The sequence below is a fragment of the Delphinapterus leucas genome, chromosome 11 (assembly GCF_059928025.1).
Source record: "Delphinapterus leucas isolate spDelLeu-1000000601 "Yukka" chromosome 11, BTC_Dleu_Yukka2, whole genome shotgun sequence".
Taxonomy (NCBI): domain Eukaryota; kingdom Metazoa; phylum Chordata; class Mammalia; order Artiodactyla; family Monodontidae; genus Delphinapterus; species Delphinapterus leucas.
Window position 1 is genome coordinate 6,543,335 of NC_143139.1, and position 67,686 is coordinate 6,611,020.

The window sequence follows — 67,686 nt, forward strand, 5'->3', positions numbered from 1 at the left end:
GCCTCAAGACAAGTGAAAGGGTTAACGCTCCTGTGTCCACTGGCCCAGTGTAGCCAGCTCTCTCAGCGCCTGTAAGTCCGGGCTTGCCTCTGGTGTTCTCTCAGTTTCCATTCCTCTCTTACTCCTTCCACTTGGGAGGACACCCTTGGCACCAGCAGTGTGTGGGGTGTCATTTAATACTGCCAGTAATCAGCACCTCCTGTTTACTGGCTCTCTTTCCCTCATGGCTACTCTTGTCATCCCTGAATCCCTCTCTCTCTCTCAGACACACACATGCACACACACACACACACACACACACACGAGGAATGGGAAAAAGGGCTTCTGTCCACCGCAATTCCTGCCCCACACAACTTCTCTCCCTAAAACGGATCCGGATCAACTGGGAGGCAGGAAGCAGGAGGTAGGATGCGGAGAGCTGGAGGTGCCAACAGCCCTTCTGAACTAACAGAGCAATCGCCTAACAGCAAGCTCAGAACAAGAGACTAGTGGAGGGCAGACGAAATTAGAAAGAATCAAAGGATAAAGATTCCTCTTCCAGATCCAACAGTCATCAGAGTCGAGGATTGGAACACTTCAGATCATCTGTGGGTTTAATATGCCAGCAAAGAGAGGAGAGAGATTGGACATCCTTTCCCCAGTGATACAATGAGAGGATGTCTGTACACTTCACCGCATAGCCAATTTTAAAATAAAATTATTTATTTACTTTAAATTTATTTTTGGCTGTGTTGGGTCTTCATTGCTGCGCGCGGGCTTTCTCTAGTTGCGGAGAGCGGGGGCTACTCTTTGTTGTGGTGTGCGGGCTTCTCACTGCGGTGGCTTCTCTTATTGCGGAGCACGGGCTCTAGGTGCGCGGGCCTTAGTAGTTGTGGCTCGTGGGCTCTAGAGCGCAGGCTCGGTAGTTGTGGCGCACAGGCTTACTTGTTCCGCGGCACGTGGGATCTTCCCGGACCAGGGCTCGAACCCATGTCCCCTGCATTGGCAGGCGGATTCTTAACCACTGCACCACCAGGGAAGTCCCCGCGTAGCCATTGTACAGAAGGAAGAACCAGGACAGGGTGGCGGGCTGGAGGCATTCAGGCCTGCTCCCCCCACCTCTCCCCCCACACTGGGTCTTCAGCTTCATGACTGTGAGAAGACAATGACCACACATCCATGGACACTCCTGATTCCATGTCGAGCGTTTCTGTCAGATGATGTGTCCTGATCTGGGAATGTGAAAATGTGCCCTTTATTTTGCTGCCGGCTGTAGGTGCTGGGACGCCCTCCTGAAGCCTTCAATGTGGTTGTTTGCCAGTGAAGAGCGTGGGTGCCCCCATCTGATACCCCTGTCCTCCCAAGCCCCAGACTTGGTTAATGGGAGAAGTGTTGGGTCAGCCTCAGCCTGGCACCAGACGCCATCCCTAGAGCAAAGGTGAAGTCCAACCTTCTACCAGATGGCTGGAGCCGGCAAGCAGAGATAAGGGTCACACTTTGGACTCCACAGCCAGAGGTGGGGGCAGAGCCCCCGGGATCCGTGAACCCCGACACCCCTTCTGCTGCGGGTCCTGCTCCCCTGCATGGTTAAAGGAGGAAGACGGGGCCGAGACCAGGGCAGTGGAGGGCTAGTCAGTCACTCACAGCACGCGCAAAGCGAGGTGGGCACCTGCTGCGGGTTACTCAGTCATCACCGCCGCCCGGCCGGGGGGAGGGGGGCGCGGGGGGTTTGCAGCGCGCGAGGGCGGCGGGCAAGCCAGGGTGGGTGGCGACTTCAGGGGCGAGGGGAAGCGGGGAGGGGTCCCTGAGGAGCGAGCCCTCCTCGGCGGGGGAAGGTGGTGGCCGCAGCCCGGGCAGAGCCGCTTGGTCCCCAGGGCCCCACGGGCGCCCACTGCGCCGCGGGTCCGGTGCCCGCGGGAGGGGGAGGAGCCAGCCCGGGGGGCCCCGCCCCTCCGGCCCGCCCCTCCCGGCCCGGCCCCGCGCTGCGCTGCACTGGTCCCGCGGGCCGCTCGGTCCCAGACCCGGCCGGGCCGCGAGGTGGGCATCGCCGGGGGAGCAATCGGCGACCGGGGGGCTGGCAGCGCGGGCAGCGGGCGCCGGGACACCTGCGGACACAGGTGAGTGGCGGGAGGGCGGGGGCGGGGCGCCGGGGCTGGGGGCGCGGGGCCGAGAGAAGGGGAAGCCGGGTCAAAGCTCGGAAAGGACCCCGGGGAGGAAGAGGGACTCAGAGCCCTAGGAGGGAGGATTATTGGGAGGGGGCCCGGGAGACAAGGAACGTTGTCCCCTGCTCATAAATCAGAGGAAAACTAAGCGGCGGGCTGCGCGGGATTCTAGGGCCAGCTGGAGGGAGACCAGCACCTGCTTAGGAGGTCTCTCCTCTCCAGGCCCTGCCGCCCCAGTGAGCGGGTCCTCTATCAGGTTTAGGGGGAGGGGATGGCGCCCCGCGCGCGAGGCTCCCAGCCCCACCGAGGAGTTCCCATCGGCTGGGGAAGACCTAACAGAGCCTGCTCCCCCTCGGCTCGTCTGTAAGGCCAGCGGCCGGATAGCTGTCTGTGGCCTGGAGGGTCCAGGTAAGGGGTGGGGCAAGCTTTTCAGTAAAAGACCAGATAGTAAATATTTCAGACTCTGAAGCCGCTGTGGTCTCTGTCACAGCTAGCAGGAACGTAGTCACAGACAACTGGCCAAGGAGGCGATGTGGCTGTGTTCCCATAACACTTTATTTATGGACATGGAAATTTGAATTTCATATAATCTTCGTATGTTGTGAAATATTATTCTTCTTTTGACTTTTTCCAACTATTTAACATGTAAAAAACATTCTTAGCTTGTGGGCTGTGCAAAAACAGGTGGCAGGCGGGGCTGCATCCAACGGGCCCCCTCCAGCTCACCACCCCAGACACTCATCCCCCACTCCCGTGTTTGGAGGAGGGGAGGGTGTAGCTAGGTGCAAGGGGCATCCTGAATGCCTGGGGGCATCCAGGAACTGAGGGACCCTTGCTCCCAGCTACTCTTAGGACCTCAGCATCCTTTGAGGCCAGGGTAGGAGCTGGTACCCAAAATGCGCAAATGTGAGGGAAGGGGCATGGTTCCAAGGGGCTTCCTACCCAGCATGTCGGGGTGTGCCCGACCCCCACCAAGTCGTAGATGAGGCAGCTGCGCTCTCCCAGCAAGTAGCCTTGGCCTTCCCTCTCCCCTTCCCTCTCTTCCCCTCCCCCTCCCTCCTCTGTCTCCAGCCTGGTGTCACCCACTGATCAAGGTTGGCCCTTCCATTCCTTATTTTCTCTCTGCAGCCTCAGCGGGTCTCTTTCTCCTGAACATTGGAGTTATGACCCTTGGGAGGTGACCCAGGAGAGAAGGGATGCACGCCTTTGATCCTCCCAATGAGGGTCGCCTCCAAGGACTGGTGGCCTCCCGCATTGAGACCTATGGGGGCCGGCTTCGGACCTCCACCCTGAGTACTCCTGGTAGCCTCTATCCCCGAGGAGGCCCCGTGCTGGTGAGTCCAGACTGTGTCCCAAAGGTGACCGGGGTGGGGCAGGGGGGAGGACACCCAGGCTTTCAAGTCTCTGTCCCCTTGCCAGGCCTTGGACTGCTCTATTCTTAGCCCGCACCCCTGCCTTCTTTCGTGGGTTGTGAGGGAGAGGATGGCCGTGCTGGGCCAGGTTCCCGGGACTCTACACCCATCCCAGACAGATGGGGCAGGTGAGGCAGAGAGCCAGGAGGGGCCAGGCCCTCAGTGCTGTTAGACTGGTCACAGGCACAGATCTGGTGGGGAAGGTCACCAAACCCAGGGTTTGGCACCTCCCAGACTCCCACCTCTACTTGGGAGGAGCTGGTGGGCTCCTTGAAACCTGCCTCCCTCTGAGCCAGGCCTGGAAGAAGAACAAAGGTTCAAGGTGTTCCTGCTCTACAGGTGGGGAGGGGTGTGAGGGCCTGCCCACCTCCACCCCAGCTCCACCCTCCTGTCGGCCTCCAGTGCTGACCAAAGAAATGGGCGTGGAGGTGCAGCAGTCTTTCCCTCAGCCTCCAGGCTCTCCCTCCACCTTGAGGTCAGTTCTGCTTCCGGCCGAGGGTATCCCCTGCCTGACTGGAGGAGGGTTTGGCCCTGGGAGGCAGCTGAGGGTGGGAAGGGAGACTAGGATGTCTGTGGGGTAAATCAGGCCATGGGCAGATCAAGGAATGTGACCAGGCCTGCCCAGGAGGAGACTTCTGGGCCAGGCCTCAGCTTCGCACACGGAAGGGCAGCCACTCCCAGCTGGATGGGACACGCCCCGGGGAGGAGGCCGCACGTGTGAGTGCCCCCATCCCCACGTGCGCAGGAGGCTGTAAGGGCCCCAGAATGCGTGTGCACCGGGCGCCCTGCAGGCACGGCCGTGGTGCAGGGAGCACACACGGGAGTGGGACTGGAGGGGGACACTGGGACACACACAGAGCCTGGGCATTTGCGTGCCAGAGCTGCTGCTCTGCACGAGGCCCCCTGGGGACCTGGGCCCGGTGGGCCCCTGCCTGGCTCAGTGGCCTCCCTGGCAGTGGCTGCTGTGACTCAGGGCCAGAGTGGCTCTCACCAAACTGGTTTGAGGGGAGAGGTGAGCCGGCCCAACTTGCTGGTGTAGTGGATGCTGTCCAGAGCCAAGCCAGGCCCCACTGCTTGTCTGGGACTTCTGTGGGGAGAGGACACCCCCAGAACTCCCCCACTCCTCCTCCAGGATCCCAGTGGCCGACACCTCCAAGGCTATGTCCGCTTTACCAAGGGTTCTGGCCCGGCCCGAGGCCTGTCTCCCCTGAGGCTGCGAGAACCAGAGCCTGAGAAGAGGCATGGAGGCCCCTTTGGGGTTGGGACACCTCACTTCCCCAAACTCAAGGTAAGGGGTCCCTCTCCTCCCATCCCCAAGCTCACAGCCTGAGCTGCGACGTCCTCCAGAGACCATCAGAGCTGAGAACATGAGAGCCCCTCCAAGAAGCAGGGTGCGGCTCTGTCTAGAGACCCTCTCAGGGGAGCATCTCTAAGCCAGGCTGCCTCATAAAGATGTCCGTTTGATGGGCAAGTGTCAAAATGTTCCTGAGACCACTGGTTCCCTAAGTCCCGTTCTGGTCTCCACCTGAAGGTCCCTCTGAAGGGTTCTATCTCAGGAGAGCCCTGGAAGCTATCTTTCTGGTCAGGGAGCCCAGGTCAGACCCCTCTGTCCAGGGACCTTTCTGCAGACCTTTCTGCCTCTCCATGCATGTTCCGGCAACACCCTGTACCCTGTAATCCCAGCCAGGATTGATCCTTGTCCCTCGGGCCTGCATGTCCTCACTCAAGCTCAGGGCAACTTGCCACCACACACACACACACACACACACACACACACACGCAGCCCTTCCCGGGCCAGGAAGTGGCCAGGACTAATCCCCTCTCGGTGCCCCCAGGAAGTCACCAGAGCCCACGAGCTGGAGGTGAGGCTGCACACGTTCAGCATGTTTGGGATGCCCCGCCTGCCCCCAGAGGACCGGCGGCACTGGGAGATCGGAGACGACGGTGACAGCAGCCTGGCCATTGAGAAGTCCTGGAAGGAGCTGGTGCCTGGACACAAGGTGGGCCCGGGACACAGTGTCTGACCCCGTGGGGGTCCTAGACACACACACACACACACACACACACACACACACACACACCCCTCACCTCTGCCCCGGAGGAGGGAAAGGCCTTGGGAAGTGGGGTCTGCAGGGACAGCACTTGGAGGCATCTTGCTGTAGCTTCAGATCCCGGCCCCGCCACATACTAGCGAGACCTCGGTCAAGACAGCAAACCTCTCTGCGTCTCGGTCGCCTCCTCTGTGACCTGGGGATAACACCCCCTACACACTGGAGGATTGGTGGAGGGTTAAAGGTTTCTGTGCAGTAGATCTGGTAGCATTCAGCAGATGGCAGCTGCTGGTCTTGCCATCATTCCCCAGCTGAACCAGCCCTATCCCCACCCAGGAGATGAGCCGGGAGCTCTGCCACCAGCAGGAAGCGCTGTGGGAGCTACTGACCACCGAGCTCATCTACGTGCGGAAGCTCAAGATCATGACGGATGTGAGCCGCCCTACCCCCGCCACATCCCCGGCAGCCCCGCCCCCGGGCCCCATCCTTGGCCCTTTACCGTGTCCCTCGAATCACTCCCCCCACCCGGTTCTCCAGACCGGAAGGGGCACGGCTGTTGGGGAGAAGGGGCAGGACATCAAGATCCCCCTGACCTGAGACCCGCCCGGTGTCTTGGGAGAGAGGGTCGCGGTATGAAGGTGGGGGTGGGGATGCTGTGAAGGGCTGGCTACGCCGGGGTCTGAGAGGAAGAGGTCAGACGCTGAAAGCCCTCCCTACATCCAGCTCCTAGCCGCCGGTTTGCTGAACTTGCAACGAGTGGGGCTGCTGACAGAAGTGAGTGGGCACTCGGGGTGTGGGACCCAGGGAGTGGGGGCGGGGTCACAGAGCGGAATTGCAACCCCCATTTACCCTGCCCTCCCCACTCCCCTCCTTGCTCTAGACCCCAAGCAGGCTGCAGGTCCCACCCAGCCCCTGCCACTCGGGCTTAGCTGTCCCTGCCTGCCCACCACCCGTGCTGCCCGCAGGTCACCTGCCGAGGCATGTTCCGCTCCCTCCTCCAGGTGTCAGCTGAGACCCTGTTTGGAAATGTCCCTAGCCTGATCCGAGCCCACCAGAGCTTTTGGGAAGAGGTGCTGGGGCCCACCCTGGAGGAGACACGAGCCTCGGGCCAGCCTCTGGACCCTGTCAGCCTGCAAAACGGCTTCCTGTCGGTGAGGCGGGGAGAAGGGCCCCATCTGGATGGGGCAGGACTGGGAGAGCCCCAAGGGGTCCTGTCCGCTGGAATGCTCATACCACTGGCACCCTGCCGTGACTCGAGGGGGTCCAAGGGCACGACCCCTACCCCTAAATACCACCTCACCTCTTACCTTCATTCCACCAGTATGACCTCTGTCCCGAAGGCTCTTTGGGCTTCTGGAGCCCCCAGAGGGAGGGTAGCTATCTCAGGGAAGGGCTACACCTAAGCTCTCATCGACCATGAAATCTTATGTCCGGGACAGAGACCCATCGACAAGCAGCAGGGGACAAGCAGCAGGGGCCTAAGCGACTTGTCCCTCAGGGGCCTGGGGGGAGGGGATGAGAAAGGCCACAGGGTACCCAGGGCGTGAAGGGTGATAAGAGAAAGCAAGAGGCCCAGGATCTGACTTCCTCCCAGTTCACTGGCCAGGGAAACGTGGCCTTGCAGAGTTGGATTGGGGTAGAGAGGCAGGTGGACAGTCTCCTGGGGGCCGTTGGTGGCCCTCTTCCCCAGGAGCAGGGCTCTGGGCAAGCCTCAGGTCACCACCCCGTGGCTGGGCTGAAATGGGATCCGCAGTGCCCTGAAAACGGTCCAGCTAAATTATTGATGGCGGGTGAGGTCCAGAGCAGTGGGGCGTGGCGGGGGCTGAGGATGGAGCTCAGAGGGCGGCAGCGGGTCGGCCCCTCGGAACCTCAACTCCTCCTTGGAATCCAGAGAGGGGGGCTGGAAGTGGTGGGGGGTTGGGATTGGCGGGAGCTGGACTAAGGATCTAGGCCAGGCTCCTTCCCCTGCCCGCTCCCCGCCCCACACCTGTCCCTCCAGTTCAGCCAGCGCTTCCAGCCCTACGTCCTGTACTGCCTGCGAGTGAAGCAGACCATGGCCTATGCCTGGAAGCAGCAGGACAACAACCCTCTCTTCCACACCTTCGTGCAGGTGGGAGAGGGGCTGCTGGGGAAGGGGGATGCGGCGGACCTTGCTCCAAGGCTGAGGGTATCCCCGGGGCGGGGCAGGAGGGTGGCTTGCAGCCCCCTGACCCCTGCCCACCTTCCCTGGCAGTGGTGTGAGAAGCACAAACGCTCGGGGAGGCAGACGCTGGGGGACCTCCTCATCAAGCCCCACCAGCGCATCACCAAGTACCCACTGCTGCTCCAGGCTGTGCTCAAGAGGAGCCCCGAGGCCCGCGCCCGGGAGGCCCTGACCGCCATGGTAGGGGCCACTGGGGCTGTACCCTCGGGAGTTGGGGGCTGGTGAGTGGGGACGCATCTCCAGGGACTCTTGAGGTCTCTTTCCTTACGTGTGTGTGCCGGCGTGGCACTGATGTCGTTGTCTGGGTGGGATGTACAGACGAGGAGCTGAGCTGTCCTCCCTCCACACCCCACCCTAACCTAGATCGCGGCGGTGGAGTCATTCCTCCGACACATCAACAAGCAGGTGCGCCAGGGTGAAGAGCAGGAGAGCTTGGCGGCTGCAGCCCAGCGCATCGGGCCCTACGAGGTCCTGGAGCCGTCCAGCGAGGAGGTGGAGAAGGTGAGAGAGGCGGAGGGAAGGGGGCGTCCAAAAAAGCAAGGCCCCCAGGAAAACGGATGAAGCCGAGGCCTGCAGCGGGAGAGGCAGAGGTGCCGTGGGCTGTGTGTGCCCATCCTTCCTTCCCGAGGGTGAGGGTCCCAGGGGCCAGGTGCAAAGGAGTGAAACGAAGGCACTGGGATGCTTCCTGTCCTCCAAGAGGCAGGATGCCCAGCGCCCCGCTCCTGTGCTCTCTGCACCCCGCAGAACCTGCGTCCATTCTCCACGCTGGACCTGATGGCCCCCGTGCTGGGCGTTGCTTCTGGGCACATCAGGCAGCTGCTGCTGGAGGGGCCTGCGCGCATGAAGGAGGGGCGAGAAGGGAAGGTGAGGGGCTGTGGGCGGAGCGAAGAAGATGGGAGGGGACTAAGAGGAAGAAGGGAGAGACGGTGGGACAGGATGCGTCAGAAGGCTGGGAATGGGAGAAGAGGGGTGTGTGTGTGTCTGTGTGTGAGTTTGTGTGTGTGTCTCTGTGTGTATCTATGTGTGTCTGTGGGTGTCCATATGTCTATGTGTGTGTCTGTATGTGTCTATGTGTGTATGTATGTGTCTGTGTGTGTCTGTGTGTGTGTCTGTGTCTATGTGTGTCTGTGTGTATCTGTGTGTATATCTATGTGTGTGTCTGTATGTGTCTATGTGTGTATCTGTGTGTATCTATGTGTGCCTGTATGTGTCTGTGTGTGTCTATGTGTGTATCTATGTGTGTGTCTGTATGTGTCTCTGTGTGTCTATGTGTCTCTGTGTGTATTTATGTGTGTCTGTGGGTGTCTGTATGTGTATCTGTGTGTGTGTGTCTATGTGTGTATCTATGTGTGTCTGTGTGTGTGTATGTGTGTGTGTATGTGTGTCTGTGCCTTTGTATGTGTGTGTCTGTGTCTGTGTGTGTCTCTGTGCGTGTCTGTGTGTGTGTCTGTGTCTATGTGTGTCTGTGTGTGTCTTTGTGTGTGTTTCTGTGTGTGTTGGGAAGAGGACGTGGTTCTGGCTTTGCTCTGCTTGCTGGCATGGCCCTGAGTCAGCCACTTTCCTACCTGTAAAGTGAGAGATGGGCCCAAAGCAGCACGGCTCCCAGCTGTCCTATCCCACAGCTCTGCACCCGCCCCACACACCCATGCGTGAGCCCTGACCCCTGTCCCGCCTGCTCCCTGCTCCAGCTGACCCTCGTCTCTCTCTTTGCTTGCCCCCAGCTGGATGTGTACCTGTTCCTCTTCTCTGATGTGCTCTTGGTGACCAAGCCCCTTCGCAGGGCAGACAAAGCCAAGGTTATCCGCCCGCCCCTCATGCTGGAGAAGCTTGTGTGCCGACCGCTCCGAGATCCGAGTATGTCTTTCCTGGGGGAAACTTTTCCTTCTCCCTTCCCATCGGCTGGAGAAGGAGAGGTTGGGAAGGGGATCAGATAAAGTCCAGCCCTGGAAGCAGACCTTCTCCTCCACCCAGGCAGCTTCCTGCTTATCCACCTCACCGAATTCCAGTGTGTCTCCAGCGCCCTCACTGTGCACTGTCCCAGCGCTACAGACCGTGCCCTGTGGCTGGAGAGGACCCAGCAGGCCCAGGTATGTGAAGCCAGGTGTGGGAGCAGGGGGATGGCGGGGCCCCGGAGCTCAGATCCGGTGCACAAGAGTGGAGGAAGGGGAGAGAGAGGGTGGGGTGCACACAGCTTCAGACTGGACCTCCTGCCCCTCCGGTGCACCCTCGAGAGGGAGACACAGCCTTGACCAACCTTAAGAGGATGGAAGAGGGACTTCCCTGACGGTCCAGTGGTTAGGACTCCACGCTTTCACTGCCGAGGGTGCAGGTTCAATCCCTGGTCAGGGAACTAAGATCCTGCAAGCTGCATGGTGTGGCCAAAAAAAAAAAAAGTATAAAAAAAAAGAGCACAGAAGAAAGCCTTTGGCCAGCTAGGGTACCAGTCCCTGGGAGAGCCAAGATAGCCTCCCCTGAAGGTTCCGAGGCTGTGAAACAATTAACTGCTGAACTTGAGCTTCCGTTCGGCAAACATGAACGGGGCACCTGCTGGGTGCGCACAGGCTGGGTGCTGGGGAATCAGAAAAGAATATAATGCCATTTCTTCCCTCACAGAATACATGCTGCAGCCTAGCTAGACAAACAAGTATACAAATAAGAGAAACGTGCGGACGGAATGGAGTTAGGACAGGGAAGGGAGTGGTTCACTCTGTCTGGTGGGTTGGTTGGGAGAGGGACAGTGCAGAGGACAGGTGCTTCAGAGGACAGAGGAGGCTTCGCAGAGGAGCTACTTTCTGAGCACCGCGGGCGGATATCTAGGAGCACGTCAGGGGAACAAGGTGGGCAGGAAAGGCATTCCAGATGGAGAGCAGAGTGTGCGAAGGTCGGAAATCGGAAGCAGTTGTGTGTGTTGAGCGCACCATCAGCTGAGTGGTTGGCGTCACCAGGGCACCAAGCACAAGGGCGGCACAACGGCAGAGAGGCCAGGAGGGAGGTGCCACCAGATCATGCCCATCCCTGGATGCCGTGCCGGGGAACTTGAACTTTGTCCTGCAAGTGACACAGAGGCAGTAAAAATGTTAACTAGTGGAGTGGAGTGATGCAGTGGGGACAGATTTATGCAACAAAAGCCGAAGGAGTTCAAAAGGTGGGAGACCCGGATGGAGCCATATTGGTTACTGCTTGGTGCCTTAAAGCAACAGAAACATTCTCTCACAGTTCTGGAGGCGGGAAGTTGAAAATCAACATGTCAGCCGGGCAGTGCTTCCTCTCCATAGCTCTAGGGGAGCATCCTTCCCGGCCTCTTCTGGCTCCTGGGGGCTCCAGGTGTTCCTTAGCCTATGGCAGCATCACTCCACTCTCTGCCTCTATCTTCACGTGGTCTTCCTCTCCATGTGTCTCTGTGTCCCAATCTCCCTTTCCTGTCTCTTAGAAAGACACCGGTCATTAACCCAAAATCCAGGATGACCTCATCTTGAGATCCTGCACTGAGGGTCTATGCACATCTGCAAAGACCCTTTTTCGAAACAAGGCCACTCACATTCACAGATTCTGGGGGTCAGGACCTAGACCCATCTTTCTGGGGCCACTATTCAACCCAGTACAGGAGCAGAATTGCCAAAGAAGAGGGAAGATTTGAGCTGGACTTTAAGGATGGGGAAGACCCTGAGCAGAAGACTCAAGGGAGAAATTGGGCTGGATTTATTTGGGGGACAACCAGCATGTCTGTCTGAGTCTGGAGGGAAGGGTTTTGTGTGGAGCCAGTGATGAGACGCCAAGTTCTAGGGGACCCCAGCGCCTGTAGAAGAGGGTGGGCTGGACGAGACTGAATTGAATTGGGTTGGCAAGTTGACACCAGAGCCACCATAGATTCTTTGAGCAAGGGAAGGCCATGGTGAAATCCGTGTGTTTTGTCTTGAATTGTCAGGTGGCAATGTGACAGGTGGGCTGGGGGCAGGAGAGATTGGTGGCAGGAGATTTCCCGTACTAGTTTGCGTATGAAACATAGAGGTTGAGTGCCACGGCCTTAGGGACATGGTGCAAAAAGAGAAGAAAAGAAGAAGGAAGGAGCTGAAGAAGAAAGAAGAGACAGGTGAGCCTTAGGGAGACCGATAGAAGCCTCTACCGAGCCCATGGTTCAGACCCCAGCTCTGCCTCTTACTAGCTGGGTGACCCTTGGTGAGTTATGTGGCCTCCCTAGTCTTCCGTTTCTTCACCTGCAAAATGGATATAAATAATAACAGTCCTTGTCTCATAGGGAAGATTCAAAGAAACCATTCAGATTAAGTAGGCAACTTGGTGCCTTGGTAACTCAGGACCACAAGGACAAAGGATGACTTGCTTCCGAGGTTCTTGTGTGAAAGGCTGCTTTGGCAATGACAACTGAAATCATTAGAAAGGGAAACCTGTTTGTCTAGTTGTTGCTTCCTGGGTGGCGTGGGGCATGGGTAGCAAGGTTTACTTTTAAACAGAAGCACTTTGGAAATGAGGTAATGGGAGACAGCCAAGTGGAGACCTTTCAGGGGTTTGTGGAAACACAGACTAGAGTTCAGGCGAGAAATGAGGGTGAACTATGAAAATTGCTAAGAGAGCAGATCCTAAAAGTTCTTTTCGCAAGGAAAAAAATGTAACAACGGTGACGAATGTTCACTAGACGTCGTGTGGATCACTTCATATGTACACAAATGTGGAATCATTATGTTGTACACGTGAAACTAATATGTCAATTACACCTCAATTTTTTATAAAAAGAAGAGGCATTTTGAACAAGTTAAGAAATCATAGTGTAGACGATTTCTAAAGAATGCAACTGCACTATTTTTAAAGAGTTTAAATCGAAGTAGTGCTACTCATAGGACTTGCTTTAATGAGCAGATTATAATGATTTGTCGTTTGCACATCAGGTAATTAGGGCTTTGAAACTTTGGAGGATACGTAAAAACAGTCTTGTCCTTTAAACAATTTTAAGCGTTCTTCCCACAGTCTTACCTATGGCATCGTATCAAGATGTGGAGAGCTTATTCGAGAAAAGGAAAACCAGAGCTTAGTCTCTGTTTAAACACTGTATTTAAAGATTCGGAATTATGAGAGTAAAAAATAAATAGGAGGTTTATGCCATTAAAAAAAAAAAAGAAAAAAGGATGAAAGATCTTGAACCTCAAGATCTTGTGTCCTCCAGCCCTTCGGGGCTGTCATTTCCTTGGATACCTAAACACGATGGTGACAGCGCCCAGGAAGCCAGAGGTAGGGGACAGGGTGTGGGTCATCTGCCCTGACCCCTGCTCCAGGCCAGATCAGAGTCCCCTCTCTCTTTGCAGTGGGGCCTCCTCTCTACACCACCGCCCCCCAGCCCAAGAAGAGACCCCCCACCTTCTCCTTAGAACCCCCAGGGGAACCACTAAAGATTGCTGGTATTTTATTACACAAACTCATTTAGCCCCCAGGAGTTTTACTCCACGCTAACTGAGGTAGAGAAGGCATTTCCAATACCTAACCGAGCAGCGCACAAGCTCCCCGCGTCCCCTTGCAAAACCAAGAACCCTGAAACTTTGAAATGAGTTTGTCCTGCTACTGCCTCACACCAAAGCCTTAGGGAAAATCCTTTTCGCAGTTACCACCAGTCCTTGCAAACTGAAGAGGGCCGTAGAATACCTACTGATCCTAGGGGTCAGGGTGTTTTTTCTCCGCCTTACAGAATCGTACATATGTAGATTTATTCCTAGCGGGTCTGGCTGTGTGGCTTCAGCTTTTAGAGAAAATGAGCTTCTCAAGAGGAGAGACACTGAATCTTGGGAAATGCCCATGTTTAGGGGCTGGGAAGAGGAAAATGAACCAGTGCTGGGAACAAGGAGCTATCAGAGACGAGGCCAAGACGTGAACGGAGGAAAGAGGTGGGCTCGGAGGGCCCGCAGCCCAGCTCTCACTCATTATCTACGTCAGTTCTCTCAGTTCCGGCCCCACCTGGGAACTGCAGGGATGATGGGAACCACCTTGCAGGACAGACGGGAGAGTTATGCTTGTAAGCTGCTTGACACGCGCCCGGCACTTAATGGGGGTTCCATACGTGTTTATTGTTGTCCGCTTTAGAAGATGCCAACATCTTCTAAAGGCCAGGGGTGCCTGGCCGAGGGCACCTTCAAGAGATGGTTTTCGTCCGTGATGGGAGACTTGGGGAGGGCAGCGGGTGAATTTGGGAGCCGCTCCAGGGGCAGCAGGGAGAGGAGGCATTTCCTCCCAAGGCTTCAGTTCCCCACCAGGGCAAAGGAAGAAGAACCGTGGCGTCGGGGGAACCCTCCCTTTTCCCGGCTTTGTGGGGCTGTCACATTCAGGCCCAGGTACCAGTTTCCTCTTCCTTTCCCACCCTGCCCCCAACACATCTCTCCTCCTACCCAAGCTGTGAAAATCCTCCCAGGGTTGCTAGAGAGCCTTTGGGGTGGCCGGGGGCCCTTCAAACAGCCCGGTCCCTGGTACCTGAGGTGTCGGGTCCTCCATCCCCACCCCACCCCTTGCCTCCCTGCTTCTTCCCAGGTGGGCCCACGGGAGAGTTTAGTGGAGATGCTTGTATGGGACAGACGTTCCTTCCAGACCACCCCCCAGCCGCCTTCCTCCCAGTTCTTTTCCTCCACACACCATCTCTATCCTGGACATCCCAAAGATAAACTTGAACTTGAGTCATATGGGGCCAAAGGGCATCTCAGCAGGCTGCCCCAGCCTCACCCTGACCCCAGCCCCACCCTGACCCCAAGAGCGGCTCCTCCCACCCTCGTTACTCTGCACAGCTGGGAGATGCGGAAAAGGTCACAGGACCTGGCCTGGTGTGCTGGTCTCCTGCCCCCAGACACCATCATCCCTGGCTCTGGCCGACAGAGCAAGTCTTGTGAGACTGCTGAGAATCCTTGCATGAGACAGTGGCTGGGAAGCCAGGGCAGGAAAATTGGAAATACAAGCCTGAGGTCATTTTCCTGTCCCTGTTCATCCTTTTCTCCAACATGTCTCTTGTACAGACCCAGCTACCCCCCACCCCGTTGTGTTTCTGGAGAGGCTTTGGGAAGGTCCAGAGTTGCCTAAGAATTGCCGTTCATATACCTGAAGGGGGTGAGGGGAGGGGCATATTCAAATTACTTAATAACCAGAATGGAATGGGCATCAACCAATCAGAGTAGAGCTTGGGGAGGCGGGGATGGGGTGGGTGGGTGGTGGTGGTGGTGATGATCCTAGAGGCCCCCTGCTGTGCCAGATGTTATCCCTCTGCTGCTGGATCTTGGAGGGCAGGGTAGTCCTGGTGAAGGAAGGTGGGAGGCTTGGGCAGTAGCCCTTTGCTCACCAGCACGAACGTACTTCAATATGTGCACAATGATAAGGCCATTCCAGCCGGTGCTGGTATCAGCGCCGCCCCCAGCAGCCTCCACCACCTCTTTTTGCCAAGCCTCCGCCTTTGGCCTCTCCAAGGGTTCCCTTGCCATCCCTCCCCTCCCCCAAGAGAAAGTTGTCCTTTGGTAATTCCTGACCCTTTCTAAGGCTGCCCTTGAAAAATAGTGCAGTTACTGAACTAGGACTCACAGAGAAAGACCCAGCCCCAATTCTGCTTCTCTCTACCTGTGCACCCTGGATCAAGTCCACTCATCTTTCTAAGCCTTGTTTTCCCATCTGTAAAATCGACTAATACACTGCAGGGTGACGGTGTGTGTCAAATGACCTGTGCGCCCTGGATCAAGTCCACTCATCTTTCTAAGCCTTGTTTTCCCATCTGTAAAATCGGCTAATACACTGCAGGGTGACGGTGTGTGTCAAATGACCGCCTGCACGTAGAGGCGCTTCATAAACCACTTCTCAGATATTACTATTTTATTCCGGTGGCGCCTGTATGAAAATGCTAAGGAAGACAAAATATAATGTATCCTCTCTCCATTCCTCTTGGGGTGGTCTTGTTGTCAACTCTGAAGGACAACAAAGTCCTCAACCCAGGACAAAGCCTGCCCCTGCCCACCCTGGTGGTAGGAGAAAGAGTAACCTGAGGGCCCAGCATCATTCAGAGCAATTATGCCACCATCACCACCAATCAGGGAGGACTTCCTGAAGGAAGAAACAGACCAGACCTTGGCTTGCCAAGGGGATGTGAGAGGCAGGAAGAACGTACAAGTAGGAAAAGGGGCCTTATGTTTACCCCACACATCCTAGGACCAGCTCAAGAGTTCAAACACTGGCTCCGTCCTACCTTCCCGCGGCATGACCGTGGCAGTTACTTAACCTCAGAGTCTCTGTTTCTCAGGAGTAAAGTAGGAGCAAAAACATCTGCCTCATAGGGCGGCGGTGGTGAAGAGAAAGCAAGATAATGTATGTAAAGCACTTAGCATGGTGCCTGGCATACAGCAGGTGCTCAATAAATGAGAGCTCTTAATGAAAGTATCCCCACCCCAGGTCACCCTGCAAAAGCTGAAGGCAGAGGAGCACATCCAACAGAAGAGGGAGCTCCTGGCCCTCTATCAGGACCGGGACGGGGAGTCCCCAGGCCCCAGGCCCTCCATGCCTTCGGTGGAAGGCTCTGAGAGCAGCACAGAGGGAAGGTAAGACCTACAGGGCGTACAAGGCCTCCCAGAGGAGGGGGGCTGCAGGCAGGGAGGGAGGGCAGAGGAGCCCACAAGGTTGGGAAATGGTATTACAGCTTTTGGGGGGACTGGGACCAGACTGAGGAACCCAGGCTACAGGTTGACACCAGCCGTGCGAAAGGCCACATGAGACAGCCTATGGGGTTAGCCAGCCTACGGCTGGCACAGGGTGAAGGAAACAGGCACGAGAGGCACAAATTCCCTGAGAGAATCAGGTTCCCCAGGCCGGGGATGGAGAGTGAAGGCCCGTATGGGTTTGCAGAATGTCAGAGCTGCAGGGACCCGGCTAGTTCAAATCCCCAGAGAGCGTGAGAGTTTCACCCAAAATAACACAGCTGTTGAGCAGCACGGTTATAGAGAAAAAAAGACTCCATCACTGGGGGATAACCTCAGGGGAGCTCGGGAAGCACTCAGCAAATACTTGGTAACGAGTTTCTGGACTGAGTGCAGGGGCTAAAATGCCTTAAAGGAGCTTATAGTCTAGCCAGTGAGATGAGAAAAACAATCAGTGCAGTGTAAAAGTGATACCAAAATAAGTCTGGAGGAGGGCCCATTTCTGGATGGAGGGATCAAGGGAGACTCCCTGGACTTGAACTTGACCCCTCAGCATCTGACTCTGACCATTTGCTAGTAACTGTAGGACTCCTGAGTCCTCGACCGTCATCCCCCAGCTGGTGGTGACAGAAGACACAGATGAAGGTGCTCCCTTGGTACCAGATGATACCTCGGACTCTGGCTATGGCACTCTGATCCCAGGCTCCCCCAAGGCGTCCCACTTTCTGCCAAGCCGTCTACGCTCCAAGGTCCTTCGGCAGGACCCTCGCCGCACCTTCTCCACCCTGGACCTCCGAGATGTTCCTTTGCATCTCCAGCCTCCTGACCCCCAAGCTCCCCAACGCCGAAGCACCCCTGAACTGCCAGAGGCAAGTGTCCAGAAAGGAGGCAGCCTTCCCAGGGGAGACCCACCGACCTGGTCTGAGGAAGAAGGCGGGACCTCGGTTGGAGAGAATGTGGTAGTGGAAACCTTACATAGGGCCCGACTTCGGGGGCAGCTCTCCCCCTCCCTGACCCACACTGACTCTTCTGGGGAAAGCCCCTGGGAATCCTCAGGGGATGAGGAAGAGGGGCCCTTCCTGGGACCCGGCTACAGCCCCTCCCCTCACCCGCTCCGGGCCGAGGACATGCTCCAAGAGATCCGGGAGGAACTGGCCAGCCAAAGGATTGAGAGAGTCCCCGAGCCTGGGGACAGCAGACCTCGGAAGCTGACTCGGGTCCAACTGCAGAGGATGCGGGGGCTTCACGTCATACACCTGGACACGCCCCTGTCCACATCGTAAGTGCAGAAGGGAAGCTGGCGTGGGATGGAGCGGAGGGGAAGGCCAGTATGGAGCCAGAGGGGATGCCGGGGCAGGGGGGGTGGCGGGACAACACAGGAGGGCAGGACCAGAGGGGGGTCATGGCGGGGAGGGGCCTTTAGCCTCACTCTTCACCCCATGTCTGCCTACCTGACACCTGCCTCTTGCCTTTGCAGAGAGGTGTGAGGGAATACCTCCCTAAGAGTGCTGGTCACCACCTCCACCCCTGGATTCTACCTCAAGGACACTTCCCCAGGCACCCTGCCCTTCCTGCTCTGAGGACTTTGGGGATCAAGAGCTGTACACCGATGTGCCACAGACACACCAGAGTCCCACATAAAGTTGTGCATAAAGATGGCCGTCCAACCAGCACTAGATGAGGGCGGGGCAAAGAGAACCTGGCGGGTGAGGAGTCACAGACTGAGCACAGGTGACTCCTCTGTTACTGGGCTGCACGAGGGTGAGGTATCCCCCCGCCCCGCTAATCCGCCAGGATCACGGCTCTGGCCCCGCCTCCCACACGCGCCAGGCAGAAAGGCCACTCCCTCCAGGAGCAGAGCTTTAATTCCGGGCTTTTAGTGTATTTACAAAAGTCCACAGCTCCAGCGGGAGGGCCCTTTGTTCTGTGCCTCCCCTGCCTTGGGACACTTCGGCTTACTCTGTGCTTGTCCAGGCAGGGGGACAAAGGTTCTATTAGTGTACATAATGGAAACAAAGATTGCTTATCTACTGTGAAACGGGCTCAGGGACCAACCGGGGCCCCCAAGCAGCCTTGCTGGGTTCTCCAAGTCCAAAATGGGCAATGAGGCGCCCCTCATCCCCGCAGCCACCGCCTGGGCTCCTGGCACACTCAGCCTCTCTCACGAGTAACACACACTCCACATCACACAGACACACACACTCTGACACACACACTACACACAGCTCACCCGCTGGCAATGCTCAGGCAGCTGAGATATACACTGAGGGAGTAGCACCAGGTTAAGTGGCTGCCGGATCATGCCTGCTCCGCCAAGACCCTTCCCCTCCAGAAAAACGGGGATCCAGAGGGCATCTCGCAGGTCCTTCCAGGCTGCCTGGGGCAGGAAGCAGCCGTCTCAGGGCTGCCCGCAGGGGCCGGGGCGTGGCCTCATCGGGGAAGGCGGGGCTCGGGCGCGAGGCGGGCGGGGCCGCCCAGCGCCTCCTCGATGTCCTCCAGGCAGCCGAGCAGGTCCATGTCGCGGAGCACGCGGCCCAGCAGCTCCAGCGTGGCCTCGCGCCGCGGGGTGCGCCGCCGCCAGGCCGCCAGCATGCTGTACTGTGCCTCGCGCAGGCAGCGCAAGTTCTGCAGCTCCAGCCGCTCGATTTCGTGATCACTCAGCCCCAGCCGCCGCACGAACTCCTTCCAGCGCAACGGGGGCACGCCGTCCACCACAGCGTACAGTGTCGCGGGGTCAGCTGCCGGGAGGCGGCGCGGTGAGCCCGGAGCGGCGGCCCTCCCCGCCCGGCCCACGCCCGCCCGCCTCCCCGGCCGGGGTTCCCTGCGAGGATGAATGAGGAACTCACCATCTGCGAGCGGAGCGGGGGCGCTGGGGGCGCCGTGGGCGCTGGCCTCCCACTTCTGCACAGGGGTGGGGACGGGGGTGGAGGCTGGAGGCGCAGGGAGGATGGGGCCAGCCCCTTGGTGGGGCGGGGCCATCTCTCTGGGGAGTGATGTGACTCTGAAGTTGGACCACGGCGGGTCACAGGGGGTGAAGGTGGGACTGGAGGCAGGACTGAAGCTCGGGATGGGACTGAAGCTTGGGGCCGGGGCCAGGGGCTCTGGCTCCCCCTGAGAGAGAGAGAAGGCACAGCATTAGCGGGGAAGAGGAAATACAGCCCCAGCCCTCCTTCTGGATTCTGGACGGGAGTTGGGGCTAGAGGGAATCAGGGGAGCCCCAGGACGAAGGGTGATTCCGGGTGATTTGGGTGTTACAAGATGACAACGGACAGTCAGGGAAGACTGCGGGTAGTTCCCCGGTTTCACCTTACCTCCTTTACAGGAGCCGACTGCCCACAAACTGAGAAAAAAGAGACAAAGCGTCACAGATTTCACTTCCTCTCTCAACCCTGGCACCCATCATGGGGCTGGCGGTGGGTACTTGTGGTGACATGCTTCAGGGCCTATGTGGCCCCAGGGACGAGAGAGCTACTGATGCAGTATGAGCTCTCACCAGCCGTCCAAGACCACCTCATGCCAGTGGGGTCCTCGCCAGCAAACTAAGGGGACACTCATCTCCCTCCATGCCTGTGCACCCCTCCCTCCCGCCTCCTCTGAAGCCTCCTCCTGCATTCCTACCAGCACCCTTTCCCTTCCCAAAGTCCCCACTCACTGATGGAGTAGAGCTTGGGCTTCCACCGCTGGTATCGGCATGCTAAAACAATGAGGAGGAAGGATGCCAGGCAAAGACCAAATATGATCACCAGGGGCAACAGTACTGTAGTGCCTGGAAACAGAGCAGATTGTGGTCAGAGGAGAGGGGCTCTGGAGGTAGCAGGGCAGGACGGATGGGGAGGGGCATGACTAGGAAAGGGTCCGTGGGCATGGGCACCAGGATAATTCTCCTCACCTGGGTCCTGAGAGTTGTTACTAGTTACAGGTAGAGCTGGACATAACTTCTCGCACTCCGTGTTCTTACAGCTAAAAGAAGAGAGAGGGCTGGTGAGTAGGGGCCCCCCGTAAGAGGAATACAGGAAAAAAAGAAAAAGAAAGAAACCACACAGATTGTTGGAAAGTCTTGGCTTTACAAATATTTTAGCTATCTCTTGATATAATGGAAATTAATCCTATCTTGGGAATTGATGCGGAGGAAAGAAACATTAGTTAATCCCCAAATCATTTCATTTTAGAGTTGGATTTGATCTTGAAGAAGCTATGTAGAGGGCTTCCCTGGTGGCGCAGTGGTTGAGAGTCCGCCTGCCGATGGAGGGGACACAGGTTCGTGCCCCGGCCTGGGAGGATCCCACATGCCGCGGAGCGGCTGGGCCCGTGAGCCATGGCCGCTGAGCCTGCGCGTCCGGAGCCTGTGCTCCACGACGGGGGAGGCCACAACAGTGAGAGGCCCGCGTACCGCAAAAAAAAAAAAAAAAAAAGACGCTATGTAGAAAAAGAGTTAAAAGCAGTCAGAGTCAGGTATAAATTCCAGCCCCATTCATTGGCTAGCAGTGTGACTCCAGGCAAATCACTTCACCTGTGAGCCTCAGTTTCCTCATCAGTAAAGCAGGGACCTACCCACTGTCAAGACTGAGGGTTAAGTGAGATAATTACGCCTGACATATAGTAAGCCCTCAGTAAATGCTGACTGTCACTGAATTGTTATTTTATCACTGTTTCACTGATGAGAATCCAGTGAAAAAAAGGTTAAAGAGCTTTTTCTCTAGATGACACTGCTGGTGACAGCACCTAACTTTGAGAGAGGGGTCTAGCATGCATGTGAACAATTAAGAAACATCTTGCTGGGGGCAGCCAGAGAACACTCTAGAACAAGTGCATCTTCCCGTTTTGGAGCTGGCACTGGGCAGCATGGACTAATGAGAACTACATCAGGGGTCCTAGAAGGAACTTGAGGAGGTGAGTTCTCAGCAGGAATCTGAAAGCAGGGAGAGGTTATTTTGCCCACCTCACAAGCTCCTGGTGAGAACCACACGGAAGGGGTGTAGAAGTGCTTTTAAGGGGAAGAGACTCGTGGGAAAAAGAACATAGTTTCTTGTCAGACACTTTGTGGCTATTTTTTGTGGTTCTTACAGCTTTGCCAACCTGGTGTCATTATCCTTACTTTAAAGGTAAAAACAACTAAGGCTCAGAGATGTTAAGTCACTTGCCCAAGCTCACACAGCCTGAGATGTTAAACCCAGGGCAATTCAACTTTAGAACCCTCAGTTTCCTCTTTGCAAGCAAGTGTGCAAGAACAGCCTCTGCAGAGCCAGAAGGAGTGAGGAGGTGTGGTCAAAGGGACTGGGGAGGAAAGTGCATACTGCATTAAACCTAAGATCAATAATCAGAGACATTACGATTTACATCCTACACACACACACACACACACACACACATGCACAGGTGCCAACTGAACCGTGACACACCGTCAACTGCTGTAAGACGCAGTATGATCTCAGAGATGTAAAAGTGTATTCCTAGAATCCATAGCAGGGTCTGTTGCCCAAGAATCTGAACGTCTTCCAAAAAACATCTGAATGTCTAAAAGGAACTTCAAGTCCTTGCGGTATGCGCCTCTATCCACAGAGACTTCATGAGATTTTAGGAACAAGTTGGGGGCAGGGAGGACTGTCTGGTATCTTGACATGAAGTGTCTCCCATCCAAACAGCCTGGAGGAGCCAGAGCACCTCCCACAGTCTCCTTCTCCCATGCCGATCTGGTGCCCAGCAGCCAGCAGAAGTACTCACTGAGCACAGGAGACGCACTCAGCTTCTCTTAGAAAGAACCCCACATGGCAGTGGCAGACGGTGTCCTGTCTCTCCTTGCCTGTAGGGAGAGATGCGGCACAGCTGAAGGAGGATGGCCCAGCACCCTGAGGGCCGGAGGGAGAACCAGCGGGGGCAGGGGTACAGCAAGCTGGAGACCGCCCTCCAGAGACGGGGTGAGCAGCTGGGTCGGGAGGGCCATGCTCACAGGAGTGGTGCACCGTGCCGTTGGGGCAGAGGCTGCAGTTCAGACACTGGAACAGAGTTTCACTCCAATACTTCCGATACTGGTTCTTCCTGCAGCCACACACGGTATCCTGGTCCACTGCGCAAGGAGCAATCTCCACCTGGAACATTTCTGGTGCGGGGAGTAGATGGGGTATGAGCTCCCACTGTCCCCACCGGGTGTGTCTCTCTGGGTAACGCACGCTCACACCCATGCATTCGTTCACTTGTGCACATGCATCCCTGCCCACCCGCAGCAGCACAGCTTCGTACCTTCCCCTGGAGACAAGACGCGCACACCCACCTGACCCAGTCGGTTTAGAGCCCCGCCCCCCCTGCTGAGACTTACCTTTCCGGCACTTGGAGCAGCTCAGACATTGTCTGAGGTGGTTCTCCGAAGCGGTAAAGGTGCCGCGGGCACACACCCTGCAGTCCGTGTCCAGCCCCGGGCCCGGACAATCATTGTACAGGTAGGTACCTGTGATTGGGGGGTCGGGGTTAGGCTGCAGCCAGGATCCCCAGCCCCAGGACGGCCCGGGCACCTCCCCGAAGTCCCCGGGAGAGGAAAGGAGGGAGAAACTCCCAGCCCTGGAGAGGCAGCCAAGTCAGGGCCCCCACGTTCCGGAACATCTGGAAAGAGCAAAGGGAGAAGCAGGGCCCCCTGAGGAGCCCCACGGTTACCCCCCCTCCTACCTTTGTGGCACTTCGTGCAGCAAATGGAATTATTTTGAGGGTGGCTATATTTCCCTTGGGGACATGAACTCTCTCTCTTCTCCCGGTCCCCGGGGTGAGGGACCAGCCCATGAATCCCCGCGGGGTACACATCCACCAACACAGCCCGGAGCACCTGGGGAAGAGTCAGATGGAGAAGACCCCATCAGGAGAGGGAGGGGTGGGGTCTCAGAGGGAGCGAGTCTAAAGCCTTCCCAGCTCAAGTCTTTTCTCAGCGGAACATTCTCCCCAGGCCACTCCCGCTCACACGCCACGTTCTCCTCTAAGCCTAGGCTGCCGGTACAGTGCCATCTAGTTGTTCTCTGGTTGTCCTGTGTGTGCGTTTCTGTCCTTTCAACTCAAGGTTGGTAAACTCCAGGCACGGGCTGTATTGTATCCTTATTTCCCTAAAGCAGCTGTTAGTGCTGGACACAGGGCAGATGTTCAAGGAGTTTTCTGGGTTGGGAACAGGCCCTTCCTTCCGACGAGTAGCCCCAGAGATTGGGGTGGCATTTCTCCATCTGGGTGCACTTTGTGCACGTCCACGGAGGTGAACAGTTAGGATCTGTGCACTTTCCTGAATTATGTTATGCCGTTAAAAAGGTTTTTTGTAACATCAGATTGGAGTGGAGGTGAGTGATGTCCCTGTGGCGGCCATTCCTGGACAGCGGGCAGAAGCCACAGGAAGAGTTTCTTTGTAAATCTGTACCGAAACCTCACTCAGGAGCCTGCCCTCGGACTCCGTGCTGCATCCCCTTCCACCAGTAAACCTGCACGAATACCCCAGGTTGGCCAGGGCAAATGGGGAGTGGAGAAAAAGGGAAAGTTCAGGGTCAGGGATGGGGGTAGAAAGGTGATGAGGTTTAGGTGGGGCGGGAGTGGGCACAGGCATGGAGGTTACATGTAATCGTAGCCGGCTGGAGGCTGGGGGTCTGGCTCAAAGACCACCGAGCCAGGAGCTGAGGGCGTGCCAGGGAGTCCCTCTGCCCTCTGCACATCGGGGTGTCCGGGGAGCCTGTTTTCCGGCCCCAGGCCGGGCCCCCCGTCCCGGAATCACTCGCCCAGCCCTGGCTTTAGAGCTGGGACGGCACAGCCAGGAGGCTGTGTTGAGCTCCAACCCAGACTTTGCTGTTTCACCTCCTACCAGCCTCTTCCTGGCTTTCCCTGGCCCTTGATCTTGTTTTCTCTGCTATAAAGCCCGCCTTATATGAAGATAAGAGGATGTCCTCCAAGGATGTTAAACTTTGGGAGCAACAGGCTAATCAGATCCCAGAAACCCCAGCCCAGGACAGGAGGGCCTGGTAGCCCAAGGCTGTAGGCAGGTCACACCCAAGTCCCCCGCTAGGTGTCGCTGCAGCGGCCCTGAAGCCCAAGCCCCCGCCCCAGCCCCACACAGGGGAAGCCACATTCAGAAACCCAGCTGCCACCCCCCAGGGGTGTAGGGCGCCCTCCCCACCCAGAGGCAGCACCCTTCCCTGGCCACTCCAGCGCTGTGCCACCTCCCCTGAGAACAGGGCTGAGGCTTCCAGAGCAACAGGAAAAGTTTGGAGTGTTTATGGGAAGGACTTCCCAGTCCTGAGAGTGTGGTTCCTTTCCCCGAAGAAGGGCTCACAGCACCTAAGGTCACTGGCACTTGGAATTCCATCCAGGAGGCTGGGAGCAGAGCCAACCGGAGACAGAGACAGCATCAGGAAAAAGAACGGCGGCGGGTTGGGGTGGGGTGGGGGTCCTTCCCAGGAAGGAGGGAGAGGCACCTTCTCAGTCCACGTGCCTCCCACCGCGATCTCCAGCACTTTGGGGGTTAAGTCAGATCCGGGAAAGGGAAATCTCTTCCCAGAAGCTCTGCCCGGTGACTCAGGCCAGAGGGAGGGAGGGAATCTAGGGGAGGGAGAGGGAACCAGCAGCTTCCCCAGCTCCTCAAGGGTCATGAGTCAGCAGAAAGGCTGAAGGGACCAGCCTGCAATTGGGACCCGATCCGATCCCTTCCTCCTGTGGGCCAGTCTCTCCCTCCAATCCCCACTCAGAGGCCCCTTTCCTCCCCTTCTCCTCCCAGGAGCCAGGCAATGGTCCTCAGTCCCCCTTGGCCCACTTTTTCGGGAAATGGCTCCCTATCCCATTCCATCCCAAAGGGAAGTCTCGGCCGACCCCCTGCTTCCTCCCATCAGGTCACTACCCGCCCCTCCCTGAGGGCCACTCAGCTCCTTCCCACCCCTCAGCATCCTTCCTTCAGACCCAGCCCCGCCCAGGCTCCTCCTCCGGGTTCAGCCAGTCTCTCTGCGGGTTTGTCCTTTCCCTGGCTTCTCACGTGAGCCCCACCCCGCCCCCGACACTTCCCAGTTCCAGGAGGGAGCAAACCAAGGCTGCCCTCCCACCCGGGTTCACTGCCTTCCCACAGCCTGACTGGTTCTGGCCAGCTGGGTTGGGCTTGGGCACCTCCCTGGGGTCCTCAAACAATCCTTAGGAAATGCGGCCGGTTCTGAGGCTCCACATGCCCCTCCCACAGCACAGGCAAAACTCCAGAGCCCTGAGCACTCAGTTCCCCCCAGTCCCCAGCAGCCCCCGGAGCCAGCCCACTCCGACCCCAGGAGCCAGCAGGCACCATTCCTTGGCACTGGCTGGCTCCAGTGCTTAGCCGCTGCATCTTGGAGCAAAACAGCGGAGATAGGAGGTGAACTCTGAGCGCCCAGACCCCAGGCAGCCTGAGTGCCTGTGGCCTGGAGCAGGGGAAGCGCAGGAAGCCGGGGTGCCTGTGGAGAGACAGTTGAAGGGGTGGCCCAGCACCCCTCCAGCTCCCCCATAACTTCCGCCTAGGGAGGCTTTTAAGTGTGACTTCCTGTGCTGGGGCCGCAACTTGGGGGCGGAGGGGTGGACAGCAGAGCGACCCTGTGGTCTAGCTCCCACCCAGCAGCCTCACTGTCCCGTCCTGCATTCATCTGTTCATTAACTTAAAATGTCTTGTGTTCATTTGATGTCAAAATCTTTGGGGAGCTCACGACAGCTTCTCCTCCAAGGCCCAGTTGAGGCCCGGCCTCCCTCCCCGAAAGCCCCCGTTAATGAGGTTTCCCCCACTCTAGCTCATGAGATACACAGCCACTCTGTGATCTTTGAAAGTGTGAGTAAACTATACCTATGGGGCTCTTACCATAACTACCTAGGGTGAGTAGATACGGGCTCCCCAACAGACCATAAACTATGCGATGAGAGATGAGAAGGTGTTTTGGTCAGAGATAATGTCTAATCCTCGGCACCCAGAACCGGAAGAGGGAAATAAATGTGGTTTGACTGGGTGATTTCACGACTATCTGTCTTCCACTCCAGTCAAGGCCAGTGAAAACCAAAGTGGGAAGATGGGAGTCAGTGCCTCCCTGTAGGCATATATTTATCTCCAGGGGAGAGTTCCCCTCTCCTTCCCACACACATGCACAACCGCAAACACCCTCACAGGAGATGCTGACAAGCCTTCCTCTCCTTTTGAGCATCCCTGGTGAGTGAAGGTTTTGTGTCACTTACGAACGACACAAAGGCAGATATGAGTCTGAGAACCTCTGCTCTAGCCTGTTAGATGCCCACTTCACTTGGCTATTCTCCAGACCCTCAACATGCCCCAAAGGAAATCCATCGACCTCCTGACCTGGACAAATGTCACACCATCAACTTCTCTTTGCCACCCTTCTCTCCTCAAAGCCCCCATCCCTCCTGTGCTACCATCCGGTCTGTAGTCCATCTTGCCAGACGTCCCATGTCATCTCTCAATCCTTTCCAAGTCCAGGGGTTGCCTCACACCCGGATCACTGCAACCATCTTCCCGCCTTTTTCCTGCTCCAATCCATCCTACACGCTTTCTTATCTGCATTTAAGCTTCAACTTGCACCCACAGGTGTGAGAATCTTCCTTTCCGGGGCCGGACCTCAAACATCATTTCCATGGGTCACTCTTTCCCTGAATGAGAACTTGCAGAGGTACCTCACTGCTATACTGGACACATGCCCAGGTGCAGCGGCCCTGAGAGAACCATTCATGAATGAATGAATGAATGAATTCCTCTACCTGGGACCACAGTCAGGACTCTCTCTCCATCCCTTCCCCCACTTCCTCCAATTTTCTCTTTCTCGCTTCTTCTTGTTCCTCAACAGGGTCCTTCCCCTGCAGCCAAGGTGCTCAGCTTCCTGCCACCACCAGCCCCCAACACAAAATCCCATCTCTCCATTCCTCCGCTCTACCTCAAACCAGTCCCCTTTCTTTCCAGCCTGCTGCCAGTGAGTGGCTTTAAAGCTCAGCTCCAAAACCACTCTTCTATGAGGCATTTCGTCCCTCATTCCATCCTTTATTCATTCAACAAACAGTTACGGAGCACGGTAGAGGCGCAGGTCCCGCAGGGATGCCCAGGTGAATACACGGCTTGAGCTCTCAGTTGGGTCAGAGACGGGTGACTGTGGACTCTGCGTCTCTGCAGGGAGCACGGGCGCTGGAGCTGAGATCCGCTGAGCAGAAAAGGCAGCAGGACGGCACTGACAACCCTCCCGGTTCTGCCTCCCATGGGTGTTCCAGGGCACCACATCGCAATGCTTTTGTGGGCATTTCTCCCCGGAGTGCTCTAAAATCATTTTTTGCTGTAAGCTGTCTTGGCTCCAAGACTGTCAGCTCGTTGAGAGCAGTAAGATCTTATGTGCTCTGTTACAGTCTCTCCCGCATTCTTCCCCCACCTCCACGCCCCGCCCCCCCCCCCCCCCCCCCCGCCGCCACACAATCACAGTTCCCTGCATTGCCCATCGAGTGGCGGGCAGTTGGAAAGCCCGTGGACAGCCTCACCCAGCACTGCACACCTCCTGTTTCCCCTCCAGCTCCAGGCTGAGCTTGGTCCCTTAGCTGTCACACCCCAACCCGGGCTGGATCAGCTGCAGCCCCAGGCATATTCCTTCATCTGTTCAGGCTCCCCCGTACCTCTGTTTTCCAAACGCAGAAGCCACTAATTACAACCACTACTGATACTATTAACAATAGGAAAGCTAACGTTTATTGAGTGCTTTCTGTTTGCTATATCCTGTTCCTGTACTAGAATAGAGACTCCATGAAGGCGAAGACTTTTGTTCACTGTTGTAAGTCCAGCCCCTAAAAGAGTATCTAGTGCCGAGCAGGCAGAAATGAATGGAATACTTAATATATATCTATCTATTTCATCTTCAGAACGACATTATGAGGTAGTGACGATTCTGTCCATCTTAGAGATAAAGAAGCAAGGCATGAAGGGTTATGTTAACCTGCTCAAGTCCAGGCAGCTAGTCCCTGAGGGAGTCAGGACAGGACGGGGGGATTTACTGCCAGGAGACAAGAGAAGGCAGGGCAGCTGGATGGGGAGCAGGGAGAGCCCCTGGGGAGGACAGCCTGCACAGGAGGGAAAGGTGGGCCTGGGGCCACAGGAGGTGGCGGGGTGCTGCGCAGGGAACTAGGGTCTAGAAACATGGACTAAAGCAGAGGGAGCGGGAGGAACTGGAGAGAAAGTTTCAGAAAGGAGACTCGAGAAGTCTGAGGAGACGGGACAGAAAAGAAAGGGATGATTTGGGGACACAGTACAAGACCCTGGGGGAAGAAGAGGTGGGGGGAGGAGAGGTGGGGGAGGAGGGGTGGGGGGAGGAGAGGTGGGGGAGGAGGGGTGGGGGAGGAGGGGTGGGGGAAGAGAGATGGCGAGTGGCGGTTGGGCCAGGGAAGAGCAGGAACCCTGAAGAAAGTGACCAACGCAGTGCCCCCAGCTAGGTGGAGGCGAGGGGCTGGGTTTCTGCGCAGGACGACTGCAGGACGTGGAGGGGTCAGGGATACATTGAAACAAGGCTGAAGCAAGAGAAAGGGACATTTTCCAGTGACGAAAACAACTGTCTACCAACTTCCCCAAACTGAGCTGTGGAAGAAGAAAGCAAGTGCTCTGTTGTCTGGGTCCATGGGAAGGGCTTGGGGGGCAGGTCCAGGGCTCTGAGGAGGGGGAGGAGGGTCAGGCCCACAGACAGTGGCCACAGATCCAGGGTGAAGAGTGCCCCCGGGGTGGGAGGCCTGGGCCTGGGGAGGCCTATCCGGCTACCGATCCCCCTCCCAAATGCCTCCAACACACAGCATCCCAAGCCTACCCGCCCCAAGCCAGGGCCTCTCCCAGACTCAGTTTCCCCACTTCGCTGGCGTCCAGTCCCTGCCCTCCAGCAGGGTGTGCTCAGCCGGGCTCACCGGCAGCCTCGCCTGTCCACGGCCCAAGACTGCTGACCTGCCAGACACAATGCAGAGCCATCTGGACTCTGAGAGGACAGACCTTCTGTCTCCCACTCCTTTGGGTTTCCTAACAAACTCCCCCGCCCCCGCCGTGGGCACCTGCCCCCGTCTTCCTGGCAGCCCGGGAACCCCTTTCCCTCCCTGCCTTTCAAACTTCTCCCTTGCTCCCGACTCAGGGCAGCGAATGAATGGGGCAGTGTTTGAGGTCAGGCCGCGCAGGCCTGAGGCTGGGGCCCGGCCCTCGGCTCTCTCCCGCCCCAGGCGCCGCTGGCCCATCAGCCCACTCCGCCCTCCGTCCCCCGTCTCACCAGTGGCAGCAGCAGGCCAGGCACGGTGGGGAGGCCCATGTCCGGCCAGCTGTGGCCTTTCACTCCCCCATCAGGGCTCAGGCAGTGATGGACAGAGGCGACAGTGGCAGCGACACAGTCCCAGGATGAGCAGGGTCCGGAGTGGAGCCCGGGCGTCGGGCAGGGGAGTGGAGGGTTGAGACTGGGGCGCGGATCACAGCCGGGTCCCGGGGACCTCAAACCCGGAAGGCCGGCACTGCAGCCTGAGTTCGGAGAACTCCGAGAAAAGTCAAGCAGAGAGGAGGTGGGAGGGGAAGGGAGAGGGGGGTGTTGCAACTTCAGGACAGGAAGAGCCGGGGTGGAGGCGGGAGGAGGCGGGAGGAGGCGGGAGGAGGGGGGAGGAGGCGAGAGGAGGCGGGAGGAGGGGGGCCAAGGTGCCTTAACCTTTTGTACCCAGTGCGAGCGCGGGCGCCCGGATCCAGCTGCCCTGCCACGTGCGCGGGTCTGACCACTCCCACCCAGAGACACCCAGGAGCGCCGGCCCCCTGCCCCCTCCCCCCATCGCCCGGCCTTTCCCAAATGAACCACAGTAGAAGGATTCCGGGCTTTGGAGTCAGATTCGCTGGGTTCCAGCTCAGGATTCTCTACTTTTTACGTGGGTGGTGTTGGACAAACTCGGGTGCTGTGTTCCAGTTTGCAAAATGGAGAGCCGCTGTCTCGTGAGGTTGCCGGCAGGATTTATTGACACCGGCAGGTAAGCGTCTGATGCCAGACAAGTCCTCAGTGTTCCTTAGAACCCCTTCCCCTTTCCCCAGAGTTCTCCACTGACACCGTAATCTCTCACTTTCTTAGGAATTTACGCCTCCAACCCAAACCTCAGAGTAAAGCCTAACCCTGACTTGGGGCCCTGCCGCCCCGCACCTCCCTGCCCCACCCCCTCCGCCCCAGTTCTCATCCAGTCTTTGCTGGGCGATGCTCCCTACAGCGGATCCTGGCTCTGCCTCCAAACGATGGTGGGGCCTCTCAAAAGACCTCGGTTTTGAAATGAGAGCGACAGTGCCTGGCCTGCCTTCGTGGGGAAGAGATGTCATGAGTCCTAATGAGATCACATCCGTGACAACGCTGTGGAATTACGGCTCTCTCCATCAGGTATTACTGGTACGTTCCCAGTGCCCCTTTCCCAAATATTCCGATGCATCAATCCGAATTGCGCTCGGAGATAATCTACCGCAGCCCCATTGTTTTATAATCGAGAAAACTGAGGCCCAGAGACACGCAGGTCATGTGCCCTGCAGAGCCAGCCCAGCCCCCAGACTCCTGACTTCAGACTAAGGGCCCATTTTGCTACGACACATAATTACCGCTTCCCATCAGTCCTTCTGAGTCAGACCCCCCACCCGATTCTTTGGGTTTTTTTAAAAAATATTTATTTATTTTTGGCTGCGTCGGGTCTTAGTTGCAGCACGCGGGATCTTTCGTTGGAGCGCCTGGGCTTCTCTCTAGTTGTGGCGCACAGGCTCCAGAGCATGTGGGCTCTGTAGTTGCAGCATGCGGGCTCTCTAGTTGAGACGTCGGGGTTCAGTAGTTGCAGCAGGTGGGCCTAGTTCCCCAACCAGGGATGGAACCCACATCCCCTGCATTGGAAGGCGGATTCTTAACCACTGGACCATCAGGGAAGTCCCTCGTTGGGTATTTTATGCCATGCTTATCTGTGCAGGACATCTCCCAAATGAATCCCACAACAAGGGTACAACATTCACCCAAATATTCTCTGGCCACAATGACCTTCCCTAGACCCAGTCCAGGCCCCGGGTCCTCCAGCCGCTGACGTTGCTGGAAATGCAGGGAGACCAGACAGGAGTGAGGTCCTAGGGCTTTGTGACTTGGAATCAGAGCTACTCACCCCTTTGCCTCTTGATCCACCAGCTGACTCCCCACGCTGCTATCCACCCTCCCTGGCCCTTTCCTGGTGCCCCTCTGTGATCCCAGGAACAGAGCTGTGGATGTGAACGGAGCTTGGACGCCCCCACTTCTGGCTGACTTCACTCCGCCCCATCCTCCAGCTTCAGAGGAACCAGAGGGTTGAAGCTGGACTCACGGAGGAAGGAGGTCGCCTCCACCAACACACAGGGAGGCTCCAAGTACAGTACGCATGGACCTGAAGCAGAGCTCTTATAGAAGCAGAGTCACTGAAATAAAGTGCAAGAGTCAATTGCCCAGTTTCCAGTGTAAAGACGCCAGAAGAGCCACAGGCTCCTCATGTAAGAAATGGGAAGCACGCGTTGATGAGCAAACGCATGTAAAGTGTTTAGCAAGGCTTTGCCGTATACTAAGCATTCAGTCAGTGGTAGCAATGGTAATAATTTGTATTCACAGTAATAACTTCAGTGTCCTATTTTTTTTTAATTTTTATTGAAATATAGTTGATTTACAGTGTTGTGTTAGTTTCAGGTGTCAATGTCCTATTTTTAATGTTACAAGGAATTTTTAGTAGTCTGTGCCAACCGTCAATGCCATCACACATAGCCCGGCACAAAAGGAGAATTTCTGTCATTGTTTAGGATAAATGCCTATTTACTCAGCAGGTTTAAAGTCTTGAGACACGTGGTATTCAACTGTTCAATAAAATTCTGTTTAAAAGAAAAGATGGTGAGGGGCTTCCCTGGTGGCGCAGTGGTTGAGAGTCCGCCTGCCGATGCAGGGGACACGGGTTCGTGCCCCGGTCCGGGAAGATCCCACATGCCGCGGAGCGGCTGGGCCCGTGAGCCATGGCCGCTGAGCCTGCGCGTCCGGAGCCTGTGCTCCGCAGTGGGAGGGGCCGCAGCGGTGAGAGGCCCGCGTACCGCAACAAAACGAAACAAAACAAAACAAAAGATGGTGAGAGGTGCATGGATCTAGGGATATGAACAGCTAACCAGTCTCTTGGAGGAGGTGAGAGTATATGAGCATAATCCCTCCAGGGGAAGAAGAAATCATGGCGAGGGAGACAATGGGAGAGCTGGAGAAATAGGACAGGGGCAAACTAGGATTGGCTTTTAGGGCTCATGAAGCAAAGGATAAAGAGTATAAAGAGCTTTAGATAACAGAGCCCTATCTCTCCATCACATGTCACACACACACAGACTCACACACACGGGCCCCACAGTAGCAGAGTCATCAAAAGGGCACTGAACTCTCTCTCAGTCGGGGTGACATGGGTTCCAGCCCCTGACATCCCAGCTCCATGTGTCACAGGAAAACAGGCTGAGTCACAGAAGACCTGGCTTCCAAGCTGGTTCTGTAAGAATCATGAACTTGGGCAAGTCACTTCACCTGATAAGCTCAGTAAGGAAAGCGAGGCAACTGGAACTCTCTTCTCTACCAGTCTGATCAACCTGGGACAGAGAAACTGGGAGCACCTCTCCTGGATGTGCTAATTTTGGATAACTACTCATACAATGCAAGTGTGCAGATTACTGCCGATTTCAATAAACACTCTAGAAAAACGCATGCCCTGTATTACTGGTACCTGCCCTAGTCCCCTCCCGGCCCCCGTAACTGGCATCCGTTTGCTTTTAAAATCCACTTTATCTTGAATCATGTAAGACAAATACATTAATAGAAGTTTTTATGGAATTTGTGATGCCTTGAATAATGGTCAGAAGGTGCGTGTCTTTGTGTGTTGGTGAAGAAGGAAATAAACTATTTTTAAAGGTAAAAAAAACAAACAAACTACCCTAGTGTCCAGGAGTAACCCAAAGATGAGGGATGGAGGAGAGGAGGAAACAGCTCAAGGTGGACATGCCTTTGGCAGGAGAAACTCCAGCGCAGGCTGGGGGAGAAGGGGAAGGAGGGGGGCGTGGCTGATTGCTGTCATCCACAATAGCTCCGGCTTTGCCCCGCAGGTCCTGCCCACGCAGCCAGGGGAGACGGAGCCAGGGAGGGCTGGGGCAGGACTGACGATAGGCTGTGGCCAGAGAGCACAAGAGCAGGCTGAACCTGAGGGCTCTGAGAGGAAACTGTTGTGACACCAGCATTTTCCCCTCATCGTCTTGTGTCTACGAAAGGGAAGTCAGGAGTCGTCACATCACTTCCTCGTCACGACCTTTCCTACCTTCCCGCTCCCTCCACCATCTCCCCCCCCACTCCCCCCCCACCCCCACCCCCACCCCCCCCCACCCCCGCTTTCCCAAGATTCACGTGGCTCCTCAGGGCGGGGAGATTACAATTGAGGGGAGTAAGACCAAGGCAGCAGGGGAGGTGGTCCCAAAGAGGATGAGGAAGGCTGACTTCTGAGTTCCAGGTCTGATGCTGGAATGGGGGAAGGAACTGGGGGGTCTGGAAACCCGGGTTCGATTCAGACATCCCTCAATTATCCTTTGTTAAAATAAAAGCTGGGGCTTCCCTGGTGGCGCAGTGGTTGAGAGTCCGCCTGCCGATGCAGGGGACACGGGTTCGTGCCCCGGTCTGGGAGGATCCCACATGCCGCGGAGCGGCTGGGCCCGTGAGCCATGGCCGCTGGGCCTGCGCGTCCGGAGCCTCTGCTCCACAGCGGGAGAGGCCACAGCGGTGAGAGGCCCGCGTACCGCAAAAAATAATAATAATAATAAAAATAAATAAAAGCTGGCAAGATTCCCAATGCCGCTCTCTCTGTGATGACGTGAGAGTGAGAATGCACAGGCTTTGAGGTTCCTAGGAACCTGGCCCGTTTCCCATACTCCTCCACCACGAGCGGGGCAGCTGCTGGGGAGGCAGGCAGGCGAGGATGCTGCAGCTGCGTGGTGAGTGGTACTCAGCGAATGCAGAGGATTGCACGTGGTGGTAACCAAGGTTGGGAAGGAAAGGAGGTTCAGGCCGCGGACAGGGGCACATCGTCCCAGGAACTGCACAGGTCTCCTGACGGAAGGGCACCTGTCTTCACCTCCCACCTGAACATGGTGATGGGCACATAGCAGATGCTCGGCAATGCCCACGGAGGAACTAACAAGATACTTTGTCTCTCCTAAGGCCCCTGAAGAATGGTCATTTCCGCAGTGCAGCCAGGGGTACGGGAGACTGTCCCTTCCCCCAAGCCGGGACCTCCCAGGTGCTTGGACAGTGACCCAGGACTTGCATCCACTCCCTGACCCTTTCATGGTGCCCCCATCCAGCACCCCAGACATTCTTTATGCAACAACATTTATTAAGTACCTGCCTACTTGCTCCAAGCAGGATACTGGGCTAGACCCTGAGGATCCATAAATGAACAAGACTCAATCCTGACCACAACGAGCTCAGCCTAGCTGGGGACGCAGACACAAACAAACAGGAAGTAAAATGCAACATCTGCAGTTCCATGGATGTCCTGGTGTGCTGTGGGAGTCCACAGGATAGGGAAGTGGTCACGCCTGGGCAAGACGAGACGGGGCAGAAGCCTGCACAGAAGTAATGGTATCTGAGCTGGAGTTTAAAGGATGCATAGGAGTTCTCCAGCAGATGGTGGGAGAAGCTTCCAGGCTAAGGAAATAGCTTGAGCAGATACACAGAGTTCCAAAGGACTGGGATGCAGGGCAGAGGCGCTGGGGTGTGGCTCCGTGGGGGCATGGGGTCGTGAGGCTGGAAGAGTCCTGGGACTCCGACTGGGAATGGCCAAGTCTTTACCACACTGAGCTGTTCCAGCCCCTGCCCTGAGAGTCAGGGAAAGGGAATTGCCTAGCAACCAACCAAGGGGGCTTTTGGGTGGGGTTCCCCACCCAAGTTCAAGAAGAGGAGCAAATGTCTGTGTCCCTGGAAAGCAGTGTGGAGGGCCATTCTGGGGCTGAATCCGGTCATCTTTGAGGAGGAAACCGTGCATGGCTTTGTGTGCCCTTGTTTGTGTTTTGTTCTGGTGGTCAGTTGTTTCCAAGGAAAGTTCTTTGTCAAAGATCCAAGTTTGGCTTGGCTGATCCAAGGGAAAAGAGGACTTGTCTGCACTCGGGTGGGGAAACCGGAGTGTTCTTGAGGCAGGACCAGCGGGTACAGGGCAGGAACCGAGGCCATGCTGGCCATGGTTCTCCAGACAATTTCCTCAGCCCCCTATCCAGCCTGCTTCCCTGCCCCACAGCACAGGCAGCTGGGCAGCTCTGAGAGGCAGCCCCAAACATTCTCTAATCCTGCCAAGGCTGGTCCCCGCCCACCGAGGGAAGTGCCTGCCGTGGGGAGGGGACACCGCCCTTCCCTCTCAGGGCTCCCCCGGAGTGTGGGCAGACGAGCTGGCCTCCATGGAGCCTGATGGAGCCAGGCGGGGGCCCAGGGTGGCATAGGCAGGTGGAGGGGCTGACAAGGCCAGGGAGGTGGCAGGGCCCCCCAGGGATGAGGATGGAGACGCGGGGTGGGGGCAGAAACGGGAGGGGAGGGAGGAAGCCGGAGTGGAGGCCACCTCCTGGGCACCCCTGCCCCCTCGGCCTGGAGACCAGTATTGACTTTGGAACCTCCGGAGCAGCATGAGGAATGTGATGGCCAGGAGGTCAAAGATGAGCTCGGCCACCTCCACCACAGACAGCACGGAGGAGCCGAACCACAGGCTCCACTGGCTACCCAGGTTGGACAGGAGGGTGACCATCTGTAAGGGGGAGAGGCACACTGACCACTCAGCAGAGGAACCCTGCCCTCCTGCCCGTAGGACCTCGGCCAGCCCGCTCAGCCTCTCCTGGTCCCGGGGCCCCTGGCCTCTGCTCCCCTCCCCTGGGAGCACACGGCCACTGGTTGGTTCCGTCCAGGGAAAGCTGAGAACCAGGCCACGACGCGGACGGCTGAAACCCAGACCTGCCTCAGGGGCCTTCTCCCCATCGTCCGTCACGCCCTGCCCCGGAGACTTCACCCCCAGCGAGCATCCTCCTGCCAACCTTCCAATCCTCACCCTTGCCCTATCCCCTTTCCACCTTCGAGGCCCAAACCCTCTGGCCCACAGAGGCCATCCCTTGTCTTTACGGACAGCCACCCCGCTAAGATCCCCACGAGAACTCCAGCCTCAGTGAGGCAGGACGCACCGTGACAGAGGGAGACTCAGAGTTGGTTTTGTAGTTCAGCTCCTTGAAGAAGATGTTGAGTTTGGCAACCCCATCTCTTTGGCGTTGGGGAGAGGGTGGGAAGAAATGGCAGAGGGTTAACTTCTCTGCCGCTCGGAAACACCCTCCCCCAATCAACCGTATCAATGACCCCTCTTCCCAGGTCTGTTTTCCCTCCAAAAGATTCCTTTCCCGGGGCCGGAACCAGGGTAGGACTGACCTCTTGTTCTTGACGGTGTAATTGTTCTGTAGGGACAGCATCTGGAAGACCCAGTCCTGGGAAAGGATTGGGGTGTCAATGGGGTCACCCCAGAGTCTTCAGGCTTACAGGGATGGGGTGGGGTCATACACAACCATAAGTATATGCCCAGAAGACCACAATGTTACACACACACACACTTTACCTGGGATGTCACCGAGGGCCATCGTGAGTAACCGGCAGAGAGCTTGTAGGTGGTCATACTGGGGACGGAGAAGGTGCTCAGTGATGGGGGGTGAGGCTCTCCCACTCAAAGCTGGGCTGAGGACCCCGTATTCTACCCAGCCAAGCAGCCAGCTGCCCAACCTGCGCTCCGGGGGGGTGGGGGGATGCTCACTTGCATGGCTTCCGGCACTTGGTGAAACAGCCCAGGCGGTCTGAGGAGAAGGCGTCCTGGAGCTTATAGTAGCAGTAGCCTGTGGGTGCAGAGACGTGCTCATTTCCCTAGGCCCCCTCAGCCTTCTCCACCCCACACCCAAGAGGTCTCCCAAGATCCCTGGCGCCCACTTCACAAGAGTATTACGTAGCGTTACGGTGATGCCGCCCGAGTGGCAGCACCAGAAAATGTTGAAGAAATTAAGCTAAGTCCAATAAAAAATAAAATCAACCAGGGTACACCTCTGTGAAGATGCACAGGATATGGACAAACATTTAAAAGTCAAAGAAGGAAATGGGAACAATTTTAGTGTAAGAATAATGAGACACAGCGAGATACCCCTTCACACCCGCTAGGATGGCTATAATGGAAAAAGACAATAACAAGTGTTGGTGAGGATGTGGAGAAACTGGAACTCATCACTGCTGGGAATGTAAAATGGTACCACCGTCGTGGAAAACAGTCTGGCGGTTCCTCAAAAGGTTAAACATAGAACTTCTCTATGCACCAGCAATTCCACACCCAAGAGAATTGAAAACTCAACACAAAACTTGTACACAAATGTTCAGAGCAGCATTATTCACAAAAGCCAAAAAATGGAAACAACCCAAAGGTCCATCAACTGATGACTGGATGAACAAGATGTGGTCCATCCATACAGTGAATATTATTCAGCCATAAAAAGGAATGAAGTACTGATGTGTGCTACAAAGTGGATGAACCTTGAAAACATTATGCTAATGAAAATAAGCCAATCACAAAGGATCACATATTGTGATATAAGAAATGTCCAACACAGGTAAATCTTATGGTAGATAGAAAGGAGATTAGTGGTTATGAGGGGCATGGGATGGTAGGGGCAGGGAGAGAGCCTGTGGTCGCAGGGAAAGGGGAGATGGAGAGGGCTAATGGGTACATAGCTTCTTTCTGGAGTGACGAAAAGGTTCTAAATTGATTGTGATGATTGACGCACAGCTCTGTGACTGTGCTAAAAACCGAAAGTACACTAAAGTTCCACTGTACACTTTCACTGGGCGAGTTATCCGGGAAATGAATTACCTCAATAAAGCTGTTACCAAGAAAAAAAAGTAATGGGACCATGAATTCGCCCTTCACCCCTATTTCCCAAGTTCTAAGTAAGGTTATTTTGTCATTCTTGCTACTTTTAGTCACCCGTCCAGAAGTCCTTCTTCATTTCTGACCCAAATCTCTCTGCCTACCAGGGTTTATATTATTAATTACATAATTAATCTTTAATTAGGAAGAGTGGGAAACAGCTAGGCCCTTTTCTCTGGGAGTAAGCCGTCCTCAGGAAACTCAACAGACTGTGTTTTCAGCCAAGCTCCTCTCCCTCATCCTCACAGCTTCTCAGCAAACAGCAATGTTATTTTTCTCTCGAAGATCTTTTTCAAATTCACAACCACTTAGCAATCACTGTTTGGGGGTCGGGGGAGCAGTGGGCAGAGTCCCTGCTCTGCGTGTCCTGGGACATTGCGTCTTCCCTCGGGAACCTCAGCTTGTTCATCTGAGAAAGAAGCCCGTCAGGCCAGACGCCCTCTGAGCTTCCCTCCAGCTCTGATGCGCTGTGATGCTCTAAGGCCAGAGGGCCAGGAATCGGAAGGCCGGAAGGCCGACTGCAGAGCACAGGCAGGGGGAAAGCTGAGTGCAGCAGAGCCAGGAAAGGAAGTAGGCAGAAAGATGAACACAGCAGAGCCAAGACAGAAGCAGCACGCAACTCTAGGGTCTGCTGTGCCCCTGCCATGTCCCCTTGGAGGGGTCAGCTGTGCCAGGTAAGGGCATGTGCACAGGGACGCCTGCCCTCTACCTTCCAGTCTCTTGGGGATTTTCTTTCTCTCTAAGCACAGCTTCCCTGCTGAATAACTCAGCTGTAGAAAAAAGGAAAAGGGATTGGTCGGCTCCTAGACCAGGGTCAGGAGGAGAATCTAGTGCCCTCCAGATTCTAGGTAAAACATTCCTCCGTAAGCCATTCCAATCTATGTATTGGGTTTCTAAATGACATACCCACTCCTATTGCACTGATACATTATGTACATTATAAAACATACATAAAATGGAAGATGTTAGGGAATGAGGCAGATGCATATAACGTCTAGTATTTTCCTCCTGCCCCCAGTGCCAGTGCCCAGCACCGGCCTGGCTGGCGCCCTGGGGAGTGAGCCGGGAAGCTACAGTCAGAGCGCAGAACCCGGGGGAGATCTGCTTCATGGCTCTTCCTTCCTTTTTGCTGCGAGTTATTTTTAAATGGGGCCATCCCATTATAAACACACAGAAGCCAAAACAGAGAGAGAGAGAAACTGTGAGGGAGGAACAGAGATAGAGGAGAGACACAGAGAGTGAGAGGAAAACAGAGAGGGGTAGCATCTAAGGGCCGGAACACAAGAGTCGGCAGGAGAACCTGCCAGAGACCGTGGGAGCCAGAAGCCACAGCCAGGGCACTGAGGGTGCAGGGCTCCTGGGATTGTCCTGGGCTCAAGTGGGGTGTGGGGCTGGGCCTCCCGCAGTCTCACCCCAGGAATTATGCTTCCTGTAGTCACAGAACTCCACACCCCTGGGCTGCGGGTAGAAGATGTAGGCACAGCCACACTCCCTGATCATGTTCACCTGGAAGCAGGAATGGATACACACCTGCAGGAGGGGAGAATGAAGGCGGAGGGGGTCAGGACTGCCCTCCCCGACGCAGCTCCAAACGGCAGGGGAGGGGAGCACAAACCAGTCCCCGCAATGCGCCTCCATCCCTCTCTCCACCCGTCCCCATCACCCATCACACACACCCTGTGGCTTTGGCTGACCTGCACTGCAGGGCTGGGAGATGGTCGCCATAGAAACAGGCTGAGCCTCACCTGCTGTGTGTACTTGGTACCATAAAGGTTCTCCACTGGGACATCGCTGCCATTCTTGGTGCAGTCGCCATAGTCACCCCCAAGTCTGTCCACGGCTTCCTGCGAATGCAGAGACATGGAGAAGTCAGAGGTCAGAGGTCAGACCTCTGGTTGTCAAGGCCTCTTCCTGGCCTCTGTCTTCCCTCAGTCCCAGGCTGTATGTCCTACCTTACCTCCTCTCCTATCTGCCTCACCATTTCAAAACACACGCCCGGGACTACTTCCAAGGACACTGGGCCCGGAGCATCCCCTGGAACCCCAAGCATGCCCCGCACCCCTTCTCGGTGCTCTCGCCCGAGCTTCACCCCTCCAGATCCCTACTTCCTAACACCCACTCGGCCGGGGCCCTCACCCCTGATTTCTGCTCCTGAAGACCTCCACGCGCTCGAGGCTCCCCCTGCACGACCTCTTTCGGTCCTCTGGCTGTCACCCCCCAGGCCGTCTCCCCGCCCTTCATCTGAGGCTCTCTTCCCAGGCCTCCCAGTCAGCCTCCTTGCCTTACTCATGCTGATGGAGGTCTCCATACCAGGCCGCAGGTTAAAGCCTCCATCATCCATAAAGGCAGGCTCATCCTGCCCGTGCACCATCACCCTGGCCCCGGTCACCGTGGACAGCAGAGGGATGAAGTCATTCTGCTCCGTCCGCAGCGTCAGGGACAGACCTGGGGGTGCAGAGGGAACAGAGTGAGGGGGGTCCGGGAGAAGCATCTGGGGGTGGAAACCCACCCGCCCACCCTGCCTCGTCTCTAAGCCTCCCAGGGCAGCAAGTTCAGGAAGACCTGCAAATGGGTTTGGCAACCCCTGAGCTGGATTCGGGGTTGGGGTGAGGGGCAGCGGAAGGCAGGACTGGGACAGGATTCCTACCACACCTGGAATGCACCACGTGATGCCCACAGGGGAGAAAATACAAAGAGGATTTTTCCAGGATACAGATGGGCATGCTGCAGTGAGGCCCCAAGCATCACTAGGACACGGGCTCAAGGTGGGTAAATGTGGGTGCACAGCGCGGAGGAGGGGCTGGGGCCGAGGTCAGGGATGGCGCACCGTTGTTGACCCCAGGCATGAAGGACATCCAGAGGTTGGAGTTGTTCTTGTTGTTGAAAGTGTAGCAGTTCCCATACATCGGGTGGTGGAAGTGGGAGTAATTCCTAGGCAGGAGAGAGAGAGGGGGGTCAGAGGGGAAAGTGCAGGGGGTCAGGGAGAGGAAGACTTTCAGAGCCCTTTGTTTCCTGATCACCTACTATGTGCCAACACAGTGCTGGGAGCCTTGCCCACAAGCCCTCAGTCACTCCACTGGGCATCATCCCTACTTCACGGAAGAGGGAGCACGGGCTCGGAGAGATCAAGTAGCTGCCCAAGGTCACACAAGCAGCAAGGATGAGATGGGACACCAACCCAGATCAGTTATCTTCTAGCCCAGGCTCCTTCTACCCAGGCTCCTTCCCTTCCACCCTACGGTGAGGCCAACTGACCTCACTGGCCTTGTGACCCTCCCGTCACTGTGCTGCATTATGAACTCCTGCAGCATCCCTAGCTTCTCGCATGTCTAACTCTTAGTTCCCCATTTGGTTTATAATCTCCTTGAGGACAGGAGCCACATCTCATTCATGTCCGAATCATCTCTAGGGTAATGGTGTGGTTCCTGGCACACTGGAGATACAGGAGATCATTAACAACTAGCTGACAAATGAACGGAAGGGAAGGGGGGTCCGGGGGGAAGAGGGCGAGACCAGTGAGCACAAAGCTTCAAGGAGGAAGGTCAGATGCGAGGGCAGGAACGGGGCCGCTCACGTCAGCATGCCTCCCACTGGTAGGTCCAAAGCTGGGCTGGGATAAGTTTGGGAACAGAGAGAAAGGAATCACAGATTTGTGTTGCAATAGGAACACGATTTGACAGCAAATCACAGGTCCCCCAACAGGGAGGCTGTGCGGGGCTGCAGCTAGAGCCCACACGGGAACAGAGGGGGTCTGTGTTCTAACTGCCCTGCCCTCCGGGAGCCAGTGAGGGGAGCAGGGAGAAGAGGGGGCCGAGGCTTTGGGCCAAGAGAGGCAGAGGAGGAAGGAAGAGAAGTGGGAGAGGAAAGAAGGCTGGACGGAGGTCAGGAGCGGGGCGCTGGCTGCACGGCCTTGAGCAGCCATTTTTCCCTAAGCTTACTCTCCTCATCTGTAAAAGGAGGAGATGGAACTAGACGATCTGGAATGCTCCATCGGCCTTGAAGAGCAAAGGCGCAGGGGTGTGGAGTACTGGTGCACATTCTGGGAAGGGCTAGGAAGTCAGCATTTCCAGAACAAAGGCTTCCCTCAGGGAGGGAGGAAGAAAGAAGCGGCCAGTCCTGCAAGGCCTGTGAGCCCTGCTCAGAGGAGAGGGACAGGGACGGTGTGGCAGAGGCACACCACGGGCTGTTTGCAGCAGGTGGAATCAACAGCGTAGACACAGCACCATGGATCATTCTTAAACTCACAGAGCTTAGTTTACAAAATAAAAAGTGACATGAGATACATAACACAACGCCATTTATGTCCACATTACATACACACGGGGTAAAAACACATACAAAGAGAAACACAGTAAACACATTATGAGAATATGTATATGAGCAGCAGTATAACGTGACGGTGAAGAGCACGCGCTCCAGAACAAAACAGCTTGTACTTGAATCCTAGCTCTAACCAGTGTTAGCTGGAGGACCAGCCCAGGTACTTGATCTCTTTGTGCTGCAGTTTCCTCATCGATAAAATGGCGATAATCATACTACTTACTTAGTAGGGATACTGGGAGGATTAAATTACACTCAGAACGGTGCTTAGCGCTCAGTAAGAGCTATATAAATTTGCTATTAAGAGTAGAGGGATTCAGGGACTTCCCTGGTGGCACAGTAGTTAAGAATCCGCCTGCCAATGCAGGGGACACGGGTTCGAGGCCTGGTCCGGGAAGATCCCACATGCGGCAGAGCAACTAAGCCCGTGTGCCACAACTGCTGAGCGTGCGCTCCAGAGCCCGCGAGCCACAACTACTGAGCCTGCGTGCCACAATTACTGAAGCTCGCGCACCTAGAGCCCGTGCTTCGCAACAAGAGAAGCCACCGCAATGAGAAGCCTGCGCGCCGCAACAAAGAGTAGCCCCTGCGCCACAACTAGAGAAAGCCTGAGCACAGCAACGAAGACCCAACGCAGCCACAAATAAAATAAATAAAATTTTAAAAAAAGAGTATAGGGATTCGTTAAGACATCTAAAGTCAAAAGGACAGATATAACAAGGGGAGGCTGGGGAGAATTTGCAACCCTCACACACCGCTGGTGAGAATGCAAAACAGCGCAGCTACTTGGAAAACAGTCTGGCAATTCCTCTAAATGTTAAATATAAAATTACTATGTGACCCAGTAATTCCACTCCTAGGTATCTCCTAAGAGAAATGAAAATATACATCCATACAAAAACGTGTACAAGAATGCTCATAGCAGCATTATTCATAATAGCCAAAAAGTGAAAGCAACCCAAACGTCCATCCACTGAAGAGGTAAACAAAATGTGGCTTCTGCATACAATGGAAAACTATTTGGTCAGAAAAAAGGCAGGAACTGGGGGGATTCCCTGGCTGTCCAGTGGTTAGGGCTACGCGCTTCCACTGCAGGGGGCACCAGTTTGACTCCTGGTTGGTGAACTAAGATCCCACATGCCTCTCAACGTGGCCAAAAAAAAAAAAAAAAGGCATGTATTACTGATACACACTGAAACATGGATGAACCTTGAAAACAGGATGCTAAGTGAAAGAAGCCAGTCACAGAAGACCACATATTGTGTGATTCCATTTATATGTAATGTCCCCAGTAGGCAATCCATAGAGACAGAAAGTAGAATAGTGGTTGCCAAGGCTTGGAGGAGGGGAAGGAACAGGGAGTGAGGAAAATATTCTATAATTAGACAGTGGTAATAGTTGCACAGTTCTGTGAATATACTAAAAACAAATGAATTGTAGCCATTAAAAGGATGAATTTTGTGGTGTGTGAATTATATCTCAATAAAGCTGGGTTTTTTGTTGTTGTTGTTTTTTTGCGGTACGCGGGCCTCTCACTGCTGTGGCCTCTCCCATTGCGGAGCACAGGCTCCGGACGCGCAGGCCCAGCGGCCATGGCTCACGGGCCCAGCCGCTCCGCAGCATGTGGGATCCTCCCGGACCGGGGCACAAACCCATGTCCCCTGCATCGGCAGGCGGACGCTAAACCACTGTGCCACCAGGGAAGCCCCTGGTTTTTTTTTTATACTTATTTTTTTATTTAGGCTGCTCTGGGTCTTAGTTGCGGCTCGCAGGATCTTTTAGTTGCGGCATGCATGTGGGATCTAGCTCCCCAACCAGGGATCGAACCCGGGCCCCCTGCATTGGGCGCATGGAGTCTTACCCACTGGACCACCAGAGAAGTCCCTCAATAAAGCTGTTATTAAAGAAAAGATTATAGAGAGAGGGGAAAGGGTGTTGGATACGGGGGAGGAGAGTACTGAGAAAGCCATGATAATGCGCTTGAACTCAATTCCGAAGGCCAGAGAGACACTGAAGGATTTTAAACGGGCCTGACTGGAATAGTTAAGTACAGTGAAGTGCAGGCAGAACCCTGAAGTATTAAAGCTTCCTGTGGTCGCAGAATAAAGGGAGGATTGAGAGGCAGAGAGACAAATTAGAAGGGTTATAATAATCCCGGTGATAAATGAGGCTCTGAACTGAGGAAGTGACCTAAGCATCAAGACTGAGATGAACGATGGACTTTCCATTGATGGGGAGGCAGCAGCCTGGGGCAGGCAAAGTGAGAGGGTGACAGAGCAAGTCGGTGGCAGGTGTGGGCTGACCCAGGCTCAGGTGCTGGTCTCACTTCCCCAGTGGCAGCTTCTGTCCTCAAACAAACACAGGAACAAGAGACAGGAATAAAGGTGTGCGCTGGGCAGAGTGTGTGTTCCAGGTGAGGGGTGGCGGCAGAACCAGGTGACACGTGGCCCTAGTGACAGAAAAGGGCAGGGGGTCCCTGTAGAGTGGAGACGCTGCGTCAACACCCTTCCTCAGCCAGGCAGAGGCAGGGAGATGGTGCCTGAACACCGAGGAATAGGGAGGGGAAGGTGGGGGTAGGAGGGGCCAGAGACTACAGAAGGGGACCTCCCTTTACCCCTAGCCTCTCCCAGCCCTCAGAGAGCTGGCAGCTGCCATGACCTCTTTGCAAGGACATTATGACAGGAGATGTGACTGAAAGAATGCCTGGCGGGCATTGCAGTAGAGTGGGGAGGACCCTTGGCTCGGGCTGGCCTGGTGGCCTAGGGCAAGTCACTTCATCTGTGTGAGTATCATTTCACAGGAGTAATGAGACCCACCAGCCACTGCAGTGTGTAAAGTGCTCTCAACTCGTCGTCTCTTGCACTTGGAGATAGATGTTATTATCATCTTCATCACTTGAGAAAAAGTGCCAAGGGACTTCCCTGGGCGTCTAGCGGTTAAGACCCTGAACTTCCACTGCGGGGGGCGTGGGTTCAATCCTTGGTCAGTGAACTAAGATCCAGCATGCCGCACGGTGTGGCCAAAAAAAGAAAGAAAGAAAAAAGAAGAAAAAGAAAGAAAAAGTGCCAAAAGGACAAGGATTTTTCTTCTTCTTCTTTGATGTATCCCAAATGTCTACAACAGTGACGGGCGCACAGCCCAGACAGTCAAAAATATTTGTTCAATGAACATTGAATGAATCTCACTTCCCCCACGTTACAAAGAAGTAGGCTCCGAAGAGTGATGTGAAATGCTCAATGTCACCTGGCCTGGAAGAAACAGAGCCAGAGCAGGAACTGAGGGTTAGACTCTGACTCAGTCCATGATGTATCCACTATACCACTACTGCCGCGTCATCTGAGCAGGCGGGGCAGGGGACCAGATGACCTTCCAGGCACTCTGGAGTTTGATGCTAGTGAGAAAGAGGCCTTAGAAAAATGGAGAACCATGCTTCCAGCCCTTGGTTTCTCAAAGCCAGACCTCAACCCCAGCCTTCCCAGGGCATCCATTTGAGGCTGCTTCACTCAGACCCAGCCCTGCAGGGAGCAGCAGAAATCCTGCAGGACAATTCCTGGGGCAGAGGTTTGGACCTGAAGTCAATGCTTCTCCCCCCTCCCCACCCGCAAGCATTTATTTAGTCAACCAGCATTCCGGGGTGCTGGCCATGCTGGGCCTCAGGCTGGCGCAGGGAAGGAGACCCCATGGGGAGCACGAAGCCAGGCCTCAGGGACAGACTCACGCCTCATTGCAGGAGACCTGGTTGAAGCGGCAGGCGAAGATGAATTTGCCCAGCGCTTCCTCCTCCAGCAATGGAGTGTCCTGACGTCTGGACAGAATGTTGATGTAGTGGAAGCGGTACCACTCCCTCACTGCATCCACCCCTGATGAGTACGTCCGGTAGAAGCAGTCCGAGTTGTTCTGGTTGCACTAGACACAGAGACCAGAGAGTCAGAGGACCAGCAGCAAGGGTAAGCAGGACGGGGGCCAAGGTCAAGGAATGGATAGTCTGGGGTCCTGAAGACGGATAGACAGGGGTGGGGAGCCAGGAGTGGGAAGAAACAGAAGCCCCGAGAAGAGCGGACCCGGAGAGCAGGGGATTAATGGAGGAGACCGGGAGCTGCACACACCTCAGGGTCATTTATGCAGTCCGAGGAGGGTGGAGCAAGGATTCTTCTCCCCATTTCACAGATGGGAAGACTGAGGAATCAAGTGGTTCGTCCCAGCACCAGAGCGGGGACTGGAACCCCGGTCTCCGGGTACCATGCTCCGCTCTCACTAAAGGGGCCTCTCTTTCTTCTCTCTGCTTCTCTCCCATTTATTTTTAAAGTTTCCTTGTTACTGTCTCCCTATTCTCCGTCTTAGGCCGGCGGAGCCCCAGTGCCCCATCACACTGGAGGGTCCCAACTGAGTCCCACTGGGGGGGGATTGGAATTCAGAAAGCGCCTTTTCCACAGTAGATCTGACTTCCCACCCCATAAACGCTCCCACAGAGGCCCCCAGCGAGGAGCCTCCACAAGCTGGAGCCCAGAGAGATGCCATTTAATTTTATTTTTCAAACCGTATTTAAGTATTTAACTTATTCATTTTGCCAGCCAGCGGACTGGGTCCGCCTCGTATCACTGGCAGCAGAGGTGGGTAGGAAAAGGGAGCGGAGCGGAGTCCCGGGCTCTGGCCGCACCAGAGGGGCGGGGCGAGGGGGCGGGGCCTTACCAGTTGGAAGCCGATCTTCCAGTCCTTCCTGTTCACCTGCGGGTTATTGTCCCTCAGGCTGGAGTCGGATCGGCGGACTCTGCTGGCGGCGTGGGGCGGAGCCGGGACCGGCAGGCGCTGCAGGGGGTGCGGCAGGGACTCCCGCAGGTCGCGGCGGCCGCGGGCGTGGGCCACGAGGGTGTTGGAGGAGTTGTACTTGTACAGGTCGAAGAGCGTCTGCTCTGTGATGCGGTCCAGCTCCTCCAGGTCCTTTTTCATTTCCGTGTACCTGGGAGGGGCAATGGCAAAGGGTCGGACCAGGAGGCGGCGGCCTCGCGACAATCCCCGGCGCCCCTGGGCCTCAGTTTCCCTGTCTGTAACCGGAGAGGTCGGTTCATCCCGGAGAAGCCTGCGGGGAATAGTTCTGGGGTCTCCCAGGCTACCTCGGGGGCGAGGGGGCGTGCAGACAGGTGTGTCCGCGGAATAATAGGAGGCGACAGTGAGCTCCGGCGGTGACGGCATTTACTGCCGCGTGTTTATCGTGAGGGAGAGGCGGGAGGCGCTCTCCTCCCACCTAGCCCTGGCCTGGAAGGGAACCCGGAACTTGTCTGACCCTTCCCAGGGCGGGAGGGGGGCGTGGACGGGCTGGACCCAGACACTCCAGGGACCCGCGATGCGCGCGCCATCCCGCCCCATTCCCCCGCCCCTTCCCGCCCCGGCGAGGGTGGCTTTTGGGTCCGTCTGCCATCTGACACTTTCTAAGTCTAGGGTTCTCAACTGCACTTCTAGAATCTTCCAAAGAACTTAAAAAATGCCAATGCCAATGCTGCATACGCCGCGCCCCCTCCCGCCTACCATACACCAGAGGAGACTCCGTTTTAATGAGTTTCGGGTGGGGCCCAAACACTGTGAGTTAAGCACCGTCCAGTATAAATCCTCACATTCCTTCTTCTCAGTACAGGGCCTATATTCTGCATCACGAAAGTCCAGAGTAGCAGGTCCTTAGGGATAGAATCTACCAAAACAAAACAAACACCTAGAACACCTAGAAATTAAACGAGGTTGCAAGACACAAAGCCAATGTACAAAAACTAATTGTATTTCTACAAACTAGCAACAAATATTTGGAAAACGAAATCAAATACAACACCATATTAAACAGCATAAACAACATCAAACACTGGATAAATCTAATGAAAGAAGTGCAAGACCTGTACACCGAAAATCCTGCTGAAACAAACCACCAAGACCAAAATAAAAGGGGTTGCAGATGTTCATGGATCAGAAACTCATGAGGGGGACTTCCCTGGTGGCTCAGTGGTTAAGAATCCGCCTGTCAATGCAGGGGACATGGGTTTGAGCCCTGGTCCGAGAAGATCCCACGTGCCACGGAGCAGCTAAGCCCGTGCGCCACAAATACTGAGCCCACGCTCTAGAGCCTGCAAGCCACAACTACTGGGCCCAGGTGCCACAACTACTGAAGCCTGCGTGCCTAGAGGCTGTGCTCCGCAACAAGAGAAGCCACAGCAATGAGAAACCCACACACCCCAACGAAGAGTAGCCGCCACACAACACAACTAGAGAAAGCCCGCGCGGCAACAAAGACCCAACACAGCCAAAAATAAATAAATAAGTAAATATTAAAAAAAAAAAGAAGAAGAAAAAGAAACTCATGAGGTCTCCCAGATTGCTCTCTAGATTCAACTCAAGTGTCTATCAAAATTTCAGTGGACATTTTGGAAGAAATTCACAGGCTGATTCTAAGATTGATATGGAAATGCAAAGACCCTAGAATGACCAAAACGATTTTGGAAAAGAAGAGCCAAGTTAGAGGACTTACTCTACCTGAGTTTAAGACTATAAAGCCACGGTAATCAAAACAGTGTAGTGCTAATGTAAGGATAAACGAAAGATCAATGGCACAGAATAGAGTCCAGAAATATAATCACAGATATATGGTCAACTGATTTTTGACCAAAGCGCCAGTTCAACTCAATGGCGAAAATAATTTTTTTAAAAATAGGTGGTGCTGGAACAACTGGATAGTGTATGAAAAAAAAGAAAGAAAGAAAAAACAAAGAACCTCAACCTCTACCTTAGTCCATATACAAAAATTAAGTCAAGCTGAATCATAGACCTAAACAAAAAATTCAGAACCATAAAGACTATAGAAGAAAATATAGAAGAGATCTTCATGTCCTTGGGGTGGGCAAAATTCCTTGGAATAAAGAATATCTAGGGACTTCCCTGGTGGCACAGTGGATAGGACTCCTCACTCCCAATGCATCAGGCCTGGATTCCATCCCTGGTCAGGGAACTAGATCCCACATGTATGCCACAACTAAGGAGCCCACATGCCGCAACTAAGACCCGGTGCAACCAAATAAATAAATATTTAAAAAAATATACTTAAAGAAGAAATCCTGAGATATAAAAACTTCTTATGAATCAACAAGAAAAAGACAAATTGTTTTAAAAATGAACCCCCAAAATATACAAATGGTCACTAAACACATGAAAAGGTGCTCGAGATAATTAGTCTTCAAGTAAATGCAAATGAAATCCATAATGAGGTACCATTTAACATCCATTAGGCTAAAAGTAAGACACTGACAACCTCAAGTGTTGATGAGAATGTGGAGCATCTGGAATTGCTGCTGGTGGGAGTTTAAAATGGTACCACCAGTCTGGAGGACAGTTTGGTAGTTAAAGTTAAATCTACATCTACCTTATAACCCTCTGTATATTTCACCCAATTCCACTTCTAGCTATTTGCCCAAGAGCAATGAACACATAAAGACTTGTATGTGAATGTTCATAGCAGCTTTATTCATAATAGGCAAAAAGCTTGAAAGAACCCACATGTCCATCACCACTGCTCAGCAGTAAAAAGGGACTGATACAGAAAACAAACAAACAAACAAACAAACAGAAAACCACATGAAAGGATTTCAGAAACATGAAGCCGAGCAAAATAAGCTAGACACACATACAAGAAAATTCATAGTGTGTGAGTCCATTTATATGAAGTCTAAGAACAGAAAAAAATAATGGATGGTGACAGAAGTCAGAAGATGACAGTGGGAGAGGGAAAGGAATTGACTACAAAGGGTCACCAGCTAATGGAAATGTTCAACATCTTGATCGCCAAGCCTCAAAGAGCACCTAAGATTTGTGCATTTTACTGTATGTAAATTTGCCTCAATTAAAGAAAAAGTGAACCATCAGTGCAGGGCTTCAATCACCAGAGTCAGATTTGGTGGGATCGGGTGGGGCCCAAACAAGGTAGTTTTTACAAGAGTCCCGGGAGGTCCTAGTGTGCAGTCACTGCCTAGTCCAAGTCCTCAGTCCTCCTCCACTACCTCCCTCATAAAAGCCTAGCCGGCTATCCCTCATCCTCTCCCAGGAGAAAATGTAGCTCAGGTGGAAGGTGTGTGTTTGACATTCTGAGATTTGTTTGTTGCTGGTCATTAAAAGAACAGCAGTAGAAGGAAACGTTACTGGAAGTGAGATCTAATCAGCTTTCCACGCTCATTTCCTAGCCTCGCCACTTTCTAGATGGTTGGCCTTGGAGAAGTTACTTTATCTTCTCTGGGATTCTGTTTCATCAGCTGTAAAATGGGAGCACCTGCTGCACGGTGTGCTGGTAAGGATTAAATGAGTTAATATATCAAAAGTACTGAGGAAAATGCCCGGCCGAGTGGCTACTGTATAACTGCCGCTGTTGTTATTATCGTCATGACTGTTCTTTAATGCGAACGATAATAGTAACCTGTTGTTGAAGCAGAGAAGGCTGAGGAGACAGGAGCACTGCCTGCCACTCGCCTGCCCTGTGACTTTGTGGTCTTAACAAACGTGGAGCCTGAGACCAGATTCCATTTCTGGCTCGTCCACCTAGCAGCTGGGTGACCTTTGCAAAGCCTTTAGGGCCTCAGAGCCTCCGTCTTCTCCTCTGACTCTGAGCTGATAGTCCCCTCCTTACCCAGCAAGCTTGTGATGAGGATCAGATCGCGATAGTGGACTTGGCAAAGTGTGGCACAGTCAGGCGCACCTGAACTGATGGCCCATCGGGCAAAGAAGAAGATGTCTTTAGAGTTTCTCCAAAGAGACAGAACCAGGACCGGAGGGTAGAAGTGACGGTGAGGTAAGCTGCAGCTTTACCTAGGGAAGAACTTTCCAGCAACAGCTGCTACAGAGGTAGTAAGGTTCCTGACGTGAAGGAGTCCATCCCTGGGAGGGGGTTGGGAGAGTGTCAGGTCTAAGAGTCTGGGCTTTCTGTCCCTGCCAGGCCTGCCAATGCAGAGCCTGCCTTCCAGATCCTGTGGGAGTGCAGGGTCGGCTCAGAGCCTTCCCCGGCCTCAATGCAGCTCTTTGGGGCACTGCCCTACTCCTCACCGCCATGCCCCCTGCTCTGCCATCTCCAGGAAGGAAGATTCCATGACCTTCTTTGCTGTCTAAGAATGCCAAGCTCTTCCTTAGAATCGGCCTCAATCCCTCCGAGGACTGGATGAAAAATAAGTTCTTGGGCTTTGATGTGGATATGTCTGGCCCTGTCTCTGGGGTGAAGAAAGCCCTTTGTTAACCAGAAAGGAGGGGATTGCTGTAGCTGACCTTTCACATTGCATTCTCAGCACCTCCTTGCTTAGCATGAAGGTCTTCAGCCTTGTCCCCTTTTCTGGCAGTTATAGAACAGCTCAGAACCACGCTCCCCCTTCTTCCTCCCCCTCTGCTAGCCACGCCCAGCTGCCTGCAGGTGGGCATCTGGTCACGATTTCCACCTCCTCCCTGCTTCCCCTGTCCAAGTCACCCATCTTGCCTCTGCCTCTAGTACCCATGCCAGCCAGCAGCGTGGGTCACACTCAGGCTACCACCCACCCCCACCGGGCTGCATCAACCTGTCCACCCTTCCCTGCCTCTCTCCTCGAGCAGGAACCAATAGCCTGGATCCTTCCCTCCTCCCTCCTCCCTCCGGACTCCTGCTGCTCTTCCCCACAGACTCCCACCAGCCCCCCAACCCTGGATGCCTTTACCTGGCCCCCCCTTAAAGTGCAATGGGAGAAAGAGCTTTGAGATCAAACACACTTGGTCTGTGACTCAGCTGCTGACCTAGGATGCACTGGCTCCTATGTGGGGGGAGGGAGGGGGGGCGGATTTTTGAATCTCAGTTTTACCACCGGTTCCCTGTGTGAACTTGGGCAAGTTACATAACCTCTCTGGGCCTCAGTTTCCTCAGCTGTAAAATGGGAGTAATACTGGTATCTACATTAGAGGTCTCCTGTGAAGATTAAATCATTTAATTAATAGAAAATTTTCATTTGTTTGTACTATGAAGTACTGTGTTAAGTACTGCATGTGTTAGCCATTATCGTTGTTCATTTTTTTATTATTTGCTGTTTGACCCTGCTCAGTTACTTCACCTGCACTTCCACATCTGCAAAAATGGAAATAATAATGCCCATCTCCATGGACTTGTCAGGATTAAATGAGGTAGCGCTTATAAAGCACCCAGGGCAGGATCAAGCATGTAGTAGACGTTCAATACCCTTGCCCGGCTTTGAGGAGGCTCTCCTGACTCCCCTCCCTTCCAGGGTGCTGTGTTCCCTCCCCACTAAGTCATGCAGGAGGGACTTTGTTCCTGTGTGGACACCTGCCTCCCAGCCTGCAGGCCTCAGAGGCTGGGGCTCTGGTTTTCATTCCCTGGGGGCTTTTTCCACTACTGTTCAGGGCCTTGCTCCCTGCAGAGCCTTGGAAAATACGCAGGCCTCAACAGACTCACCCCCGCCCTGTCCATCTCTCACCCACATCTTTCAACCACAAGTATTTTATTGAAAGCCTAGTCCTCAGGCCTGCCTGCCCTCCCCTCCCTCCCCTCCGCCACTGCCCCAGGGGATGAGGGTGTGGGAAGAGGAGGGAAAGTTTAGGGCAGAGGAGCACGAGGTTGGGAAGAGGAGAAGCAAAGTCACAGGGAGCAGGGGAGGAGAAAGAAGGCTGAGAAGGCAAATAAAACAAGCTCAGAAAGGAGATGTAAACTTCTGAGCGGAGATTCCATTTATTCCACGTTCACATCTTGGGTGTTAAGAAGGGGCGGGGTTTGTGATTTGTGATCAGGCAAACAGGGTGAGTCACAGCGGAGTCACTGTCTCTGTGACCTTGTGCCTTATCTCTCTTTGCCTCAGTTTCCTCAAGTGTAAAACACGGATGATAATAGTACCCGCCTCGTAGGATGGTTGGGAGAATTAAAGGAGATGCCTGTGGGGTACTTAGCTGTGTCTGGTGCGTGAGGCAGCTTCTTGGTAACTGGCCTCTTACCCTGGACCTTATAAGGGGGTTAATCAATGAAATGGCCCGGCAATGTTTCTCTGTAGGACAGGAGGTCCCAACCCTTATTAGTTCATGACACACCTTCGGACACAACAGAATATGCCACCCCCAATGTGTGACCAATCCCAGTCACCCGCAGTCGCACGCACACCCCGTTTGTGTGCTCACACACACACTCCTGCGATCACACACACGTGCGCTCGTAAATCCTACACTCCTTGAAGACAGAGACTATACCTCACAATTTTTATTGTACCTATCACAGTGAGCTGGAGTTATTGGTTTATATGCCTGTCTCTTCCATCCTATCTTTCAAATACCTAGCAGAGTACCTGGCCCTCGGCAACAACTTCAGGAATTATTGGTGAACCCATTTGCCGGGTGCCTAGCCCTGTGTCTGGCCTGCCTCGGGTGTCCCAAGGTGTGGCAGGACTGAGTGAACACACAGAAAATGTGGGTGTGTGTAAACACCCAGCCCTGCCCTCCTGTCTTCTCTATGGTCACCTCCACACCCTCCGGCTCCCGGACCGAAAATTGGCAAAGAACAGTGATGAAACCCAAAACTTCAGGACACACCCAAGTACGTAAGAGTCAGTCACCTGGGCAGGTGGACTGTAGAGCCCAGCAGGGTCACCTGAGCCTCTGCGGGAACAGCCTGACCGGGGCTGTCCTGTTCTCCTGGCTCTGTGGCTCTCCACGCCCCCCACCTCCGGCTCACAGAATGCTTTGCCACCAGCCGCCACTTTGCTTTCTCCAGAACAAACGCCCCTGCTCAACCAGGACCACCGTACCAGGGCCAGGCCCCTGCCAGCTGTCACCGCTCACGCCACCGCCCCTGCCGTGGCCCCACCGCAGAGCCTCCGTCCGATTCATCGCCGGACGCGGAGGGGGGGCTGACCCCTACCCTGCCCTTCTGGAGTTCCCAGCATCTTGACCTCATCAGCGCTCCGTCCCGCTTGCGGGAGGAGGAAGGGCTGGAGGAGCGAGCTGCCGGTGCCCCAAGCCTGCTCTGGAGAAGCCCCGGGCACTAGGAAGGCGTCACTGGGCAGAGCGAAGGCCAGCCCATCAGGTCGGGGGCTCCCTATCCTGCCCAAAGGGAGGTCTGCCTCGGGACAGGAGTGTCGTCTCCTACCTCTGGGTCTGAGCATCTGCCTGCCCGGTGGGCACCCCTGTACCCTCTGGAGCCCCCTCCCAGGCTCGGGGAAGCGGCGGAAGGAGACCGACCTGTAGGGATTGAGGGTGCAGACGGTGACGGCGGGGAAGACGAGCTTCTCCGAGTTGAGGTTGATGTTGAGGCTGACGGGGTAGCTGAAGTACTCTCCGAAGAGCAGGCCGAACTGCCAGTACATCATGCCGAAGGTGCAGAGCCAGAGCACAGCCCAGAAGGCCGTCTTCATGCGGTTGTGCTGCGAGCACACCAGGCGGATCGCGCCGTGGATGGTGGTGTTGTTGCAGAAGAACTGGAAGAGCTCCCGGTAGGAGTGGTGGAACTCCAGCAGGGGCTCCTCCTCGTCCGTGGACGGCGGGGGCGCCGCAGGTTCGGGGCCCGGCTCAGGCTCCTCATGCTTGTCTCCCTTCATGAGCCCTTGGGTGGGTCGGGGAGGACGAGGGGCAGGACTGAGTCCTGGGCTCTGGGTGCCTCCATCGTCATCTCGGGGCCATGCCCTCAGCCCACCCTCAGCCCACCTTCTCCCTCTCTTGCCCGCCCCCCTCCCCGGGAGCCAGCTGACCTGCAGCAGTCGGGGCGAGAAGAGTGACCTCCCTGCTTCCCTGATAAGGCCACCTTTTGGTTTCTGTCCTAGAATCTCCCCTTCTGTCTCCACTGCGGTCTCTGCCCTGCTGAGTCAATCCCTTTCTTTGGTCTTCTTCCTCAGGGATCTGTGTCTTAGCTTCTCTCCGTCTCTGTCCCCGTCTCTGCCTCCTGCTTCTCTTTGGGTGTCTCTGGGCTCCCTTGCTTTGCCTGTCTCCTCTCCGCGCGCCCGCCTCTCTGATCCTGCCCCTCTTCCTTTTCCCCCCGCCCCGCTCCCTCCGGTCTCTGGCCCTGACCTCGGCCCCGAGGACTGCAGGGCTCCAAGGGGTCTGGGTGGCCTCCGGTTCCCCACTCCCGGGTTGTGGCTGGACTGGGACTGGTTCCTTTCCAGCTGGATCTGGCAGCCCGGCCTCTCCTCCCCCTCACCTGACAGGTGCAGCCTGCCCGCCCGCCAGGTATGGAAGCGACAGAAGCCTCATTAGCATCTCAATTAAAGGTGAGCCGGGCAGGGGGAGGGGCAGAGGAGGAGTCAGAGCTGAGAGCTCCTCGGTGGGAGGAGGGTGCCTGAGGGCAGGCAACAGGCGCACAGGGACGGGGAAGGCGAGAGGTGGCGGGGAGAAGAGTCAGGGCCTCGGACTGGCGGGGAGCTGGCCGGCAGGGGGACCAGGAGACAGAACGGCAGGGGAGGGTCAGAGGTCTTGAACCAGGAGAAGGACCCTGAACGCAAAGCCAGGAGGGCAAAGCATGGGAAAAAGGACAAGTTAGGACGAGTGAGACTAAGGTGGGGAGACCAGGAGACCAGGGAAGGCAGGAGAAGGGAGGTGGATGGACCAGGAGAGGGTGAAGGACCGGGAGGGAGGAGAGGCAGAGAAGGGGGGTGAGGAGGAGGGAGCTGGCCCCAAAAGCAGCCCCTCCCCTGAAGGAGCGCAGGAAGGCCCCCCTGTGCGGGCTCCCAGGAGCCAGGGCCCCTCCCTGGGGAATCCCTCCAGAGGCACCCCTGCATCAGCCTCACCCCCAGGCCTTGGAGAGGAAGGAGAAGGCGTGTCTGCAACCTCCCTCCCCGCTCACTGAGGTGGGAACACCTCGCGGCCCCACCTGGCACCAGGCACAGAGCACCCTTCTCCCTGTCCGAGCTGGTCCAGCCTCTTCCCTCATGACTCCTCACCAGCACCCCTACCTTGTCCAGCCCAGGGAGGGGCCCAGGTGGAGCTGGGGGCTGGGCGGGGCCCTGGGGACATTCTGTTCTTTTTTACATCACTGGCTGCCAGGCCAGGAATGTGTAATGTCCCCAGTTGTGGTCACGGGGTTGCAGGAATGTGTGCTCGGAGAAGGGGCCAGGCAGGGCACTTGGGCAGAACCCCGGAGCCCAGGGAGCTCAGGGACAGGGGCCACCAAGGAGACAGGGAGGGATGTGGGCCGTGCAGGGAGATGCGGAGGAAGAGGCCGGGCCTGGCCCAAGGCCGCACCAGCCCTGGAAGGAAGGAAAAGCTCAATGTGGGGCTGTGTTTTTCCTCCAAAGTCTCTGCCCCAAGCAATGGAGCAAGAGAATAGTGAAGCGCCAAGTGAAGAGGGAAGGCATCAGAGAATGAGGCCTCCAAACAGGGCCCAGGAGCAGCAGCCGCATGGCACAGGGATATTGGCTCGGTGCTTTGTGGCAGCCTGGAGGGGTGGGATAGGGAGGGTGGGAGGGAGGGAGATGCAAGAGGGAAGACATATGGGAACATATGTATATGTATAACTGATTCACTTTGTTATGGGGCAGAAACTAACACACCATTGTAAAGCAATTATACCCCAATAAAGATGTTAAAAAAAAAAAAAAACAGGGCCCAGGAGGCACAGAGAGCAAACCACACAGCCAGGTGAGAGGTCTGCCACTGTATCCCTGCAGGAGGCGTCCACTGGCTTCTCCCGCCTGCTGGAGGAGCAGGCCTGGGATGTGCAGGCGCCGGGGCCCAGCCCGAGCACTGATGTAGCTGGGTGGGAGAGGGCAGGCCCTGATGGCATAAGACAAGGGTCCTAGCGACAGCTGCGGAGGCCAAGTGCTGAGCGAGCCTGGCGGTGGGGAGGGAGGGAGAGGCACTCACCCAGGGGGGCTCAGGAAGGCTTCCCGGAGAAGATGGCATCTCTGCTGGGTCTTGCAGAACAAGCGGGCTCAGGGTACAGCCCTGTCTGCGCCCGTCTCCTGTGGCCTTTTAAAGCGAGAGCTGCTGTCGACCAGGATTCCAAACGCGCCCCATTGCTTCCCTGACACGCATAGGGGGCAACTCCCCTTGGAAGGGAAAGCCTGGCTTTTTCTTTATTTTCCAGATGAAGAAACTACACCCCGCAAAGATAAGCCAGTTTTCTGTGCACACAAAACCTAATAGCAGTAGAGTGAAGGACAGAGCAGAATTGTTCTTCGGCACGGGGATGTCTGCAGGGCTTTTGCCGTACACCCCAAGGGAGACCAGCCACAGACTCCTGGGGAACCGGGGCTCCCCTGCACCTGGTTTTGAACACCAGGAAGCTTCACACACTCCCACAGAGAGTCCGTGGATTGACCAGCCATCAGGGTCCTGGATTATCTCCCAGGCTCCGTGAGAAGCTCTCTCTACCGTCCCCGCCTTCCCAAGGGACATCCTACCTACAGGTGCGGTACGCAGCACCCTGCTTGTCCCATCTCAGAGGTTCAGAGAGACACATCCCTGCCTTTCCTATTTGCTGACTGGTGCCTGAAATCCAACCACTGGCCCAAGGCCTCACTGCAAATAGTTTTCGTTTTCCTCTCAAGGGCTCAGTGAGCAGGATAGAGAGGCCTGGGCTGGGCTGAGCTGGAGAGCGAGGCGCCGTGTCCCTGTAGCACCTGCCAGGGTGTGGTAGCTTAGAGACAGCAGCATTCCAGATCTGGAACGGGCCAGAGCAAGCTTGTTGTTGTGAAAAAAGCAGAAATCTGAGACCTGCACTTGTCATGGCTCTGTTTTAAATATTATCTTTTAAGGTGCAGAAAAAAATACCTGAACACGTTTTTTTCACAACACAATTTTCCAACAACATGGAGGTTTACAGGACAATAAAAGCCTCCCTCTGTCCCATTCCTTTCCCACCCCTTGGCTCAGGAGAGCCACTGTCATTTGTGTCCATCTTTTTTGGGTGCTTTTATAGACTTACATGTATTTTTTAAAAACAAGATATATAGTTCTTTTCCATAAATGGGACCACGGTCTAGGCATTATTCTATGACTTCCATGTTGGCTTTTAAGCTATGTGCCTTAGAAAATGATAGTTTCTCCTGGGAAAAACCACAGTGGAAAAGAACATTAAAAAAAAAAAAAGAATGTAAAAAAATCCACAAAATGACACTTTACCACTCTGGGCCACCAGGCTCTCAATGAAAGGGAGGGGGTGGGGTTGTAAGGCAGCCCAGATGGTCACCAAAGCCCTTTCCAGCTGGCTCTACATCTAGTCCCTTGCTTAATGCATCAGGGAACTGAGGCCCCAGAAACAAATTGACTTGCCCACATCACCCTGGGAGTTGGGGGTGGGGCCAGATTGAGAGCTGAGCTTCCCCTTTCCAAGCTCAGTGATGCTCCCTGACTTCCAGAGAAGTGGATGCCTGTTCTGGGGGGCATCAGGGCCTTCTAGGTCTTGTCTTGAAGCTCCCCCAGCCTCTCCCAGAGCCTCAGCCCTTCCTTCCCCCTCCCAGGACTGGCCATCCTCTAACCCTGTGGTTTAGCCATAAACAGTGCAAAGGCTACAGGGAGAGAGGGGAGACTAGAAGGTCTGCAGTGGAATGAGGGTTGTGAGTTCGGAGGGCCTTCCTGCCTCTTGCTCCCCAGGGACAGGAGATGGTGGAAGTGATCGCTTTCTCCCCCACGCTCCAACATGCACTGCTGTACACTCTTATCTCGGTGTGTGCGTGTGTGCATGCGTGTATGTGTGTGTTTCCATATGCACGGATCATATTATGAGTTCTCTGAAGACAGGCACTAGGTTTATTACCAGTGGCCCCAGGGTCTAGTGGCCACTCTTTGTTGACTCCCCCACTCTGCAGAAGACAGCAGAATTAGCATCTTGGGTAAGACTCAAGGTATATCTTTGACAGAGACTGATGTGCCATGAGAAAGTATCCTCAAATCTAAAATTTGACACAAACGAACTTATCTACAAAACAAACTCACAGACATAGAGAACAGACTTGTGGTTGCCAAAGGGTGGTGGTGGGGGAGGGATGGATTGAAGTTTGGGATTAGCAGATGCAAACTAGTATACATAGGATGAATAAACAACGGAGTCCTACTGTAGAGCACAGGGAACTATATTCAATATCCTGTGATAAACCATCATGGAAAAGAATGTGTATATGTGTAAAACGGAATCACTTTGCTGTACAGCAGAAACTAACACAACATTGTAAATTCAACTAGACTACATTTTTTTTCCATTAACAATTTTAATCAGTTTATTGTCTGAAGCACTATACTAGGTATAACATAGATACAAATTAAATTCTAAAGATTGCTCTTATCCCTTTTGAAGTTTACCTTCAAATGCATAGGATAAAGCAATTAAGCTACAAAAAAAGGGAGTAAATTTGGAGTCACTTGGGCAGGACAAAAAGATTTGTTTCATTATCTAGAAATAGGAGTCGTAAGTCACCATTATAAGTAGAGAAATACAGAACTGATTTTTGGCTGCATTGGGTCTTCGTTGCTGCACGTGGGCTTTCTCTAGTTGTGCTGAGCAGGAGATACTCTTCCTTGCGGTGTGCGGACTTCTCATTGCGGTGGCTTCTCTTGCCGTGGAGCACGGGCTCTAGGCCCGTCGGCTTCAGTAGTTGTGGCTCGCGAACTCCAGAGTGCAGGCTCAGTAGTTGCGGCGCACGGCCTTAGTTGCTCCGCGGCGTGGGGGATCTTCCCAGACTAGGGATCGAATCCATATCCCCTGCATTGGCAGCCGGATTCTGAACCACTGCGCCACCAGGGAAGTCCCATGAATTTTTTAAAAATTAAAAAAATAAATGAAGATATCCTCAAAACATCCAACATCCTAATTTCCTCTGAGTACCCATTAATTTGTGGTTTGTTAATTTATCTAAATTTCCTTCACCTTTTCATTTCAGTCTCTATCCTTTCTAGGGTGAAAAGGAGTCACTCAAGTAATTGTAAATTTTTATTCTTACTGCTTAGAGCTAATTAGCCTCTCCACACTGGGCTGCCCACTGTGGAAAACAGTGTCCTTTTACCTGCGCTTATGTAGTATGAATTTCTCTTTAATCGAAAATGATGTTCCAGAAAATCCCTCCCTGCCACTCTTAGTCCAATCACCTGGCACGATGCCTAGAAGTTCACCATTTGAAGTTTGTTCCTTTGGATTAAGGCTGAATTTCTCAACCTTGGCACTATTGACACTGGGATAATTCTTCGTTGTGGCCGTGTCCTGCGCACCGTACGTTGTTTAACAGCATCCCTGGCCTCTACCGACTAGATGCCAATAGTACCCCCTGAACTGTGACAATCAAAAACTCCTCCAAATATTGCCAAATGTCTTCTAGGGGGCAAAATCACCCCAGTTGAGAAAGACTGGGCTGAGGGATTGTCCCCAATGAAAATATTCTGGAGAAGGACGACCCTCATCAATTACACATTTCTCAGTGTTTACCAGACCCTATTCAAGGACAGCAGTTGGCTGAGAGCAGTATGGGGAAGAGGGGAGAAAGAAGATTATTTAGAAGAATCCACAGGGGGAAAGAAGGGGGAGAGATAAATTGGGAGATTGGGACTGACATACACACACTACTATATATAAAATAGGTAACTAATAAGGACCTACTATATAGCACAGGGAACTCTACTCAATACTCTGTAATGACCTATATGCGAAAAAAGTCTAAAAAAGAGTGGATATATGTATATGTACAACTGATTCACTTTGCTGTACAGCAGAAACTAACACAACATTGTATATCAACTATACTCTAATAAAAACCAAAAAAAAAAAAAAAGAATCCATTCCCATAAACCCTCCTTTTGGATTCCCATGGGCCTCTGGGAAGAAGGATCTCCCAGAAACCCCCTCTGGAGAGGGCCTGGAGAAGATCCTCACTCCCACACACTCTGGGGGTCTATGGGGCACTCAGTCGGGGTCTGGTGTTGCCCCACAGAAATCAGCAAAACCTCAAGGAAGCCGATGAAGAACACGAAAGGGAAGAAGCAGAGACAATGTCTGCCCGTGAAGAGTTCATGGACTCCTCACCTTGTGAGGCTCCCCTCACCCTCCCGGAGAAGGCAGGGCAGGCATAATAACCATTTATGGATGAGATTTGTCCAACAGTGTCCAGAAAGAGGAAACACTCTATGTCTTTCAAATGGAAGAAATTTAACACAGAGAATTGGTACATGGTTGATGGAAATGCTGAGAAGCCAGTGGGGGACAGCAAGGCAACCCAGAAAATAGCAAAGCAGGAAGCAGCTACATCTCTAGGGCTGGAAAGACAAACTTATACAGAAGCCTTACAGACCCAGAAGCCTCCAGAGCTATTTGGCAGGAACTAAATAGTGGGGGCTGCCTGGCAGGGGATGGGATAGTGGAAGGATGGAAGGAAGCAACACAACCAGCTGCGCGCCGTGTCAGAAAGCAGAGACGCAGAGGAATCGCCTGGCTTCTTCCCTCTTCCCACCAAATTGTCCTCCACCCACCTGTCTTCCCACTGGCTGAGCCTACAGGGAAGCCAGAGGGAAAAGCATTCTGGGAAATGTAGTTCCCAATAGTGAACAGAACAGAGCAGGGGAAGGGTGGAGAACAGATCAGAGCTGCAAGCAAAGCAGCAGTTGATTTGGCACAAAAAAAGAGACCCAGAGACGTGAAGTGATGGGGCCAAGATTAAAGTCCAGATCTTAGGGCTCTTTCCATAGGACGCAGAGAGTCCTTGAAAGCTGAAGTGACAGCTCATGCTAGTAGCAGAAAGAATATAGTTCAGACTGCTGGAGCTAAAAGGATCTGAGATGGTGCTTACCTGTGAAGCAGGGAGCTTTGCCTGGAAAGCGCATGCAGGAACATTTTGGGGTGCTGGAAGTATTCTGGGAGATACACAGGAATACACAAAAGTGAAAATTCATTGATCTGTACACATAAGATTAGTGCACTTTATGCATTTCATTGTTTATAGGTTATACTTCAATTAAAGGAAAAAGAGTCCCTGTCTTTGAGTAAAATCTTAAGATATTTTCAAATGAAATGATATATGTCTGGGATTTGCTTCACAATAATTAAGAGACGATTAGAAGAGTAGGAGAGGGTTCTATGGGAGAAATAAGACCCACCTGAGTTGAGGCTGGGAGTTCACAGTATTATTGTCTCCCCTTTTCCATATGTATAAATTATGCGTGATTTCCATGATAATAATAAAAAAAAGAGACCTAAATAGACTATTTTCCAAAGAAGACACACAGTTGGCCAACAGGCCCATGAAAAGATGCTCAACATCGCTAAATATTAGAGAAAGGCAAATCAAAACCACTATAAGACATCACCTCACACCAGTCAGAATGTCCATCATCAAAAAGTCTACAAATAATGGGACTTCCCTGGTGACGCAGTGGTTAAGAATCCGCCTGCCAATGCAGGGGACACAGGCTCGAGCCTGGTTTGGGAAGATCCCACATGCCACGGAGCAACTAAGCCCGTGAGCCACAACTACTGAGCCTGTGCTCTAGAGCCCATGAGCCACAACTACTGAGCCCGCGTGCAGCAACTACGGAGGCCCGAGCACCTAGAGCCCATGCTCCGCAACAAAGAGAAGCCACTGCAATGAGAAGCCCGCGTACTGCAACGAAGAGCAGCCCCCGCTCGCCGCAACTAGAGAAAGCCCGCACACAGCAACCAAGACCCAACACAGCCAAAAAATTAATTAATTAATTTTTTAAAAGTCTACAAATAATAAATGCTGGAGAGGATGTGACGAAAAGGGAACCCTCTTACACTGTTGGTGGGAATGTAAATTGGTGCAGCCACTATGGAAAACAGTGTGGAGTTTCCTGAAAAAAACTAAACCTAGAGCTACCATATGATCTGGCAATCTCTCTCCTGGGTATAGATCCAGAAAAGACGAAAACTCTAATTCGAAAAAATGCGTGCAACTCTAATGCTCATAGCAGTACTATTTACAGCAGCCAAGACATAGAAACAACCCAACCGTCAGCAACAGACAATTGGTTTAAGAAGGTGAGATATATATATATATATATATATATATATATATATATATAATGGAATATTACTCATAAAAAAGAATGAAATATTGCCATTTGCAGCAACATGGATGGACCAAGAGATTGTCATACTAAGTGAAGTAAGTCAGACAGAGGAAGACAAATATTATATGATATCACTTGCATGTGGAATCTAAAATATAATACAGATGAATCTATATACGAAACAGAAACAGACTCACAGACGTAGAAAACAAACTTATGGCCACCGAAGGGGAAAGAGATGGGGAAAGGATAAATTAGGAGTATGAGATTAACAGATACACACTACTATATATAAAATAGATAGGCAGCAAGGATTTACTGTCTAACACAGGGAATTGTATACAATATCTTATAATAAACTAGAATGGAATAAAATCTGAAAATATGTATGCTTCAAATTTCATATAACTGAATATATGTTCAGTTATATATATAACTGAATAACCTTGCTGTACACCTGAAACCTATACAACATTGTAAATCAACTAAATTTCAATTTTAAAAATTTTGTTAATAAATAGAAAAAGGGATCTAAGGTGTGCACACAGACCTTTCTGCATTTAAGAGCTCAGAGGTGTGTCCAGTCCCAGATCCCATTTTCTTGACCTGAGCAGCGCGTGCCTTTCTGACACTTCCTCCCTTCCCAGGCAGCCTCGGATGTTCTCCGGCAGAGTGCGGGTCCTAGGCCTGCACCAGGAGAGGAGAGAGATGTCTATAGCTCAGGCAGACTGATTCGCCCTTTTGTGATCCGCCCCCCACCAGGGGCATACCCCTGACCTGGACTTCCCGCTCTTCCACCAGGAGGCTGTCCAGCCAGTCAGACAACCAGGGTTAGGATGTGTGAACAGAGCCCTCCAAGGAGGGGGCAGGGATGATGCCCAGGTGACCTCTCTCCAGACAGCCTGTCATGCTTAGGGAGGCACCCCTGAGTCACGAGGAGGGAGCCTGGTTGCTGGAATGAGCTGGGAGCCAGACATCTGGAGCCCCGGCCTCTAGGCTGGCTCTGCCACGGACTGGCTGTGTGACGTGGGCGAGGCATCATTGGTTTAGTCCATAAATATGTACCGGACACGCGGTTCGTGCCAGGCCCTGTGTGAAGCTCCGGGAGCCCAGAGTTACAGATCCGGGGCAGGCCGTTGCCGAGCTCAAGGCCCAGCGGCCAGTGGATGATAAGCCGCGGGTCACAGGGAGTGGTCTGCAGGGAGGCTGGGCAGCCCGGGGTGGAGGTGCTTCCCAGGGCCCAGGTGACCCTCAAGGACAAGTGGGAGTGAGCCAGGAGCACAGGAACTTGGAGACCAGACACCCTGGCATGGTTGGGTAAGGGCTGGGATGCTGTTAATGGGTTGCAGGGAAATGGTGGGAAGAAAAGGGACAAGGATCAGACCGAGTCCCCCTGGAATCCCGGTCTCCTCTACATGGCACCCTGGCCTCTGTGTCCTCATCCTTAATGTGAGGGGCCCGGTCCGGTGGGCTGTCAGCTCCCTCCAGCTCAAAGGGGTTCAAAGGCTCCTGGGTGAGAGGCTGGGACTGAGGGTGGTGGCCACCCAGCCCCAGCCCAGCTGCCCTGCTCATGGGAACTTGGTCTATGCACCACCGCCTTCTCTGAGGACAGGGGAGCAGGGGCCGCTGCACCCTCTGGAGAATCTCGTAGGTGACCTGTGTCCACTGAGGTGGGTGTGGACTGGGCTGACTCAGGGAAGGGGGTGCTGGCTGGCTTGTGACTCCTTTGTAGTTTATCTTCGAAAGTCAAAGGGGGTGGGAAGCCGGGAGTCCAGACAGTCTGCCAACTAGGACTTCTGGTTCCCAGATGCTGGTCTGGCTGGCCGAGGCTCTCGGTGGGTCTCTGCACCCTCCAAGTTTGACGGTCCAGGCCCATCCACTTTTCGGATCTGGTGTCCTGCTAGCTGGACACAGCTGTGTCTGGAAGCCCATCTGTTCCCAGCTGGGCTTCCGGGGGCCCAGCCGAGGAGTGCGCACTGGCTCTGCTACCCCTTTCCCACCGGCTGGGCCTGGCCTGTCCCTGCCTCCTCCTCTCCAGTCAGGCCTCCAAAGAAGGGAGGAGGCCCGGTTCCGGCCCCGCTGCCCTCACGTGCTTTCCCCGCCACCCCCTCCCGCCCTGCGTCGGGCAGCCAAGCCTGTTCCTCTTCCCGATTGCGACAGACGGCTGCCTCGGCTCCCAGCTCTCCCTGTCCCCGCCCCGCCGGCTCCTCCACTCCCACTTCCTGAGCCCGGCGCTGGAGCCCTGGAGGCCAGGCCAGGCCCGGCCGCTCTGGCCCCCGGGGGCAAGTCGGCCAAGTCCTGTCCCAGCCTCTGGGCTCGGGAGGCTGTTGCCACCACTGCCCGGGACGTCCAGGCCTCCCACCTTCCTCCCAGGCCTCCACCCATCTGCTCGGCTGGTTGACTGGCCGCCATGCGCCTGCCGTGGGCCGCCTCCCCCTGCGGCCTGGCCTGGGGGCCGCTCATATTGGGCCTCTGGGGTCTCCTGGCAGCATCCCAGCCCCAGCTGGTGAGGGAGGGGCCCAGGCCAGCGGGTGGGGGTGGGCTCAGCCAGGGAAGAGGGGTCTGGGCCGCCCTCTCTGTAGCCCCTCTGCCCTTCCCAGCTGACTGTGAATACTTCTCGCCTCCCTCCATCTCCCCTTGAAGGTGCCCCCCTACCGCACGGAGAACCAAACCTGCCGGGACCGGGAAACGGAGTACTACGAGCCCAAGCATCACGTCTGCTGCTCCCGCTGCCCCCCAGGTGAGAGACGGGGGCCACAAGAAGTCTGGGACGGGGAGGTGGGTTACAGGGCGCTCCAGCCCACATCGCTGCCTCAGACGGAAGGTGGACGCCAGCTCCCAGGAGTACCCGCTGGCAGAAACAGAGTGAGAGACACTGGCCGTCCCTCCTGTGTAGGCACCGCGACAGGCCCAGGGTCACACAGCAAGCAGCAGAGGGCATGGGGGAACCCTAGTCCCCTGACACTCCCACTGCCCCACTCACATCCTAGGCACACACGTCTCGGCTGAATGTGGCCCCGACCAGGACACCACTTGTGCCACGTGCCCCGAAAATTCCTACAACGAGCACTGGAACCATCTCTCCATCTGCCAGCTGTGCCGCCCCTGTGACCAGAGTGAGTGGGGTGTTCTGGCGGGGACGGGGGCTGGGATCTCCTGGAGCGCAGCCCCTCTGCTGAGCCCTCTGCCTCCCCACCAGTGCTGGGCTTCGTGGAGATCACGCCTTGCACTAGCAAACACAAAACCCAGTGCCGCTGCCAGCCAGGCCTCTTCTGCGTCTTTTGGGGCTCTGAGTGTGTACACTGCGAGTCACTCTCCCACTGCCCACCTGGCACTGAAGCCGAGCTCAAAGGTCAGAGGTCACTGGGGGCAAAGGGGTGGGGGGAGGAGGTGGGTGATCTTGAAGGGGGCAGGGTGCATGGGGTTGTGTCCATGGTGAGGCCCCAGGCCTCTTCTCCCTCCCTGAGCAAGGCTCACAGAAGGGACCTGCAGAGAAATGAAACTGGGATGGTGCAGGGCTCGGGGGTCCTCCCAGCACTGGGAGGAAGCTCGGGCAATTCGGAGATCAGGAAAGATGCTGCAAACTACGGATTGCAGTGGGTGGTCAGGGAAGGGGCCATCCAGTGGGCTCCCTTTGCCCACTCACCCTGGCTGGCCATGCATTTCTCTTGCCAGATGAAGACAGGAAGGCTAACAGCAACTGTGTTCCCTGTAAGGCAGGGCACTTCCAGAACACCTCCTCCCCCAGCGCCCGCTGCCAGCCCCACACCAGGTGAGGGTGCTAGGTCCGTGTTCCTCCCACCCTCCCAGCCCCAGCTGCTGACAGCCCCTTCCACTGCTCAGCTCCACGGACCGCTTCCCACTTACCGCCAGGAGCCCACCTGAGCTGGGCTCTTTCCTCCACAGGTGTGAGGACCAGGGCCTCGTAGAGGCGGCACCAGGCACCTCCCGGTCTGACAC

At 54.9% G+C, this 67,686-nt stretch overlaps 4 protein-coding genes and 1 long non-coding RNA gene across 20 annotated transcripts in view; 3 read left to right on the forward strand and 2 right to left on the reverse strand.

The window, feature by feature from the left end:
- The first annotated feature begins 1,940 nt into the window (after positions 1–1,940).
- PLEKHG6 (pleckstrin homology and RhoGEF domain containing G6) lies at positions 1,941–18,349 on the forward strand. 15 transcript variants are annotated; one of them, XM_089920180.1, is made up of 17 exons: positions 1,944–2,096; positions 2,364–2,549; positions 3,270–3,475; positions 4,686–4,841; positions 5,389–5,553; positions 5,941–6,036; positions 6,328–6,378; positions 6,641–6,755; positions 7,560–7,714; positions 7,838–7,987; positions 8,171–8,308; positions 8,552–8,671; positions 9,529–9,661; positions 9,779–9,894; positions 16,223–16,368; positions 17,042–17,743; positions 17,942–18,334. In XM_089920180.1, the coding sequence occupies exons 3-17, from the start codon at positions 3,338–3,340 to the stop codon at positions 17,949–17,951; spliced, it is 2,391 nt and encodes a 796-aa protein (XP_089776306.1). In that variant the 5' UTR covers positions 1,944–2,096; positions 2,364–2,549; positions 3,270–3,337; the 3' UTR covers positions 17,952–18,334. The 15 variants fall into 15 exon arrangements, with proteins under 15 accessions (XP_089776316.1, XP_089776302.1, XP_089776303.1 ...); XM_089920179.1 differs by having other exon boundaries at positions 1,945–2,096; positions 6,570–6,755; positions 7,604–7,714; positions 17,942–18,331; XM_089920181.1 differs by having other exon boundaries at positions 1,945–2,096; positions 6,606–6,755; positions 7,604–7,714; positions 17,942–18,331.
- Positions 18,312–30,008, reverse strand: TNFRSF1A (TNF receptor superfamily member 1A). Its single transcript, XM_022577365.3, has 10 exons — positions 29,700–30,008; positions 23,122–23,275; positions 22,778–22,906; positions 22,412–22,561; positions 22,186–22,264; positions 20,354–20,424; positions 20,117–20,230; positions 19,776–19,804; positions 19,311–19,575; positions 18,312–19,202 (listed from the first exon to the last, which is right to left on the reverse strand). The coding sequence occupies exons 1-10, from the start codon at positions 29,736–29,738 to the stop codon at positions 18,895–18,897; spliced, it is 1,338 nt and encodes a 445-aa protein (XP_022433073.1). The 5' UTR covers positions 29,739–30,008; the 3' UTR covers positions 18,312–18,894.
- A 72-nt stretch (positions 30,009–30,080) lies between these two features.
- Positions 30,081–33,729, forward strand: LOC111176658 (uncharacterized). The gene is made up of 3 exons (XR_002645106.3): positions 30,081–30,432; positions 30,531–30,836; positions 31,605–33,729. It is a non-coding gene; the product is annotated as an uncharacterized LOC111176658 (long non-coding RNA).
- Positions 33,730–34,818: 1,089 nt separating this feature from the next.
- On the reverse strand, positions 34,819–55,956 carry SCNN1A (sodium channel epithelial 1 subunit alpha). Of its 2 annotated transcripts, none has more exons than XM_030761856.2 (12): positions 54,967–55,956; positions 47,443–47,710; positions 46,472–46,659; positions 41,261–41,364; positions 40,715–40,878; positions 40,179–40,277; positions 39,846–39,963; positions 37,279–37,357; positions 37,087–37,144; positions 36,903–36,958; positions 36,665–36,740; positions 34,819–36,237 (listed from the first exon to the last, which is right to left on the reverse strand). In XM_030761856.2, exons 1-12 carry the CDS (start codon positions 55,320–55,322, stop codon positions 35,857–35,859), a joined length of 1,947 nt encoding a protein of 648 aa, XP_030617716.1. In that variant the 5' UTR covers positions 55,323–55,956; the 3' UTR covers positions 34,819–35,856. The 2 variants fall into 2 exon arrangements, with proteins under 2 accessions (XP_030617716.1, XP_089776317.1); XM_089920191.1 differs by lacking the exon at positions 54,967–55,956 and adding an exon at positions 48,363–48,466.
- A 9,900-nt stretch (positions 55,957–65,856) lies between these two features.
- LTBR (lymphotoxin beta receptor) overlaps positions 65,857–67,686 on the forward strand; it is a 6,669-nt gene continuing 4,839 nt past the window's right edge. The window contains exons 1-6 of the mRNA XM_022577371.3: positions 65,857–66,232; positions 66,370–66,466; positions 66,717–66,842; positions 66,926–67,078; positions 67,402–67,498; positions 67,633–67,686. The exon at positions 67,633–67,686 is cut by the window's right edge and continues 38 nt beyond it. Of these exons, the coding sequence (XP_022433079.1) occupies positions 66,137–66,232; positions 66,370–66,466; positions 66,717–66,842; positions 66,926–67,078; positions 67,402–67,498; positions 67,633–67,686 (623 nt within the window). The 5' untranslated portion in view covers positions 65,857–66,136. The remainder of the gene's footprint in view (positions 66,233–66,369; positions 66,467–66,716; positions 66,843–66,925; positions 67,079–67,401; positions 67,499–67,632) is intronic.

Coding starts and splice junctions, on each gene's coding strand:
- PLEKHG6 (XM_089920176.1), top strand. CDS start 3,338: ATGCACGCCTTTGATCCTCCCAATGAGGGTCGCCTCCAAGGACTGGTG. Junction 7,988..8,170: donor GGGAGGCCCTGACCGCCATG/GTAGGGGCCACT, acceptor ACCCTAACCTAG/ATCGCGGCGGTGGAGTCATT. Junction 9,662..9,778: donor CCGACCGCTCCGAGATCCGA/GTATGTCTTTCC, acceptor TCCTCCACCCAG/GCAGCTTCCTGCTTATCCAC.
- TNFRSF1A (XM_022577365.3), bottom strand. CDS start 29,738: ATGGGCCTCCCCACCGTGCCTGGCCTGCTGCTGCCACTG. Junction 22,907..23,121: donor CTGCACGAAGTGCCACAAAG/GTAGGAGGGGGG, acceptor CCCCAATCACAG/GTACCTACCTGTACAATGAT. Junction 20,425..22,185: donor GAGTGCGTCTCCTGTGCTCA/GTGAGTACTTCT, acceptor CTCTTCTTTTAG/CTGTAAGAACACGGAGTGCG.
- SCNN1A (XM_030761856.2), bottom strand. CDS start 55,322: ATGAAGGGAGACAAGCATGAGGAGCCTGAGCCGGGCCCCGAACCTGCG. Junction 46,660..47,442: donor GGAAGATCGGCTTCCAACTG/GTAAGGCCCCGC, acceptor CTCTGTGTCTAG/TGCAACCAGAACAACTCGGA. Junction 37,358..39,845: donor CAGGAAGCATAATTCCTGGG/GTGAGACTGCGG, acceptor CTGCACCCACAG/GCTACTGCTACTATAAGCTC.